Source organism: Fringilla coelebs, assembly GCF_963513975.1.
Source record: "Fringilla coelebs genome assembly, chromosome: 1".
NCBI classification, from domain to species: domain Eukaryota; kingdom Metazoa; phylum Chordata; class Aves; order Passeriformes; family Fringillidae; genus Fringilla; species Fringilla coelebs.
In genome coordinates this window covers 138,928,538-139,000,626 of record NC_140028.1, presented here as the reverse complement: position 1 = coordinate 139,000,626, position 72,089 = coordinate 138,928,538, and the positions used below count along the sequence as shown (strand labels likewise).

The following is a 72,089-nucleotide window of genomic DNA, read 5'->3' as shown; positions in this document are numbered from 1 at the left end:
CCATGTGGGTGCCCTCACTTCTCACTGGGGAAGAAGTGCCTCCCTCCACTCTGCTGCCTGGAGGAGGCAGGTTCCTCTTGAATCAGCTGTCAGGAGCCCTACAACCTCAGCTTTTTTATCAGGAATCTTGTCAGGGTGTCTCTGACAAGATTGACATAGTGCCTATTCTTCGTTTACTGTGGATTTCTTCCTCCTGGTCCTCACTTTCAAGGTAAAGGGAAGCCCAGGAAGCCATGGTAGACCTTGGGAGATTCACCCTGACTCATTTTTCACCATCACTTCTTAGTCTGTCCAGGCCTGTCACCTCTCTGCAGATGAACCCTGATGATGGACAGAGGGCTGGCTGTCCTCCTGGCTGAGGTGCTCTGCTCACTGCTTGGCTGTTTGGGCCTTTGCTGCTTTTGCAGACTTTGGGGCAGGACCTGTCATTTCGTGCTGGAGCTGCTCTGACAGGCACTGGTCCAAGATGAAGGCTGCTAAGCTCTACCATGATAAAAATAAATAAATGAGACTCTGGGCAGTCTTTGTCCCCCTTCACATTACAGAGCTCAGAAGATATTCACCCTACAATTTCATCTATGTATGTTTGTCCAACAGAGAGTCTTGTCACACAAATGTGACTGGTGACTATAACTCATTCTCAGAGATTTTGTGCTCTTTTCCTTGGAAAAGTTCTACATTTTAATATGGTGCACTGTCTTCTCTGGAAGCATCTTCAGAGCTACATAGAATAAAACAGGAAATGAAGGAACACTGAAATCAAACAATGTGGAAGGCCAGTGGAGAGTGAAAATAACCTCATAAACATTTACCTCTCCCAACCCTGCCCAGGATGGAGCAGCTCCCCTCTTCAAAGTAATGACAAAGCTCCTCTGCACAACCCTCTTGCCATTCTCCCTTCCTTCCAGGGCTGCTAACAATCCTATAGATGCTGCCTTAAGGAATCTGCTGATTTGAGCTAAAGCCCAGTGTTTGTACTGAAACACAGAAGTAGCTCATTAAACTCCTCTTAGATAAATTGTTTAGACTTAGTAATTCTCTCCTTTCCTCCCCTTACGTATCCAGCCTATTGTTTATAGCTAGCATTCCAGGCTGTGTGTGATGAAAATGCTGATGTGTTTCCTGAGTTACAGACTCAAGCTTTATCTCATCTGTCATTTAGGAAACTGGCTGCATTATCATTTTATACTGCTGTGTGCAATGTTTATTTTTCCCCCATTATTAACATTGTATAGGAGGAAGTGCCCAGCCCCATCAGCTGGTAGCTGTATTGTGCATACCATAGAGAAACACACACAAAATAAAAGGGAATACATAGTGTTTGGAGAACACATAGCTTGGAGAAATTTGTGAACACACATAGTTTACCAAGTCTCTGTGATACTGGGCACAGCCTCAGGGCGACTGTGTCCATGTGTATTTATATCCTTCACACACTATCCTGGTGCAGAGTTTGACAGTATCCTCTGCTATCTTCAAGTTCCATTTTTCAATCAAAATCCACAGGATGTGATAGAAAAACCCTCCTGACCTTTATACAGACCTAAAACTGATCACCTATGCATCTGGAGTCCTCCTAGAAATAACTCCTTCCCAGGTTTTCCTCTGAATTCCAGGGGAGACATCACTAAGCAGTGACTCACCCAGGTTCATGAAAGCAGCAAAGGCGACCTGGGTTGCATGTGAATCTCTGACTAGATATTCTGGTCAATAACAAACTAATTGGAAAAGTCAAAGACAAGCCCATGATTTAGAGAAGCTATGTTTAAGAGAAAAACAATCCTGAATTTCTGATAGGATTTTGACTTAAATCCAAGGAATGCACAAGTGGTTGGTAAAAAGAGGCATATGCTTGCTCATTTGTCTACAAGAGATATCTCTTGGGCTAGTTCATGTCCATTGATTTGTTTAATCAATTTTTGCAAAGTCTGTATAACTTTTTGCTTTAACTACTAAAAGCAGGAAGTATTAGGAGAAAAAAACATTAAAAAGAGAAACAGAAGAGGTTGTAGGGGCCAAAAGCAACTGAGTTAAAAGATAACATCACTATGAAGGTGTAAAATTGCCTATTTTGGGCTTTGTACTGTGTATGAGGGCAGCTTCTAAATCTGCAACATTCTCACATGTGGTTGTCACCACAATTATTTTGAGTTACTGTTTTTACCAACTGGGCTCATTGCATGCACACAGTGGATGCCCTGGATTTCAGAAGGCTCCCAAAAATAAGATTATCATACTCTCTTAATGTCAGACAGTTCAAGTCTTCATAGAGATTCTATCAAGTGCTCTTCTTGAACCAATTTTCTTTTCATAATAATAAGCATTCTACTAAATAGCATATTCCTTCCAAATTTCACCTACAAACATAGAATACCCAGAGAATCAGTTACCAGTTCAATCTTTCTTTCAACATGGTTTATCTACAGTTACTTATGCTGACCTTTGTTTGTAAAGAATTATCTCTCCAAAATAACTTACATTTACCTAAACTGGAACAAAGAGTCCTCACAAAAATATGTCCTGTCAAAATCCAGCTTGAACTTAGACTTGCTGCTCAGGTCTGCTTCCTTCCCTCTCCACACCCAGTAGTATTTTTTTTTTCTAATTCAGATGGTTCCAATTCCATTTAATATTCTCTTTCTTAACACCTCACTTCCTCATTAATTCCCAGAACAATGTGCGGTTTCAAATGTTTACCCTGTGGTCATCCACAAAACTCACATAAGCGGTGCCAGAGCTACATAACAATCTCCATGGATTAGTTGTCAGAGACTTGGGCTGGGTGGATTCAATTTTCTGAATTTTCACAAAATTTCATAATGACCTTGGCAAGGTTCAAACCACCTTGGAGTTGCTGACTTTCCAACAAGGTTTTCAACTGTCCAGACATATTTTTTTACCACCACTTAAAATTAGTCACTCACTAGAACACCCATCTCAAGGTATTTGGTGTAGTTATTTTGGGATCAGTGAAAACAGACATACTGGAAGAGCGACAGACTAAACCAAAATAGTTTAGAGATGAAGTGTGTAAACTGCTCTTCTCGTTCTGAGCGTGGTATCTCCGGCAGGGGCCCTGGAGGCAAAGCCTGTGCAGTACCAAAACAGGATCTGAGTCCATATTAGACTTACACTATATCCAGCAGGGGACATTTATATTAGACTTACACTATATCCAGCTGCAGCACGGGGACATTCAGTCGATTTGCTTTAAGCCAAATTTCTCTTCATCCCCATCAGGGGCTGTCCCAGCACTGATGTGCTGTATTCCAGTGCACTGTGGTTGTGATCTAGTGGTTGCAATATCTTTGTGCAAGCCGCAGGTGATGTTTAAACTGTGATCTCTGTCTATAATCTGAAGGAGCTATTTTAGTGCTCTCCCCTCCCATGGCTCTCCTTCCTCCATCCCTTTTCCAGCCCTGGAGCCAGCAGCACCAGGGTGTCCCTCCCTCCGGCCGGCAGGGCTGCAGTGGCCTTGCAGCGGCAGGATGCGGGATGCGGGATGCGGGACATCCTCCCCGTGCAGCCCAGGCGAGGCTGCTCAGCCATCCGCTCCATGCTGGGAACACTAGATGGCACACAACAACCGCTGTATTGCTGCTTTTTTGGTTCGGAAGCCAAAAATTTGCTTCAAAGCATCAGCCTGGAATGTGGCTAAAAGGACCAAGCAAAACATGAGCCTAAGTACACTATTAAACCCCACTGGGCAGATAACCTTTCCAATAAAATTTCACCCCTCTTACTCTGTCAGAGTTATTTTTCTATTTATAGCTCTGTCTAACTTGGCAGCCTCGGAAAGTAAACAGATACTTTATTTAGGGGCTTGTTGACAGGCAAGGGGATACTCATTTTGGTGCAATGTGAAATAACAGAGTGGCATGCAAAGTAAGGCCCACTTGGGCCAGCAACCTCCACAGTTCAAAATATAACTGCTGGGACAGGACACAAGTGATATAATTACCTATCACGGGGATTCTGTTAAAGGACCTGTGCTTCACTTAGCAAGTAAAAGCAAGTACTCACTTTCACTCTTTACATAGCTATAAGTATTTTTTTCCCTGTCCCAAGAGACGTAGAAGCCCAGAAACAGAAATTTGCTATTACAACTTTATACGCTTTATTGGATCTGCGCTTACTGTGGGTCTGTTTTAATTTTGGGGTGAGGGGTGGAAAACCAAAAGAAAGCATTTACAGGAGGAATCTTCACACTTCATTTCCAAAATATTGAAGCAATCAGTTCCTGATGCTACTTCACAGATTCCAGAAGCATAAAGTGATGAAGGGCCTGGAGCACATCTTATGAAGAGTGGCTGAGGGAGCTGGGAATGCTTAGCCTGGAGAAAAAGAAGGCTCATAGGGGACCTTACCAATCTCTGCAACTGCTTTAAAAGAGGATGTAGCCAGATTGGGGTTGACTCTTCTTCCAAGTAACAAGTGACAGGACAAGAGGAAATGGCCTCAGTTTGCACCAACGACCTCAATTTGAACTTGAGGTTGAAAAGAATTGTCAAACATTGGAACAGGCTGCTGAGGCAAGTGGTTGAGTCACCATCCCTGAAGGTATTTACAAAAGATGTGGCACTTAGGGACATGGTTTTGTGGTGGACTTTGCAGTGCTGGGTTAATGGCCGGACTTGTTGATCTTAGAGGTCTTTCCTGACCTAAATGATTCTGTGATTCTATGACTCTAACTTCTGTGAATGTGTGAAAAAATTTGAACTTTCAATTTCCTGCCTACTGCTAGTAATTGGCATGGCTTCTTTGGAAAAGAGAACCATGTCCATGATTACAGGATCGAGGTTTCATCCTAAGCTCATCAAAGCAGGAAGCTGTAAACACAAGTTTACTGGCAGAAGGGTGCAAATCCTTCCTTGCCTGTATTAACTAGCGGCCATGGGGGTGGGGAGGGCAGCCTTGACTCTGAAGGTGGTTAGGAAGAAACCTAGGGGCCCCCTAGGTGGGGACTTTTCTGAGAAAGCAACCTCAAGCTGTAGAATCAGGACCAGTGTAAAGCGCCCACCAGGTTGAGAGATGAGTCGTCCAGGGAGAAAGGACATTCAGTGCTAACCAGAGCCTCTGCCAGATATGAGTGTTGGGGTTTTTTCTACTTTCATTTCCGTTCATGTATTTTTGCAAGTTCTGCATTTCACGGTTTTCTCTCCTACTATATACATAAGTAGTTTTATTTGTTTTTAATTTGCTCCTGTTTGTGTCAAGAATAACTTCTGAGGAACTGGCTGAACTTTATGGTATCCCAATCCTCCGTAATGGCCATTCTTAAAAAATAGAGTTCTGGATACCTCTCCCCTGCTTCTCCTCTTTGCCACACACAACAAGGTATATTTCCACATAGTTTCAGGGACCAGTTTGAGGTGGAAAAAATAGATGCCTTGGGAGAAGAATTTATGCCTGGAAGTATCATTAACCTAGAAAATTCTTCAGCATTAAGTAAAAAAGAGGGGAGGAAGAACAGATAAGTTCATGGTCTTTGTAAGGGACATGTAATAGTAGTTGCTGGTATCTTATTTTTCAGTTTCAAGTCAAATTCCTGTCCTACCAAACATTCCAGCCAGTTTGAGCTAAGTGATATCTATTTCAAGGATGCCATGGTAAGCAAACTGATGAAAAAACTGTGAACTGTGTAAATCCACATTCTGGCTTACAGGAAATACTCTTCTAAAAATACTGCTGCAAAGTTGTGAGTGTGTGCTGACAGTTTGCTGTAAGAGCTGCATATAATTAATGGAAGTATACAAACAATTCTCCCATTTTTTTTAAAGACTCATATTTTTTTATGCTACTTGGAACTGTAGTTGCTAATTTTGTATTTGTTGCTTGAAATGCTTTTTTAACATCATCACATCATTAATCACATCAAATTAATGAAGAGTGATTGCAAGTTTCCCAACAGCATAGGAATGCTTGAAGGCACTTGTCTCATACACAAGGACAGACAGTGAGAAACAACTTCAGGCACAAGAATCCTCTGCCTGGACCAGCTGAATGCTGATCCAGCTCCACCACTTTCAGAGCCACACTAATACCTGCACCTGATGCTGACCTGTTCCAGTTGTACTGGACTGATGGGAAGTGACAGAGATGTTACTTTTCAAAAGCATTCCTTTACAGACATTGAGGTCTCTCAGTCAAATCTCTACCAGCCTGCCTGAAAATGCCCTTGGAGCTTACCTGCATCTGTAACACATACACACCTAAATATTTCTCATTAACATTCTATGGTAAATCTTGAAAACTGACAGTAGGAACTTAGTAGCATATGTTTTAATAAAACTACAGAGAAATTGGATGCTAATACTTTAACTAACTTTTTTTTTTTTCTCTAAACATATGGTATTATTCTATTCTACATTTTGTTCTATATACTGTGCAAGAAAAAGTAAAAAATGTGAGTTGGTCACAGTCCAGAGGAAAAAAGAGCAGATTGGAAACAGAAGCAGTGTGATCTAGGCTGTACACTGGCAACAGACTTCAGGCTGTAAATTGCAAACAGTAAAAGAACATGCAAGAGCTGGTTGTGGTGGATTCCTCATCAGTTGAGGCTTTCAAGCAAAAAGTGAACAGCTCTCTGAAAAATATGCTTTATTCAAATAGGCATTTATGCAAGGCTTGTGTTATGTAGGAGATCATCTAGTTTGATCTCAAGGATTCCTTATGGCTTTACAGTCTATGAATAAAGAGCCTCTTTCACTATAAGAGACTCAGTATTTCAGCTACTTTGGACCCAACGTGGTGTAAGCAGGACTGCTACAAAGCAGGAATTGTGTCAGATACTTCTAATGCTGTGAAGGCCCCTGCAGAACACAATGGGGGACAAGTGTGTGAAAGAAGTCCTTTCAGTGCCCCATCAGGTCAGTTGTTTGAGCACAAAGCTGGGCTGAGTAAAGAATTACAGTATCTTACTTCTCACATTATGAATCTCTTTCACTGACATATCCACGGACCCATTAAATTTGATATTATGGCCGCACAAACATGAGGTCCTTGGTGATTGGTGAGAGGTATACAGGTCTTTTATGTGATCATTACTGTTTGGAGAGAAAAAGAGCAATTCAGAATAGAATTAAACGTGGTTTATGAGAGAATCCTTCACACTCAAAAGCTGACCAGAAAAGTGACTTATTTTTTAAAGGGTGAAATAGAAATACTGACAGCTTGTCCACTCTGAATTCCAAATTAGAGACAATTTACTCCACTAATAGAACTATCAGTAATAGGGTCTAGACAATGGAAGAACTGGGTTATAAAAAGGGGTTACATCTGACAAACAAAGACACTTTGTTTCTTACTTACATAAAGAAAACAATTTCATGGATATAATCAGCAATAACTTGATTTTAGGAAGCATTTGAAACAGTAACTATGCTATCTTAAATGGTATTTGGCTTGAAGAAACCCCAGAAGCCTGCCTGTAGCTTTGAAGCGACATGTGCTGCAGTAATTTTGGCTGATGTGCAGAAATGCATAAACAAGCTCTTCCCCAGCTACTTCAGATATTACAAGGAACATAACCATGACACCACAGAGCTCATCTCCAGCTAACCACAGAGCCTTCCCAGCCTTCCTAGACACCTACTGCAAACCCTTCCGTGTTGCATTTGGCCATTGCTAAAGAGCCATCAGTAACTAAGCTAATTTCTAGCCAGTTCAATTTCTAAGCCAGTTCAGATCATTTTTCATTTAACACCAGTTACAGCAGTAAGCAAAAGGCAGGCATACCCATAGTAGCTGGTGATGAAAACCAAAATAATTCTGAGTAAGATAATTATGAGCTGCAAGAAAGAACAGTACATGTCCAACAGGAAAATTGTTATAAGTCTTACTTAAAATATTTATTAAAGATTTATAAGAGGGATAAACACTACATTTTGAAAGGAAAATTATACTGACTTAGAATGGGTTGCATACCTACAGCTCATATAAAACACCAGCTATTTGTGGAATGTAAAAAATATTTCAAGCAGAAATATTTACTCTCACAATCCACTCTCAGAACTCAAGTTCTTGTCTGTTTACTGGAGTAAACTTCAGTTCAAAGGGATGTGTATAATATGCTAATTTTTGAGGGACTCGATGTCCCTCAAAAACAAGCATATTAGACACATCCTTTTTGGTTTAGGCTAGCTTCATGGGGGTTTGTGTTTCTCCTGCTCATTAACTAGGGATAAAGGCCAAAGTCCTCAGTTCAGCATGGCAGAAGCTAGGAAGAAGCAGAAGAGGAATGGCCCCAGTTCAGAACTGGATTTTTAGCATGTACATTCTTTCCCTCCTCACCACATTTTTTTCCCCTCTTGCCGAGAGTGCCACACCATTTAATGAGTAAGAGCTTCCTTTTTGTTTCTGCAGCCTCATTTCCTGCTGCTTCCATCCTGTAAGCCTTCTTCAGGATTTTCAAAATTTTTCCACCCAAGCTGGGAGAATGCACTGAACTGAACAGTTGATGGAGGAACTGATGTACAGGAAAAATAGAAAAGGAAGTAAGAGAGAAAGAGATGTGAAGATATGGAAACAGGGAAGAAAATATGTCCTTCTGTATGCACAGGCTCTAAGGTTGGTTTAATGAGTAACTGAGGAGTACAACTGAGTGCAGGTCCTGAGAAGGCTTCATTAGATACAATTTCATGTCTTAAAAATAGATAATTTTATGGTGTGGCTGCATTTCCAACACTGTGTGCATTTCTGATCCCTCAGTGAAAAAAATTTATGCCTAATGTACTAAAAGTCATGTAACACTGCCTCAGAAAGCAGTACAGAGATTGCTACTGGTCTCATACCTTCACCTCAACAGTGCACACTTTATATAATTTCAAATACATTCCCTAAGTAAGTTATAGGGTTGATATATTCCAGTTACAATTTTTAAAAATAGAAAGCCAATGTTTTTTGTACATGAGAAAATAAATGTCCAAAACTAAAATAAAGTGGCTCCAAGCAGTTTTCTGTACAGCTTCTGTACATAAGTCCCATAACAAGACAACAAACATAGGTTTGGGGCTTGTTTTGCATTGTCCTGTAATCATCTGGTTTTCAAAAGCTTCTCATTTTCCTAGAAAGGGACTTGGAGGCCAAACCACAAACACATTCAAGAGACAATCCTTTTCAGACAAGTTACTTGAAAAAATTAAGGGGAAGGGCCGTTTCTTCTCTACTCAGAGATCAGATTAGTCAGGCAGACAAGTCCATTCTAGTATTGTGTAAGGATGTCTGAACACGCACCAGCAACTCGTGTAGCTGATCCTGTGCTGGGGAGCACTACTTGAAACTGCTGGGATTCTCTTTTACCAGCAAAGAGGCATCTCTGCCACTTTTTAGAGCAGGACAAAGACATTGAATAAGAAAGATTAGGCAGATGGGTGATTTTCATCAGCAATTAAGTCTCCCAGAGCTCCATATCAAACAGCTGAACACCCAGGATGGTGCTACCAGCACACTCAGTGGATTCAAACTGAAGCTGGGTCTCAGCACAGATCTTATTCCGCAGCCAGATAAGTGGCTCTGCAGAGCCCTCCAGGCACTGGAATTCCACAGTCCTATGTCTCCAGGGCTCACCTCTACAGACCCAATGGCAGACCAGAGCTTTAGTCTACAATTCTCTCAGGGCATGGGTGAGCCTTTTCCTTTAGTCTTATTTTCTGTCTGCAGACTGCCATCATATAAATGACACCAATAACAAATTTGTTTCTTCCTAGAGAACTTCAGTGACTCTTGGGTCACCTTTTCCATCCTTCTACTGCATGCTTCCCTCCACAGAATTCCAGAGAACTTTATAAATGATGAGACAAAAGAGTTTTATTTCTGGAGTCTCGTCCACAAAGCAGTAAAGCTTGGAGGTTTTTTCCTTGTACTTGTCCAAAAATACATTTCTGCTCTGGTTTTAGTTATTCTTGAGTCTCGTACAAAGTCTTGGATGCCCCTAACAAATTCCTCTCCTTCCTTGATGTCAGTGTCCTTTGAATACTTGTAGAGGTTAATCCTCCTCCCTCCATTTAACAACGAATTTCTGCATATTTAGATTGTTTAATTTTCTTATATAGATTGAAAAAAAAAACTCAGCAAAGAGACAGAAATTTCTTCAGAAAATTAAGTGCCTATAAAAATGTGCAGATGAGAGAAATCTGTGTAAATGTCCTCAAAGGCTCCAAAATCAGCTCAGGTTGTGGTAAGCAGCAGAAAATGTATCTGGAAGCAAGTCTACAGGAAGAGGGAATACTTTATTGCTCAATAGCAGAAGAGGTTTCAGTAAGGCTTGCACACCTTGTACATTAAAAAAGTAAGAATGGTCATAGCACAGCCACTTGATCTATTTTCTGTGTCCAGCAATGACCAATAGCCTTGGGAAGAACCAGAGCAAGCAGGCACAATCACTTCCCTCAAAGTTCTGCTCCAGAGCCATCTGGCCCAGGGTCACAGTTCCTGTTCCTACTCCTGCCAGGGAAAGGATGCTAGCAAGTTTCAGCAAGCTCACACCTGCATCACAAATTTTATAAAGGGTCAGAAAAGTGAAAATCTTTTTACAGGCTCCATTAAAATTATTATTTAAGCTAAAACTAGTCCAAGGTCACACTAAAAGGTAGTATCTCCTACGTCCATGCTTGGTGCCATAGCCAAAGATAAGACAGAGCTATTTGTAAGTTCACTTCTTCAACCAAGTTTTGTCAAAAAAAATCTGCATTGCTGAATATGAAATGGTCTGTCTGGAATATCTCTTACTTGGCAGGAGTTTCTGAGGAAGCCCAGCAGATGTGGGCTGGACAACACCAGAGGCAGCAGAACTTTACAGCCCTGAGATAAGGTACAGTTCTGAGCTTCCTTCCTTCCTTCCTTCCTTCCTTCCTTCCTTCCTTCCTTCCTTCCTTCCTTCCTTCCTTCCTTCCTTCCTTCCTTCCTTCCTTCCTTCCTTCCTTCCTTCCTTCCTTCCTTCCTTCCTTCCTTCCTTCCTTCCTTCCTTCCTTCCTTCCTTCCTTCCTTCCTTCCTTCCTTCCTTCCTTCCTTCCTTCCTTCCTTCCTTCCTTCCTTCCTTCCTTCCTTCCTTCCTTCCTTCCTTCCTTCCTTCCTTCCTTCCTTCCTTCCTTCCTTCCTTCCTTCCTTCCTTCCTTCCTTCCTTCCTTCCTTCCTTCCTTCCTTCCTTCCTTCCTTCCTTCCTTCCTTCCTTCCTTCCTTCCTTCCTTCCTTCCTTCCTTCCTTCCTTCCTTCCTTCCTTCCTTCCTTCCTTCCTTCCTTCCTTCCTTCCTTCCTTCCTTCCTTCCTTCCTTTATAGATGCATTGCAAATGAAAAGTCTTCCTTTTAATAAGTTGCAGTAAACTCAGTTGATGCTCAGCCCTGAAATACATTTCTCTATTACTGGACTCAATTTAAGGCAGCAATGAAGAAAAATACTAGAGTTTCAGGTCTGTTGGTACTATTTCAATTTTCTTTCATAGTTTTATTAGAAAACTATGGGAGAAACATCATTCCTTTCTTCTTGCTCAAGAAAACAACAGACTGAAGACAGTCCATGCCAGCCATGCCTTTTCTCTATTCTCCAGTGGAAGATTAGCGTTTTTGTATACTAAACTCAAGTACTTTTATTTCTTTTCAAAAAGTTCCTGCCTTTTTTCCTTATTTATTTGTGTGTGACAAAGGCTGACCTGTTTTAATGAAATCCTGTTTTAAAAATATTTGGCAATATTTAGTGGGAAAAGAAATCATAATGTAGCCACTCTTTTAACACTCTTAAAATGAGACAATCCCACATGAAGCAATGCTGCCCTGCCTTGCAGAATCATTACCCAGAGGAAAAGCACACCACACCTATTGTACATTTTATATCTTCAGAAGAATCTGCCAGGACCTTCAGGGTATTATTTTCTCTCACTGACTATAGAGCTGAGGAACATAAGAAATAAGAAACTAGTTCTATGTTATGAAAATAGAAACTCAAAACAAAATATAACACAGAATAATGTATTTAAGGTACTAGAAAAAAATTGGGTTTGTCATGTGAAATAGAGTTGTTCTAAAGTACTCACATTTCTCTTCTTTTTTCTTTATATTGGTATGATATTAATACATACTCTGACTAAAATACCAAACCTCACAGTGAACTCTAGATTTAGGAGCTCAGAATAAAATGAGCCCATCATTTGCAAAAAAAGAGCTGCACAGGATACCTTACAAACATCAAAACCATTCTTGATTTTTACTAATTTCCCTTTCTAGTATGGCAATTTAGGTGAGACTATGAGGCCAATGGACTCTAGATTAACAGGTTTATTTACCAAACTATTACAACAAAATTGGTAATTACTGATGGTCATCCATTCTAGATAAACTTCATGGACTTGTTAGAGACCTAATAAAAATTGTCCACACAGTAGAAATGTGAAGGAAAAAGCTTGGAAGTCTGTCAGGGAGGAAACCACGAGATTTACACTTTAATAGATCCACTGGTTACAACAGAGATGTGGATGAGGACAACAGCTGGAATCAGAGCTGACAACCCCGCAGTTTCCATGGAGTTTCCACCACATCCTATTATTTATTCAGAAGCTATTTTCCAGGAAAGCATCCAGCCAGCTCATGAAAGTGTTTTCAACAAAATAATTTTCAAAGAATGGTGGAACAATAGAATAAGGAGGCCACAGAGAACAGGTGGCCAGGCTTTTCTTTTGGGTTACCCAATTTGAATGTTTGAAAAATAATTCAAGTGGGTGGTAGTATATTAGAAAGTGGCATATATGCAGTATTTCAATTTTGCACGGCCAAATTACATTTTTACACTACTGGCTAATTTTTTAGTCCAGTTAACATGGAAACATGAAAGGTTTTTCATCTCATCACTAGCAACTGGCGTATCTATGTGTGCCCCATAGTGTTTGGACCCCTTAGTGGATCTCTAGCAAATGCAGAAAGAGATGAGACATGAATATTTTTGGTTGCCTGAGAAATATTTTTAACAGAAGAATGTATTCTGAACAGGAGTTGGCCAGCAGCACCAGTAGCCAAAAGTATTGCAGCAGCTGAGCATCTGGAAAAACACTCAAGGACAGGCATAATGTTTAGAGCAGCAGCCAGGCTGACAGCAGCAGCCTGGGATGAGGGTTTGTGGGGAGGCTGACCTGGGCTGGGGACTTGGGGCGCCAGTAGAAAAGGGTTGTGAAACAAAAAGCTTTGGCAGTTACCATGGGACGTTTCCTCGCTGAGATATCTTGTCAGGGGCCTCATATGAAGCAAATGGCACAAGCCCAGGGCTGCTGAGCCATGCCAGCAGCACAGCACCATCCTTCATGCTGTCAGGAACAGGGTGCAGCCACCATAAGTACTGCAGTCTGCAGGCTGCTGCCCAAGAACCCCACAGGAGAAGGGAAGAACAGTTTAGTTGCACAATGAATTTTGATATCAAATTGAAATGTTGCCATAACTGATTTAAAAAGCAAGCAAACCATAAAGATACAAGCACTTAGCAGGAGAGGCTTCACTAGTTTCTCATGAACTCATGTTCTCACTAAAGTTCATGTTTTCCCTAGAAAAGTCATGAGCAGCAGTGGCATCTCAGGGTCATACAGCAGCATAGTTAGAGCAATTACCTATCCAAAATAAAGGGTGGCAAATCTTACTTATTTCTAGAACAAACAGGTACACTAGTGGGGGTGTGAAACATGGGAACCTAAATACCAATAAGAAACCTGTTCCTCTTCTCAGAGAATATTGTAATAACACTGCCAAATAAATCAAAAGCAGAACTATTTGTGTCCTGACTTTAGCCCATACAATTTGGCCTATAAAGTTTTAAGAAATAAGCAAATAGCTACTTCATCTAGATGAGTTATTTAAATGTTCTCAATCAGTATTAAAACCAGAGAGTATAGAGAATTAGCACCCTGATACAGTTTAAAAAAAGATTTTTAGTGCGGAAGAAAAAAACCTTTATAAATCACATACATACACACATGTGTATGCATCTATGTGTATGCATATATATGTACAGACATAAATAGATCAAGATTCAGATTCCACTTCACAATAATTAATCGACCTCTTTTCCCTCACTTCAAGAAATGTAATCACATTTTTTTTTTTTGTCTTTTATTTACAGTACTGGAAAGAAAAGAAGATGACAGCATGTGACATCTAAAATTTAAGAAGCCAGACACCAGAATTCACATTCCTTGCTCAGCCAGGAAAGCACTCTGTATCATTGAGGGGACCATCTATCACTATAAGTGATAGATATAAGTGTAAGGATATGAAACCCTAAATACAATCCACAAGAGAGTGTCATGTGAGTAAACTGTCAATGAACTCCTATATGAAATTAACTGCATATTGTGTAGTTGGTGGATGAGTTCTCCTCTGTCATACAGCAAGAGATTTAATACAACCACCCTGGGTTTTTCTTTTAGACATAAATTATCTCATAACTGAGTATTTCTCCTACTAGGCGATTCAATGACTTCTGTGAGAAGAAAAAATTATAAAAATTACCTAGTGAAAAAAATATATCTTTTAAATTTTAAAATGAATTTTCTGTATTCCAGGAAAAAAGCTCATTTCCAGAAATACCACAGTGCTCTGAAGACAGTAAGTCCAGTAAGATAAAGCAAGTAAGGCGATAACAAGTAGTTCAGTTTATGGATTTATCAGCACTGTGTCATTTGGGTTTATTTCAACAACTGAATAAGAGCAAAGGACAAACCTTCTCCTGCAGGTGAAGTGTTGCAAACAAGTCTGCACCTTTTCCCACAAGTGACTCAAGTTCCTGTTTGCACTTAAAAGTCAAGGCTGAGAGTATGACTAAAGCAAAAATGTCCAGACAACAAGAATGACAACCTTCATTTTCACTTCAGTCCCGTCCTTTCCCAACCGAAAATAAAAATGCCTCCAAACAAAAACTACACCACTTGTATTCAGTTTACCTCCAGTAAAAGGATGAGGTGCAGCAGATAAAATTGTTACATAAATACTTAAGGCCTGCCTGGTATAAAATTAAATTTTAAATAAGGAAGAACAAACAAGTCACTTGAAAGCCTTAAGGCTGTTGTATAAATAACCTGCGATGCTATCCAGAATCAGCTGAGCTGTAAGCATCATCTGCCCCAACCATGAGTCAGCTTGAGTCAGTTCACTGTACTTTTATGGTACTTTCAAAGGCAGAGAATGCATCTCCCAGCAGCAAGAAAGAACTCTCTGAAATGTGAAACTAGTGTTTGGTGGGAAGGTGTTCTCTACTATAAGATGGTAGTGAAATTACTGGAATAAATAAAATGCCAGTATACTTAACATTTCTGTCTCCTTATTTTTAGCCCAAACAGAGGACTGAAATCAAAGCATGAAATGAAAAGCAAATCATGTGCACTTAAGGCCAAGCAATTTTAAACTCTTTGTGAACTGCTCCTTCTGCACAGCAGTTCTCCAACTGTGCAAAGCAGCACTGTGGCAATATGGATTCAGTAAACAGAGTATGCTTCCAGCTGTTTGCATCCCTCCCACTCCCAGTATGCATAACATCCTGGCTGGCAGAGGTTATATTTGTGTTTAAACATGATAAGGCTGATTTACATTAGAGGAATGTTTCTGATCAATCATTTGTGCTGAATAGCCAGTGACTAAGTGGAAATGTTTCACAGAGAAGAACTGAGTAAGAAGTTTACAAAAAACTTCAGGACGCGGTTACAGTTTCTAATCTACTTAGCAGAGAGCTCACAACTTCCTGTGGCCGCCTGCACGGGGCACGCACACAGTTCTGCTCAGATCCCTTATCCACAACTATGGAACATAAAAGGGAAAGAGGGAGGGCTCTCCACACCCCACTTTGCCCGTGGAAAGTTAAATGCCACGTACAAACTGGTTGTTACAGGCAAGGGAGACAGATGTAAGACTTTTCAGGCACTAATCTTCAGGCAGCATGAATCAGTGTCCACAGGCTGGAATCCAAGGAGCTGCCCCTGGCTGGGAAGGCTCTCAGGGAAGGTTTGGTGCTGGCTGCCTGCAGGATGGATCACGGGCTGGACTCCTTTTTGCAGCTGTCAACAGCGATGGGGCCAGTGGAGGTGTGGAAACCAGCAGAGGTGAAGAGCTGCTCTTACTTTAGCAAGCTGAGAATCTCCTGGCCTGAGTACAGCAGATAAGTTCTTGAGGATGCCTTGCAGAATAGTTTTATGGTCCACAAATAGATATTTACACCAGTATAACATTTCTGCTTTGATTGATATTTGAAGAATAATAAAAGTAAACTAATTTAAAATAAAGTGTTAGACTTTTATGATGCTTTCATAGAGAAAAAACTAAAAGGAGGGGGTTTTGGACAAAGTGCCACAAAAATGCCACTTTTTTTTTTTTTTTAAGACTTATGCTGTCAAAAGAGGAACTATCAAAATGGATGGGTTTCAAAGCTAATTTAATATATACTATTAATCATGGCTTTTAAACTTAATCTGTCAGATCTGCTTAGACAATGAAATTACACAGCACAGACCAATTTTAATTTAGGATTCACAGCTACAGTTATATCACAGCTTTGTCACCTAAGATAATAATTTAAATTGAACACCATCTTCTTTTCATTTTACAGCTTTTTACAAATCTCAGTTCTAGGAAATTTATAATATGACTTCAGCAAGGTCCCCGTAAACCTACAAAACTAGTATGTAAGTATTACTGCCTTCAGTCAAAGCTAATTTCTGTTTATAAACCCATTTTACTTATTATACAGCTTTGCTATATTAATGTATCAGGCTGAAGGCATCTAAGAAAATAATTTTCCTGAAGTTGTGTGTTTTCCTTTGGAAAGTAAAACACAGACCTGCCATTTTCAATAAGTGTAAAACAAAGATAACACAAAATGAAGTTAAAATAATTCCTGCAACCTCCCATCCTCAGGGCAAAGGTCTTAAAGCCATTAGAGGCATCCCTGGCCTTTCTTATGACAGCTTTGTAAATCAGGCTACTTTATGAGACTGGACATGTATATTTGATAGAAACTAGAATTTGACATTTTCCAAAACTTTGTTTATAGCATGCAGACTCCAATCTGGAAAGTAGCTTGGTGGAGTTTTCTTGGAACCTGCAGGTTCATTTTCAGAAGACATTATGTGCCTCAACAACTCTTGGAATTCAACTTTTCTGAATGGGAACTGGGGACAGATCAGTGCAGCAGGAATGTAAGCATGAGGGTGTGTGTGCCACTGGCAAAAGGAACAGCCCAGAGCCCACGCTGCAGACCAGAGAAAGAGGACTGCTCAAAGCAGGTGAGGAAATCTGAAGAATCACAGATGAAAATGGGGAAATTAAAAAGGAAGGACAGGGTAAGATGGAGCATGGATCATATATGGCACAAAATTTTTTGTTATACAGACACCAGACAAGCAAAGAGAATTAAGATTTATGTTTACTAGTCTGAAGACAGTTTAATTTTAGCTAAACCTCAGCTTCAGCAGAAAGCCAATGCCACATACTCAAGTATGTGGTTACAGAAAATACCACAGATCCCGGGTAAGCTGTGAGGCAAAAGGCTGAAAGCCAAATGCCTTCCTACCATCTGAGCAAGGGGACATCCAGGATGGCCTACATGTGCATTAGAATCATAGTAACTTTAAAATACATTTTTAACCTGTACTAGAGTGATCAATTCACCTCCTTGAAATGTTCAACTTTGTTCTTTTTGAGCTTTTCTCGAAATTGTTTGTGAATCTCTCTGTTGTATGTAAGTTCATCAACAATTATCTTTTCACTTTCATTCCTTGTTGGTTCATTACACCCAGCTAAAATCAGAACTTTGTGGTTTCTAATTCTTTGGCCAGAATATCCTACTGCCAAGGATACTAGCAAACTTCAATTCTCCCTACCTGAGGATGAATTTCATTTAAGAGTCTGAACCTGTAGACTGAGAAACTCAATACTTTGCTTGATGAGTCCTGTGAGTTACACAGCTTACTGCTGCAAAATAACTGCAACTGCTGTCAGAATCATAAAGATGGCAAGAAAAGTTGGCTGAATAGACAAAAGAAAGTCAGAATTGCTTTCTATTAGACTTTGCTTAGATGACAAGGTAATGGGATAAATCAATATTCAACAAAACTGCTATTAACATCCAGACATAACCTCTTAAGGAAGAGAATATTGATGACACTTGTTCTAGAAAGATGACATCATATGGGGATCATTGAGAGTGCACAAGCAAGAGGTTCTGGCTGTAAATCTCTGGCATCTTCATCCAAACATCATTACTGCCAAAGCATTTTAGATATGAGCCTTAAAAAAAAAAAACTTTCAAAAAAGTCAATGAAATTATTTGAAAAAACTCAATCATGAAAATAACTTCAGGTGTGCAATAATGGGGAGGATAAATTGGGGGTTTCAGAACAATCTCAATATAGGACTCTACTGCTTGACAGAATTAGTATTAGAGTAAATATTCTGTTCTGCCTTTTTTGCCATTGTTTTCTACTAGAACAGCCAATCACCTCATACAATAGTCATTCCACTTGCCCAAATCTCTTTTCCCAGTGGTACCATTACTATTTATTTCCTTCAGACTATTTTTGCCCTTTTTTCTTGCCTACTAGTCTTGCTTGAAATATTCTGTTTTCCGCAGAGTTCCTCTTTCCCCTATATATCAATGAACATTAAATCTGTCCTTACTCCTGCTCTCATGACAGACTCTCAGTACCAGCAGACTGCTAGCATTTCCTACTTTTTCTACAGCTGATACCAAAATCCTCCTTTCTCATTTCTGTCCTTCCTCTCCTCTGCACAAGTCTAAATTTCAGTAATTTTATGCACTAGTAACTACTGCGTTGAGCTTAAAATGTTGCAGGATGTCCCTCTGGGCAAAACTGAAGTAGAAGAATTCTTCAAGGAAAGCTCTTGCAATCATCCTTCTCATTCTTTGGGGGCAGTGGAATTCATTTTTCCCCCGACTGAGCATGAGCTGCTTGTCTAAACAGTGGGAATCCCCTGAGAAGGAGGGAACAGAATAAGTAGGCACATGATCTCAGAGTCTCACAGAAAAAAAGCAGCACATGGTAAGAATTAACTAACTACTGAATCTCAGAATCTTACTGTGCATTCAGAATTATCATCCTTTGGGAATACTTTTAATCTCCCAAAGGCATTTTTTCTTGGGTAATTAAACACTAAAATATCTTCAAGCCTGAAGTTTTTAAAATCTAGTCCTCTAGAAAACATGATTCATTTCAAGCAACATAAGGAGCTGCAGAAGTTCTCTGCCCTGTGTTATCATGAGTATGAATGCTTGAACATAAATCTCAAAGGCTTTAGTCTCTTCATTTAACTCCTACTCACTTTACTTTGGAACACAGGGGGCAACCCATATTTCATGTCTAACCATGAAAAAGGATTCCTGCCTTGCTTATTGAGGATCAAAATGTCTTATAGAATTTCTCATAAAACAAACTCTCTTCACAATGTCATAGGAGTCCCACAAAAGTGCTTTGGAAGATACAAGTCCATGTGACAAACAAGATGGAATGTGGATGCTAATGGCAGCAGGGATTGTAACAGCAACAGCTCAGCCTACCCAAACATATGCACAGAGGGGAGAGCAGCTCTTCAGCTGAATGAAGTGCAGAAAACGAGTCAGAGGTACAGTGCAGTTGTAACAAAGCTGTCCCCCAGCCCCTTTACTCCAACAGCCTGCTCTGTGCCAGCATGGGCACAGTCCCACCAGAAGGGCCATGTGCTCTGCTGACCTCTCCTTTCTTCCTGCCTGACAGCCACTAGGTGTTTTTAAACGCTGGCAAGCTGAAGGAAGGGCTTGGTGGACTCTGACCTTTTCAGGCTCACGTTAAACACAGGACTGTCAATTGAACAAAGCAGAGATCTAAGCATTGATCATAAACCAGGTGTGAATATATCAGCTTTATTGCCCCTAAGTGCTGAACATTGCTCCCGTGAACAGCAGGCAGACCATCTTGCAGGGCAAACCTTTGCCCGCAGGATACAGTCTGTGGCAATCTCCTGGCTGAACATTTGTGACTCACTTCACTCCTTGTGTGGGGCAGGAGAACCTGGCTCCAGTGTAAACACAGCATTCCATATCATGGGCACACTACACATGTCTGTCCAGAGAAGCGCTGCCCATTCCTCATGAGCAGCCAAATAGAGGCCGTTATCAAAAGCAATGACCACAACCATTTAGCACCATCACTTCCTGTACTAAGTGACCCTTCTAATAATACTTCCTCTACGAATCTTCTGTCCAAGCCCCAACATCTCCTCCATCCTCCATGCTGGAAGCCAGTGCCCAGTGCTGACCAGCTCCAGCGAGGTCTCAGTGCTCGCTGTGCCCCTTGGCGACTGCACAGCTGCTGCTGCTGGAATAAAACAGCGGCTGCAGCTGCTGCTGCTCTGCTCCAATGTCAGGCCAGGAAAACTGGGTGCTCCCACAGTCAGTTCAACCCAGGTGGCTGCAGTCTGATGTGTTCCCAGGAGACCTGCTTTCTTTTCCTGGCTTCATTGCTATCCTTGGGAAAATGACTTTGACTTCCTCTTTTCTCTCCCACCCTTTATCTATCTTTTGTGATCAGACCATGATTTTTTACCTCAGGTTTATAATTTGGTTTTCTTTAGTTTGGAAGGAAAAAAATACCATAAATAGGGTAGGAACATTTTGAAGAGGCAGGGAAGAAAAAGAAAGGGGGGGGGGGGGGGGGGGGGGGAAGGAAAGTACTCTGCTGTCAGTAACAAAGTTTGTTGGGAAAGTGGGGCAGTACAGATAAATTATCGCTCCCTGGGGCAGAGGTGAGCGAGATACCGGGTACAGTATGACAAAGTAAAGGTGCAAGTGTTAGTGGCTGGTGAGATTATGTAGTTGCCTAATGGGTGCCCTGATGGGAGGCATTTGCATTTGGGTATTAATGTGGAAACCATGCACATTAAAACACATCCTGTGTTTGTTATCACTGAGGCCCCAGTTGAAAAATTTCTCCTTCTAAACCCTTTGCAAGCTGCAGGAGTGGAGAAGATGCTGGAGAACAGGGCAACAGCTCCATGGCTGTGTGGGCTTTGGTAAGTCAGAGTTCAGCAGCCTGGCAGCAGCATGTGGCAAACGGGAAACTGCAGCCAAGGAAATACCCTGATAACTGATTTGGAGGTGCTGCAGCTGCTCCTACCAACCAGTTCCTCCTTCTCTGGAGGCACCCAAGTGACCCCTCACTCCAGAGGTTCCCAGCCAGGTACTGGGAGGGATTGCAGTAGAGCTGCACAAGGATACTCAGCCCCAGCCCTGGAGCTGCAGTTGGGCACCCCTGATTTACACAACTGGCTTCTTTACAAAGGCAACACTGGACACAGCAAAACCTGGTTTGGGATTCGTGTTTGTGTAAAAGCTATAATAAAATCTGTATCTGCAAGATAAGTTAACAGTGAACAAAACACTTCCCAGGCTCCTACTCAACCCATGAAAACCCATCTTTTCTTGAGCCCTCCTGTGCAAAACTGTTCACTCACTCTCCCAGATGTCATGTACACTACAGTATAGAGATGCTACATTAAACATTTTGACATCACCTACAATTGTGTCTACTGGCTCAGACACCTCCAGCACTTTTTTTTTCCTGACATCTTTAGTACTTCACAAGTGCTGGAAAATAACTCATGATTTTCATATCCATCTGTGCTCTCCAAAAGAGTCCAGAAAGCAGCTAAATAATTCAGTGATTTTTTTTCAGCCATTTGTGAGACTTTTTCCCGTTGATTTCCTACTGCTCAGCACAGCCAGCCACTGGCTACTTGACACAATAAGATCTGAGCAGAGCATCAGGTGGCACTTGAACCAGTCTGTTGAGCAGTTTTATTTACCCCTCAGAGCCCCAGTGATCTCGGGAGCACATTTTTGCCACCACTTCTTTGCAGTACACTATAGTGGACAGTTGCTCACTATTTGCATGTTCTGGCAAAATCACAGAACATTCTGAGTTAGAAGAAACCCACAAGGATCATCAAGTCCATCTTTTAAGTGAATGGCCCACACAAGGACCAAAATCCACAACCTTGTCATAATTAGCAGCAGATGTGGGTTTTTTCCCCTGAAATAAAACAGCAGAGAAGAATACTGTGGATAAAACTAATTTTTATCTTCCAATACCTAAATTTCCCACATTTTTTGCAGACCACTATCCCTCTGGCCCTTACTTTTACTTTGCATGGCATTAATTTTTTACCATTTTTAAAACTTTGGCTTTCTGGTGGCTTTCTTCTTTCCTGGAAGTATTAATATATTGATTTACCTGCTGAAACATATAGTCTCTGCTGTCCTTATCTCTTGATGTCAAAGTTATTTAGCTACCATTTCATTTGTCCAGTGCTTGCTTTTGATGAGCTGCTTGGAGCAATAGTCTGTCATTTCAATCTCATTTTCCAACACCACTAAAACAGTTCTGCAATTACAGCTGTACCAGCATTAAAAGCTTTTGCTAAAACAGCTGTTATGAGACTGCACCCCAAACCACTGCACTGCCCAAGTGGAACTCGGGGTTGAATCACAGGCCACACTTGAGTAAACTAGAAACATCATTCCTTTCTAATTCCAAAATGCATCGAGAAAGCAAGCAGGGGAAAAGTGATTAAAATTATAAACAACTTGCAGCACTGCTAGTTAAGTTAACCATACAAAAACAAGAACGGACACAAGCTCCAGTAGCCAGACATAAATGCACAGTGCTTAGGGCTCTGAGCTGTGAGTTGATAGCTTTTGTTTTCCAACACCTTACTTTCAAAAATGTATTGAATGGCACGTTTTCTCATTTTTTAAAATCAGTAATTTCCCAAGTACTTATTTTAAGGGGCATTCTAAAATATCAAGAGAATGCTCCGAACACCAGCAGACTCCGGCCGAGGGATTTGGGGAAAGCGACTTTTTAGCTCGGAGCGTGTGTTAGCACCAGACAAGCCCACCCATCACTTAGTGACTTCCACTGCTCTTGGCAACAGCTGCCAGCAAGAGGGACGGGGACTCCCCGTCTGCCCAGACTCCCCGCTGGCCCCGCGCGTGGAACCAGGCAGGGAGGGGAGCAGATGACCTCTGGAAAAGGGCTGGGGTCGAGCAGCCTTTCGACACCGCCGGGAGCGAGGGGGCCGCGAGGCAGCCCCAGCCCCAGCCCCAGCCCCAGCCCCAGCCCCAGCCCCGTCCCTGTCCCCGTCCCCGTCCCCACCCACCCACCCACCCACCCACCCACCGGCCCAGCCCGGGGGCGGCCGGCCCGCCGGCAAACCCCGCCAAATAAGGCGCTGGCGGGCGGCACGGCTGGAAGCAGGAGGGAAGCGGGCACCGAGCCCCCCTTCAAGCGCGGCTCTCCCGTCCCCGCCGCCGCGCCGCAGACGCCTCCCTGGCCCGCTTGACGGCAGCGGGGAGGAATGTGTTTCCGGGGCGGGTAGAGCGGAGCGCGGACCTCCCCTCCCCTCCCCCGCGGGCCGGGCTCCCGCAGCAGCGAGGAGCAGGCGGCGGCGGGCAGCCAGCGAGCAGCGAGCCCGGGCGTCCCGCCGCGCCCAGCCCAGCCCTGCCCAGCCCAGGACGCCGCCGCAGCGAGCCGGGCGGGCCGGAGCGCGCCCGCTGCCCGGAGCCATGGCCGAGGTAACGGGAGGACGGGCGGGGGTCGCAGCCGGCCGGGAGCGAGATGAGCGGTGCCTGTGGCCGCCCCGGGGCTCAGCGCCTCGGGCGGGCTCCGGCGGGCGGCGCGGGACTGCGAGAGCCGCTTCCCGCGCCGGGAGCCGCCGCCGCCCCGAGTGCGGGTCCCTCGGCGCCGGTCCCGGGCGGAGGAGGGGGCGCCGCCTCCCGCCGTGCCCGCCCGGCGCTGTGGGCGGGAAGGTGTCGGGCCCAGCCTGCGGCTTCCTGTGGCGGCGGGACGGCGGCCTCGGGCCTCCCGTGCCGCCGGGGCCGGCCGGGCCTTTGTCCGCTCGGGGCCGGCCCTACCCCTGCCAGCGGGGTAGCGGCTACCCCGGGCAGCGCCCCGAGCCCTCTTCTCCGAGAGGGACGGAACCCGTGCCAGTGCCGTGCCCTGTGCCCGCCGCCGCCTCCCGCCGGTGGTGCCCTGGACGGGGGCAGCACTCGGCTGCGAAAGTTTCGGGCGGCTTCCCGGGAGTGCGGGCGAGGGCGGGCGGCCGGAGGGGGAAGGTTCTTTCTACGGGAAGCGGGCGCTGGAGTTACAGGAATGGGAACGAAAGGAGTGAGGCAGTGCAGGAACTTGAGTACCCCGGGTTTTGACCTGCACGTATCTGCAGAAAGCGAGCACTGAGAGCGGGGTCTGTGCAGTTTGAATGACGGGATGGTCGCAGTGCAGTGTTCGGCTGCTCGATCCGACCAAACTGGCTCTGAGCCTCTGTAGCTTGCTATAAACTTGTGTCGGGATGGAGTGGGAATGTGAGGCCTCCGTGCCATGTCCCACATGGGAATTTCTGAAAAATCTTACAGCAGTAGCGCAGTGCTTTGTCTCCTCTTATTGCCTTCAGTTCCTGGTGGTTGGAAGGAAACATGGAGCGATAGGAAATTCATTCTGACTCACTGTTCAGGCCCATGTCAGATGTCTTTATGTTATGGAGTAAGTATCTGACTGCCTGTTAAACTCATTAGGTAGTCTTTGTGACCGTTTATGAAAAGAAGTTGATCAGCGTTCACCTTTGCTTCTTCATTTGTCCTTGATAGAATACAACAGTCCATTCATGCCAGCAGATGTGCACATAGCTGTTGGGTGAAAAATGTTGATTTTTCTGGTAGATTTGCCATTGCTGCTACAATCCTGTTCATGCCAAGATACACAAACTTTTAGGAGTAACGATTGTCTCCATTTAGATTAGTGGAACCACTCACAGCTAACGCTACTTGTGTGATAAAGTGTTGAAATTAAGCAGGACCTTATGTACGTGGAAAGAGATTTAAATAACTTGTACTCCTGGCATGCAGATCATTTGGTAGGTGAAGGTGGCAGTGCTACAAAAATTAGTTTTGAGAAATGAGGCAGCTTGGTAGCAGTGAGGGGATTTTGTTGTTCTTGGTTGTTTGTATGGATCATTTTTAAGTAGTATTATACTACTAAAAGGATGTAAATTAGACTAAATTAAGCAAGACTAAGAGCAAAGACAGTCATTGTCCACATCCATCCCAGCGATGAAATAGATGATTCATTCTCCTGTCACAAAAAATATTACTTGCCTCTGGGTAATGATTAAGTAGCATTTTGCAAGCTTGCCTAAGGCTCTATTTATAAGGGTTGCAAAAACAGTGAGCCATTGGCAATAGGTTGGCAAGACAAGACAAGTTAAAGATGTGAACACCTTCAACTTTTGTCCTTTTCAAAGATGTCTCAGCTGAAAGGTGAAAAGCTGACAGGCATGCATAATCTTACCTTAGTCAAAGTTGGAGCTACTAAGTGCTGTATCTGTTTGCCAGCCCCATGATAAATGAACCATATTTACTTCCAAATGAAATGTCAGCAGTTAAAACTCTGCTGTTCTCTGTGGGTGCAGCCAGGGAGCTCATTCTGCTCTCTGTTCAGGCGTCTGATCTGTGCCATGTCCTCAGTAAGGCCCACCCTTGTGAAAGACTGGTTTGGAGGGATGCTTGTTTCTCTAAGAATGTGTGTGAATTTCTGATGGGAGTGCAGAATTTTAGTGTTTTGTCTTGAGTATTTTAAATGACTCAGGTGGTTAGCCTTACACCACTTCCTTTGGGAGGTGATTCCCAAAGCTGAAAAAAAAACTGTCTGAGAACTTTTCCTGCTGTGCTTTCTTCCTGATTCATGATTTCATTCCTCTCTCTATACCTCTCATTGGGTAGCTCTGCTGTAGTTCAGATTTGAAAAAAGTTTGTTTGCTGTAGCAGTAGCTCAGGAAGTAGATAACTTGGGTAGCAGAAAGGTGAACTTGGGGAGAGCTGTGCACACATGGGGTGGGCACGTGCTGTGGTCTCCCTTGCCCTGAATACAATTCCCTTGCTGCTGCTGGTATGAGTGTCTGTCAGTTGTTTGTAAATAGTTGTCATGCCTGCCTTTCCACCCAGTCTCAATTTAGTTGGGTGATGTGATGCACACTTAGCTTGTGGTTCTCCCAGCTTCTCATGGGTCTGCTACAGGCTTCGTGCTTGGCCGTGGCTCTTGGTACTGAAACAAGGTGCTGCAGCTCTGTTAAGTACCTTGTCTTGATGGGACTCTTAGTAAGCAAAGGCTCTAGTTCTGCATCGGACTCCCTTTCCTTCTAGTGGACAGTCATGCAGAGTCCCTGTTGTTCCTCTCCTGCATGTGGTCTGAGGGCCTGGGTTTCTTCAGTGTGGACCTGCTCATGATGCCTCCTGCAGCCTTTGCTGGTGTCCCCTGTCACTGCTGCACGGAAGGTGGATGTGTGACTGTGCTACTTTCCCTGGTCATTCTCCTCACATGGTGTGGGGAATGGGTTTTGTGGGGGAGGGCTGGATGGAGCTTGCTGGCCATTGATATACCTGACCTTTCTCTTCCTCCTCATTCCTTTCCAATTGTGTCTTGTACCCCTTCCGTGTAAGACAGACCGTTGTAATTAGTGAGGCATTGCTCAAATGAAATTAAATCAGTATTAATCACTAGCTTTAAGATTGCTCATGCCACCTCATGAGGCACTTGGAAAAGATAGGTCCAGAAAAGACAGAATCTATACTTAACAATAGCGGAGCCTATTCTTCCTCCTTTGCTTTTCTAGAATGTCAAGTGATTTATTTTTTCCAACTTTTTTTTTTTTAGGACGGCCAATCCCCTTGGCATCCTTTTAATTCTTAGGGGCTGCCATCAGCCCTCTGAGAGGGAATCCTTGTTGGGAGTGCCTTTTTTTCTTTTTTTTTTTTCCTTTGACTTTTAAGCTGCGTCTATTGGTAGAGCTCATAAAGTAATTACATAAATTTAATCAATCTTAAAAATGTAATTAAGGCAATATGTAGTTAGATTTATTTTGGAAGTGTCATTAAAAAGTACTTGCCAGTATGTGTACTATTCCCCTATGACTGGATTTTTAAGTCAGCTGCTGTATTCTGTGCCTGGTAGAAAATTTCCGGTCTCCCAGCAGCAAAAAACTCGGAGTTCAGTCTGTATTTTCCTGCCTCTCATCTCCCATCTGTCTTTATATTGCTGATTCTACAAATTGTTTAACTTGCCCCACTCGCCTTGCTTTGAAGTCACCTTCTAATAGCAGCGTTCTCACTGCCACTTCTACTCAAGGTTTTCCAGGCTTCTGCTCTGGTGTAGGTGTGCAAGGATGTTTTTTAGACAAACACATCTCAGACCTGTACATGACAATAAGTTTTTGTTGTGGAGGAGAGTTAGCTGGTTTTTTTCTGAAGAGGATGTTTGTTTGCTTTTCAAAAGGGAGGGAGTATCACAGATTTGAGAACAAATGAATAGATGAACAAATTCAGTGGCTCTGTCTCCTGGACAGATACTGGCAATATCTGTGTGCTTTAATGTTCCTTTTACATCAGAAAATTAAAATCTGTTGGATAGTTCTAATGCTGGTGAATATTGTAATTTATGGCAGATATGTTCTCCTTTTTACTGTGTAGTTCCTCCTTGCTCTGTGGTGTGTTGTGTTGACAACTTTCTAAAAATGATGTTTCTTGTCATGTGGTAACCAGAGGGGACCACAGTATTGACCAGTATCTGTCAGTTGTTGTGGTTATGGCATTTCTGGGGTAGCCTACAAAGCCGTTTTTGTGTTTACCCACAAATGGGAAGACATATTCTATTTCTTCTTTTTTTTCCTAATTTCTCCTGCATAGGTGTGGTCCAGTAACCTAAACTCCTAAAACTGTAAGTCAGAATAAATTTAGGAGAAGACTTTTTCTCTGCCCTTTTTTCTTTCCCAACATGTGGATTATTAGCGTAAGAACCAGTAGAAAGTATATATGGCTTTTGTGCTTTAGCTGTGTGAGTTTCTAATCCAATGTATGACACATCTAAGCTTGCTGAGCAGCAATTCTGTTGGGAATGTTACTCAGGAAATGAAAATTCTAACTTCTGTGAACGAAAAATGAGACACTAGGCACCTTGTTATACATCACTAAATAATATGATTGCCTTTTTCAGTACTAAAGGTGCTCTCTTTAGCAGAATGTTGTTATTAAACATCCTGTATTTTTGGAATAACTACCTTCTATTACTTCTCTATTCATAAAGTAATTAGAGTGGTTAGTGGACTTCCTAGGTTATTGTATTTTCTCATTAATGGATTGGATATGTTCAGAAAGATGGTAAAGTCTCTTTAACAAAATCTGCACATAACCAAGCACATGGTAGGGGAATTAGCCTGATGAGACTATAATAAATATTAATGTTTTCTTTTGCAAAAGGTGATAGAATTCCTACCTGTAATCATCTTTGGGTCACTGAGCAGAGGCTCTTTAATATTTTAGTGATTTTTTTTTGTGCTATATCTTTTTCATTTCTCTTTACAGTCAGATGCAAAATGGCTTATGAAACCTGCTTTCTGTCTTAAAAGCAGTTTCATGTGTTTCGTTTTTTTCTTTTTCAACAGCAGCAACAAAATGCCATTAGTATTCTTGTGGTTTTATTAGAGGGGAAGTTTTGAGTAACAAAGCTGAGGCTGGAATCTTAACTTTCTTGTTGCTCGTAAGAACTGAGAAGATACTGGTCTTTTCTCACCATCCTATTCATTCCTTTCTGTCACAAAAAAATGTTTTGCAAATCTTCGTTAAATTAATGCAGTTCTCACATTTTGTCAGCAAATCATTAGGCTATAAAAGTCACTTTCTCAAAAATTCTAATCTGTATGACCATGTTTAAGTGCAGATTCCTCTTTAAAATGCTCATAAACTGCAGCATATAGAATACCTAATGCCAGTATTTCCTCCCCCAAATGATTGGCATCATATTTGTAGTTCTCCTATTTCTGCTTTGGGTTTTGTATGAGATCACATACTTAACTTAGTCCTAGTTTTGACTCAGTTTTAACTTCTGCTCTTGGTACATTCTGGTGTAAAAGCAGGAAGGGCTGTTGTTTGTATGAATTTTTGTTGGTTTAAACTACAAATTTCTCTTCAATATTTTTACTACATAGAAGTACCTGTATTTAATTTTCTGTTATAGCTATTAACAATATGTTTTAAACTTTGTAGATGTACAAGTAAAAGCATTTTTGATGTGGAAGCTGAACAGAAAAAGAAATATTTCTTCTTTTCTCATCCTTTGTGGTAGAATAAAAAACAGTGATTATATATTGGGCTGAACTGAAACACTGATCTTAGCCTCATTCAAAGGTGACTGATCTGTGGTTATTCAAAAGAGAAGAAAAATAATTGTATCAGATTAATTTAGAAAGAGTCAGTATTTCATTTAGGAAATGGTAATGAGTCAAAGGTGGTATCTTGGATATCAGTCCATACTTGGTCTCTGGAAAACAAATTAGAGACTGGGATGTGTAGTTTGGCATAATCTTGCCCTTGAAGTAAATATTGAAATAAGGATGTGTCCATTTGGAAATGGGGATAAGCTATCATTCTGGTGTTCCTTAAGTTTCTTTGGTGGAATTGTAGTTTAATGTGTCTTACTTAACATGTGCTTACCTTGGGCAGTGGCACCAAGAGTCACATCTTCCTGTTGTGCAGGAAGCTGCATCTGATCTGTCCTCATCTGCTCTGAGTCCTTGTAGGCTGGCAAGACCTGCTGGGAGTGATCTTCCACAAAGCAGAGGATGCTCTTCCAGTGAGCAGTGGGATAACCAGAGCATCCAGGAGCATCCTGGGGACCATAGCAGGTCATTTGAAGGACCTGGCATTCTAGTAGCTTGGCCAGCATCCTCCAATTCAGCTGCTTAAGTATTAAATTGGCTACATCCAGCTCCATCTCGATCCTCAGCTGTCTGGTGTTTCAAATCTTGGGTAAAGAGCTTTTGTATAAAGATGAGTACAAGTAAAAGGAAGGCCTGTTTCTGAAGGGGAGATAAATATGAAAGAATGTCATCTTTTTGATGTTAAATCAAAGCACTCTCACAGGTGTTAAAAGATGACACATTTTAGTAGTTAGTTATTGAGAAATTTGGAATAAATTTTATATCGGGATGACTTCTGATATTGCTAGCACATCTTTGAGAATGGAGTGCTTGAAGGCTTTATGCTTGTTCAGTCAGCAAGTGAAATGCTCCCTCTTCTGTTAATGAAAAGGAGAAATGAGGAAATCTTGCTATCACCATCCGCAAGGTTGGCTAGGGGGTAAGCATGGTTGATGTGCTGCCAGTGAATTCTGGCTGGGTTTTTTTCTTATTACACTGATGTTTTATTTTCTGGTGTATTAGGAAATTAGTTTTAGTGGGCTTAGGATAAAGTCAATAATTACTTTCTCATAGTTTCCTTCAGTGCTTTTGCAAGGTTGTATTTAGTGTGTGTTATTGTGCTGATGGCACATTGTGATGATGTGATGCCAGGTGGAGATTGTCCCACAGCTAAAAGACGTGCTAGAGCCCATCTGCATAAAATACAAGGCTTGACAGATTTTTAATTGTCAATTTGCTGAATTTGTGGCAGAATAGATTAAAAATCTGTCTTTCAGTTACATATGAATATAACTTATGTGCATTTCCAAAACATCTGAAAGTGTAACAATTTAGAAGGTAACACTTGCTCTGTGTAGTTCAAAAATGGCAATGATTTTTTGTGTTGTTTTTATCACTTCTATGCAAATACAAATCAGTGTGAGAAATTAATGTACAGAACTTCAGTGTAATTTTTCCTGGGTGTGGACTTCAGCATAAAAAAGGAAGCAGCAAATTTCCTTTTTTGGAAGAACATGCTGTACATTCCAGCTGTAGGTTGTTAAAAATGCGTAATAAAATCAATAAACAGCAACAAAGATTTTTTTCTGTGTATGTGTTCTCTCCCTCCATTACACATGTTGTTTGCATAACTTTTTAAAAACTAGACTGAAATGTTACACATCTATGTTACAGATATCTCCTTTCAGTGAAAAACTCAACTTCAGCTTTAGGGAGTAACTATACTGTGTAAGATTGCTGCCGGCGTTTTTGCCTTTGCCAGCTGTCTGGTTTGGATAGTAATAAAAGAGTTTGCACAAATACTGCCTCTTTTTGGTGCATAATTCACAATACAGTTTCACTTTCTAAATGAAGAATATCTGTATTTAATATGATTAACATTTGCTTGTAGCTGGAAGCAATTTTAATGCTGTGTCTCTGCACAGTTTAAAAAAAAAATCTCACTCATTAGTGATAACTCAAAACTCTGCAGCAGACAATTGGTTTTCAAATTTTATCTTAATTTCATATTTTGTAAAATGTTCCGTTGGCTTTTGAGCCATGAATTCAACTAAAATTGTGTTTAATTTTCATAGGAATGTGGTTCTGCAGCAATTTATACCAGCACTAGGTCTCAACTGTCCCTCCTGCCTGTAGCTGTGCAGTTTTGCCATCCCGCTTGCATCAGCTGTGGAAGTTATAGGGCTGTACATTGAGTTATTGAAATAACTGTTCTGGCTGAAAAATAGCTTGGCCAAAAATTAATTTTCAGCTAGGTCAGTTGCTGCAGCTGGGAGATCACATGCATTGTGAGGGAAATGCTTCAGAGCCAGGGGAGGAAGGGGAAAACGTGCAACTCATAGAGAGAGTGTGTGCCACTGTGGCAGTCCAGAGATAAGTGGGCATAAACTGCTGTGGAACCTCACAGCCTCTGCTTGTGCCTGCTTCAGTGCTCTTCTGACTTGAGTAAACCATCTTAACGTGCTAGATCAGGTGAGAAATCACTCAGCAAGGTGTTATTGCTCAGCTTGTTCCACTGGCTCAGCTAAGAGGCAAAAGTATCATCTGTAGTTGGCACCAGAGAGATGAAGGGTGCAAAGTGGGGAATTTTAGGGTCTGGAGAAGTTGAGCTGTCTTCTGGGTTCTCTAGTAGCAAACTGGTTGATGCGCTTGGCTACAATGAGAAACCTCACCTTTGATTATCTTTTGCAGTGCTCTTAAAAGCCGCTTGTGGACTCCAGCCTTAAAATCCCGCTCTGGAAAGCAGCAGAAGTGTATGAATAGGCAGATTGTTCTAGCCAGAACTGCTTTTTATGAAGTACTTTGTGATGAGTCTGGGTGGTTTTGGTTTTGATTTTTTTTTATTAAAAAGTCATTTAAGGTTGAAGTTATTTTTTTCCTGAGATTGATGAGCTTTTTGCAAGTGCTCAGATTTGCATCAAAATCTGGATAAAGTTCACTGTTTGTATCTGTTTGTGCTTCTGCCTAGCCTTTTATCACTGCCATTGAATTAATAATCATCATTAGTTATGTACGCAAAAATATATAACATACGTATGAAAAATTAAATATATCTAGAATTAAATTTTATTCAAAATCTCATAGATACAGATTTATAAGGCTGTATGTAGTTCTGTGAGTGACCAGTTTTTTATTGTTTCTACATGATCATTTTTATGGACACTGACATTAAAAGAACGTTGAGGACAAGAGTTGTTTCAGTACAAGTCTCATTCTAAATTGTGTTTGAATAGTGAATATTTTTAAAAACTTGACGTTAAATATTTGAATAGTATCTGTAAATATTAATTTATGTGCTTGCTATTCAAATTCTAAACTAAAATATGAACAAACAACAAAAAACCTAAAATCCTTCAGTATTTTGTTCTTTGCTTCTGTTAATTTTTTCAGCCAACTAATTTATTCTGGTAATCTGTAAAAATAAAATTAGAATGTTCCCCAAACTGGCTGGCTGTGTTGCAGAGCATTTATTAACAATTCATCCAAGATCAGCTTAGGATGGTTGGCCTGTGACAGCCTGGATGTAGGCTGGTTTAAGAGCAGAGAGCCCAGTGTAATTTTGAAGGGCAGTCAGTCTGACAGCCACCTGCCCCTTCTTAGAAGCTGTTTCCTCAGCACTCCTCTGTCCATGTGGAGGTCTGGTTTTCACTGAGGCTTACAGAAAGTGGCATTTGGCACAGAAGGGAAAGGGATGGCCCAAAGTCCAAGTGGAGCTGGCTTGGGATAGAGGTGGGGGAGGTCCCTGAGTTGTTAGCACAGGGTCAGAGGTTGCTGTTGTGGAGATGCTGCAGCACTGCTCATTCTTTCAGCTGCAGTTTGCTTTCAGCTGGGTTTTGGCTGCTGAAACTGTACCCTGAGTGTTAATGATGGCTCCTGGCGGGTGAACTCTGCCATGTAACGACAGATGAGTTTCCGCCTTGTTTTTTCTTTGTGGTGTGCCAGCTGCTGGCTTCCTGCAGTACCTGCAGCAATAGCCAGCAGCACATTTGCAATTGTTTTTTCTTTAAAAAAATAGATAAATGAGACACTGCATTTACTGAAATTCTCTAGCTTTTTACTTTAGAACATACTTGCCTCTGTTCTGCTTTTACTTTAACAGAAAAGCTTGGATTAAAGTAAGTTCAGCCAGATGTTGTGATAGTCATGGAGGCAGTACAGCCTCGGAAGCATCAGTTACAGTCAGCTGTGTAAGAGCTATATTTATATGCTTAACTAAACTTTTCGTTTCCCCATGTGGATAAATGTGAGGTTTAAGTTGCACAAAATTAAATAGTGTCTTTATGGGAGTAGTAAGTGGTGCAGAGTATGCAGGAATTTAATACTACCACATGGAACAGACCCCCATGTTTTCTACTAGAATGGCTTAAATCATTATATGGCATTCTTGATTGTAATCTGTCTGTGATGGAAATGCTAAACGTAGCCAAGAGGTCTTGTAGGGTAGAAAAAGCTATGTAAACAAGTTAAGTATCCAGTTCACACTTTCTCCCACCAAAAAAATGGTGTTATATTTAGACTATAGAGGAAATTAAGTTGTTATGGCAAAAAAACCTCATGGTTCTAAAAGCATTTGAAAAGTACTGAAACAACAGATTTTTAAAATTCTGTTTTAATCACAGTTGTGTGAAGAGATGCTTGTAATAATGAAAATCCTGGAATATTTGTTACAGAAAAATGGCTGCTGATAATAGCAAGATTGTGTATGGTGATAATTCTTATAAATTTCTGGAGACAACATGCTTTGAGTCAGTAAAGTTGTGATGAACAACTTTACAGTTGTGTGGAAGCTTATGTTTGAAAGAGTATGGAAAAGGGATATTTTTGACAGTGACAGTTTTAATGGGAAAAAAAAATGACATATATTTGTTATTGGTGCATGTCCACATTGTATATTTATCCTTAAAGAGGAAACTTTCTAGCTGGCATAGAGGTGCTGTAGGTGTAGCAAACACTTTCAACCACAGCAATAAAAAACAAAAAAAAAAGTAGCAATAGGCTTGGTGTGTTTTAGTGGTTTAGGCTTGGAGAGGTGCTGCCTTTGCAGGGTGCTTGCACACCAGCATAAGCAGCACAGGACATTGTTTTGTCCTTTCCTAAAATTCAAAGAGCTTCATTGTGTCCTTGTATGAATCCTCGGGTTCTGTGGGCAGGATGCAACGACATGGAATTTCACAGGCACAACAGTTTGAGAAGTGTAGAGCGGGTTGTAGTTGCAGACTGGATTGTCAGATGTAAGTGTATAGCTTAAACTAGGTATAAGCTGTAGGTAATCAACACATAAAGCGCACTGCTGATGTTTTAATGAAGTGTAGCTGCAAGTCTGAGTGCTCTGCTGGACAGCATGGAGTGTTGTATTTCTCTCTTAATTTAGTGTTGAACTTTAGACACAATACACCTTCTTGTTAGTCTAGTTTTCCAAAATACAGCTGTCAGAGTTCATGCTGTAAATTGCAGTTTGTGGATAACTGCCTGGTAAAAAAATTTAAATAAAAAGGAACATTTTTGTGAGAAAGAGTACCTGACTTGGCTCTTTAACAGTTTCATATATGTGGTCATCATGCACAGGTTGCTTGTTCTTGTGAGCTGTGTCAAAGTACTACCTGTCTTTCAAGCATTGAGATGCTTTCCAGAGTAACTCCTGAACTGTGGAATCTTGGCTTCAAATTATGATTCGACAGGTCAAGAAAGTGTTATACAAATCATCTCTTCATGTGCATACAAACCAAGCCAGGGACAAGGATGGTTAATACAGCAAGTAGGTGTTCTTAAACTAGTAATGATTCATGGTATGGTAGTACTGTGAAGATCTAGTCATGAGTTACAAGCTGTCTGTGCATGGCAGTGTGTACCCACACTGTTTGAAGAAAGGATCTTCCTTCAAAAGGTGCTGACTAACCAATGTAATCCTGCCTGCACTACACTACAGTGCTTTCCAAAAAGCCTGAGAACAAAGGGAAGAGATCAAGGTTGCACTTGAGGTTTGCTGACTAGAAAGATGAAGTCTCTTTGTCAGTAGCAACATCTTCAAGTTGCCTCTGTGCATCTTTTTCCTGTTCTTTTACCCTCTGTCACCATCGTTGGCATGAAATTCCGACGTGTGTAGGCTCTGAAATAGAGATATTTAATGAAAAGACAAATCATGGTGTGATTCTTGGGACTGTCCTGTGCAGGGCCAGGAGTTGGACTTCAGTGATCCTTGTGTGTCCTTTCCATGTCAGAATATTTTGTGAGTAAATTGAGTGGGATTTAGTAGCAGTAGTCTTCTTTACAATTTGCTATGGCACTTGTTTTTCTTGTGATGAGTATTACTTAGGTGTGCAGCCGATTGCAGCAGTTTGTCATTAAGAGAAATTGTCAATAGATTTTGCTAGTAAAAAACACAGAAATACAGTGAAACAGGTGTAGAAATACAATGAAATCAGGCATGGTATGTAATTTACCCTGCCTTTATAGGTTTGCTGTGTTCCATAAAAGTCTGCATTCTGTAGGCTTTTCTGGCTTTCCAGAAGTTCCCTGGCTGCCTTTGGTTCCTTGTATTTAGCTCCTTGTATTCGCTTTTAATGGAAGTCCCTAGAGAAGTCCATATAGTTTGGACTGATCAGGTCTGCAAGTAGAGGGGGGTTTCAGCCCAGCATGCACAGGTCAGAGTGATCATCCATGATACAGGAGGTTTGCAGTCGAGGCTCTCTTATGTGTCTGAGTCTGAACATAAATCTGTTTCCTTTCACTTTCCTTCAGGGTAGAGTATTTGGTGAGAAAGAAATAAAGTTCATACTCCAGATTATGAGTCCAAGTCTCTTGTTTTTTCTCATGGACAATATGCTGTAAATCTGTAAATATTACAGGGAACAGTAACTGGACCCCCACTTATACCTTTTTATCTAGCTCTTGCTATATGAGCCCTTCAGTAGGTAAGCTAGAGACAAAACTATCAGTTTTTCTGTCTCTGTGCATTTTATTCTGTGTAGCAGAACAAAGGTTTAATTAAAGCTCATAATAGTATATCCTGTAGGATGATAGAGCATTCCCAGAAAATGGGAATGCAAACCCTTTGGGGCTGAGGAGGGACTGGAGCCCATTTACCTTACTTCTGTGTATGCCATAGTACTGTAAAATATCTGCGATCCATTACCACCTTCTGTCATGTCCCAGCTGGACCTACTGCATTTTATCTTTCTCATTGTGGAGAGATGTCAGATACCAGAAAACTTTATCATCTGCAGTTGTTCTGAAACCTCTACCTGTATTTTTTCTGATTATAGATGAAATTTGTCTTCCATCAAGAAAAATCTTCCCCACAATTCCCAGCAGCCAAGCACGTAACTTGGGCAGATTTGTTTCCATTCCGTAATTCAAATCAAAACCAAAAAAATAGTTTGCATAAAAATACCTAGTTGCTTTTCATTCCATTATTTAGAACTGTTAGAAAGTTGGGTTTCACAGGAGAAACCCAGAAGCAAACATGAGCAATTCTGGGAAACCCAGAAGCAAACATGAGCAAATTCTATGTAAAAGCAATAATTGGTCAAACCGTGTGTGTGCTTGTGAAGTTAATGGTTGAGTCTTGAAGCAGCTGTGTCCTATATAAACTAACAAACACCCCATACTCTGGGGACACACGATGATACATGAACAGCCTTCCAGCTCTGTTCTCATGAGCTGTGGCCTCAGTCTGCTCATACTTGTACATGAACATTTTCATTTATTCTGCTGAAGAGGCCATGTGTTGTAGGTACCCAAGCTGGGATTTCAGCAAAAGACACAAGGGTATTTTAGAGCCTAACACCTACTGATTTCTCCCACTGCCTTCAGTCCTTTTTGTTGAATTTTAAGCCACTTGATTTCATGGGAAATTTTTTAGAGCTGGATTAATCAACTGTGGGTAGTAATGTAGTGTAACTCAGAGTCTTAGCAGTGGTGTTACTCTTCGTGTTTGTCTGCCTTAGTGGGCATGGGAGTGCAGCTCAGGAGTTTTGATGTCCAACTTGTACAATTGTGATATCTTTTCTCATGGTTTGGGCATTCACAAATGTGTATTCTCATCTCTTTTTGGACTCCCAACCCTGCAGGGGAATCTTCTGAACTAACAGTGACATACACTAATTGTGGCAGGTGACCTTACAGAACCATACTGGAATAGAGGACCTGGTCTCCCTAACCTAAGCAGAAAATCAGTTTTCTGTAGATTTTAACTCTCTTAATTGAAAGTCAAGACTTGACTAGTTTATTATATGTTATTTAAATATATAATGCCCTTATAACACAGTGTTTATGGAAGTGATTCTCATGAGTATTTGGAGACTTGTTTTATTCCATTAACTTAGAAATAACCAACAGAATTTAAGTCCAATGTGAAATACTGTTGAGTCTTTTATGCTGTAGCATCACAGTAGCTGAAGTGGGTATGCCTTAAAGTTTTCTCAGGAAATACTTTGAGTAAGCAGTCTTGATGTGCTGAACTTTTTGTGTAAAAGTTATTTCAGTGTTAAGGAATTTTTTATTTTGCACTTCAGTCTGTGATAACATCCCATTCTTTCCATATTACTGCAAGCAGTTCAAAACCTGCGTTCATGTCTGTGAAGTTACCAGGGGCAGAAGGAACACTGTGGTCTCGAGCCATGGTGTTAGGCTGGTAGATAGATAGGCTGTTGAAGGAAGGCTTACTTTTAGCATTCTCATTTGGACTGGTGTGTTGCAAAGCCTTGCTCTGGGGGCTGCACTTATGTTGTCCATCTTGACTTTTCCCATCAAATTCACTTTCCCTGCATGGGGATGCTCTGCTAGTTCATCTGTCATGATGCAAGGTCAGGAGTTGGGCCTCTCTGAAAGGCAACCATCACAAGGCTGGTCTGCATCCAGGGAATAAATAGTTTTGCAGGCTGAGTTTAGGATTGGGTTCTTTGATTAAAATTGCTGGCAATTCAAGCACGAGTGTTTATCCCAAATCTCTGCTTGTTCAATGAAGAATGCATTGTAGTTTCTTAATGGTGGTCCTGGAATTTACTGTGTGGTGTATTCTGACTATACTTCAGTATCACAGTAGCACTGACTAAGTAAATAAGATAGCTGTGAAGGTCATAGATAAAGAATTACCAATTAAGATTTGTGGGGAAAATCTATACCACAGGCTTGAAAGCTTTAATCAAAAGTAACTCCTTAGTATAAAAGGGGGTTTTTTTCTTTTTTTTTTTTTTTTTGTACAGGTGCCTTAGTAATATACCTCTCTCAAAACAGAACAGCGAGATGCCATTTCAGTGCTTTCTTTTACAGTGACTTGCTTCTTTACAGTGAATAGTCGTACAAGCAGATATGTTTAGAGTTGTTTCATGTGCAGGCAACTTGGGGATTGTAATGAATGACATCTGTTGAGGGAGTTCTGCTGTAAAGAGTATTTGCAGGTCATTGCTAGAGGTTTGTAGTCTCTGTGTAATTGCTGTCCCATGTCACTAAGGATGTTTGGTTCTTCAGTCCCTTCTTTTCCCCCCCACTTTTTTTTCAGAAATATCAATGGGATTCATTCTGCCAGTCAATAAAATTCACCCTGAAAAGCATGGCCCTCAGCTAATGCTAGGAAACCTTCTGGAGAGAGGGAAGAAGGAGCTGTTTTAGCAGGGCAGCCATCGAGTTCTGAAACAGGCATCTCCAGAGACTATTTCATTCTGCTTATTTTAGAAACTTGTCTCTTCCTGCTCCTTTTTTAACCGGAGCCTTCATGCCTGGGGGTGGGGGCTTGGCTGTGTGACCAGTGTAGTCCAGCACACAACCACAGGCTCTGGCTGAGCAGCAGGAGTTTTTCCTTCCCCGTCCCCTCCAAGTGCCCTTTTTCTCCATCCTCATCTCACCACTTCTGCTACACCAGGATAAGTGATTTTGTAGCCAGGTGGAAGGAACAAGACATTTTCTTTGTTGGATTAGTTTCCGACAGGACTTTTCTTGTTTCAGCCCGCCTGGTGGCCACAGTAATGCTGGCATTGATCAAAAAGGAAAGCAGTAATCAGCCAGGAGGTTGACTAACAAGAGGGAATAACCAGCAAGGAGAATGGGGCAGCTCTCTTCAGTGACTTTCCATCCTTGCACTACATGAAAGTGGCTGTAAATGTAACATAGCTCCAGGAGGAATCAATTCCGTGCACCATTTCTGAACCAAGATTTAAACCCATGAAAATACACCTCATGCTAAGAAGTGTCAGGCTGAGGAAAGCACGAGTGCAAGTCTGAAAGTGTGAGTTGTGTATTCATTTCTAGGTTTATAAGTGCAATTAGAGTGGTGTGTGGGGGTATGAGTTGGCTGTGTGGATACTGCTTTCAAAAGGTGCTGTCTGCACCACATCTCAGCTCTTACTGCACACTGAAATGTTCCCCCCGTGGTCTGGTTGCATGTTTCAGTGGAAAGCTTTGCAGTAAGGCACAGTTCAGAATGCATTAGGGGCAGATGCCATGGAGTGTTTTCCTGTGCTTGCCATCAGCTGCTGGATTCTGCATTACTTGGTGAGATGGGCAGCTCAGCTGAGGGGAATAATACTGCGGGAACCCAACACGTCATTGTTAATATTACCTTAATATCTGTATAAACTGTGCCCTGTGGCAGTGCTGAGCTGGAGAGTGATGAGAGGAGAGCAGCATAGCCATCAGTATTTAATTTCAAAGGAATAAATGTGTGTATAACTGTTACCTTTCTTCCTTGATCCCATTTGCCCAGTTAATTTTCTGTAGGGATGCTATTGCCATTCTAATAAATAAATGTAAAAAGGCTTCGGTACTGTGGAGTAGTCAATTTCTAAATATCTTGATGATTAGCAGAATGTCAAGGTTCTAAATACTTAATTTACAAATTCAAAATTTTATGGAGAAATAATTTTTCTTTCTGTTGTCACTTAATGAGTCATTTCAAATTAAAAGCTCCCGAAATTTCCATCAAAGCTGATTTTATAAATAAAAAATTTTCTTCAAGCATTGCATTTTGTCGAGACAGTAAAAAAAAACAACTTGGAAAGCATTGAATCTAAATATTTAAGTTCATGTCCATGTTTGTTTTCCTAAAATATTTAACTAAAATAGAGTATGGTTCACAAATGTGCAGAAATAATTTTAAAATCAGTTTTTCAACAGCACACCATTTGCAGCCTTTTAGAAAGGATCCAGGGGGTGATACAGTATTAAAGAGATTTCAGTCTCTTAGCTTTGAGTTGCTTTTTTTCAGGGAGGAAATAAACCCATTTTTTCAAGGATTCTGGAATCTTTTTCAAGGTTTTAGAAAGGGGGGAACAAATATAATAGAAGATAGTTAAGTGTTGCATAAAAATATTAATTCATTTTAACCATTGGGGTTTTGGTCAGTTGCAGTCATCTCGGGTTGAATACTGACTGGACATTTAGTTGTAGCTCCACCAAGGGGTTTCCAGAGGCTTCCTTTGGCCACCGCTGTACTCGGAGTTACTCGTTTGGGTTTATTCCCTCAGTGGAAGATCAGCAGGAGGGCAGTTCCCGCTGCCGGCTGGGACTTGCCGGGAGCGCATTCGGCCGGCGGGAGGGTGGGAGGAGAGGGCGTGCGTGGCTTCCATGGGACCGCAGTCAGAGCTGAATGCAACCGGCAGATCGGAGCTCGCCTTTCCCAGCGCCCGGCAGCTGGAAAAGCTGTTCCGATGAGGAGGCGGAGGAAGCGAGCCGCTCCGGAGAGGCATTGGCGCGGCCATATATGGGAAAGGACATTTTCCTTGTTAGCTTTACCGGCACTCTGTGCCCAGAGCTGCGTTCATCATGCGGATGCACTTCCACTGGAACGTTTCCCTTCCAAACGGTTTAATCATAGCTGTAGCACTGTGTCACATCTTTGCTGACTTATTTATATAGTCGGTGTGGACTTGCTGTGCATCCACTCCTAGTCGGCCCTATAAAGGTGAGCTGTTTCTAATTTTCTCGTCTAGGCTGTCAGAAAAGATGGTGCTCACCAGGTGCCAGCAGCTTGGCTTTTTTTTTTTTTTTTACTGAACAGCCTCCCCCATTTTGGGCCACACTAAAAGCAAAACTGCTTCTCGAGTAACAAAATATCCTTTCACTTGAGGGAAGCAAGGTTTGCTGAACACAGCATACCTACCATAAAACCAGGACAGAAGAACGTGGAAGTTGAGCAACCTGGTAAGGACTTGCTGTCCAGACTTCTGGTCTGGTAGGTGAGCTCCTGACCACATAACCACTGTCCTTCCAAGTCTTGGTTCAGTCTCTTCCACCTGCTCACATTCCTTGGGTCACTGTTCCCTCTGATCAAGGTTTGTGGTTGGACAGGTTGAATTTAGGTGATCGCTTATGAAGAGACTCAGAGTGTTCCTGGAAGAGAGTTTTTGTGAATGAAGGACTGGTTACTTGCAGCAGTGTGCAGAAAGTGATTCAAGTTGCATGTATGCAGAAAGTAGTGTTCAAAAGTTAAGTAAGGTATAATTCACAGTTCAGTTTTTTCCTCTTTTTTTTAACCACTAATTCCTTCTGTGTTTATGCATAACATCCGTCAAAGTAGTTCAACAGCATATTCTCTTAATTCTGCTGTGTCTAAACTCCACTGCCTGTCCTCTCACCATAGCATCCACTGAAAAGTGAGCCAAAATGATTTATCAGAAAAATATGAGCCATCTAATACTGTTGTTGGATACAATTTGTTAGCAAAGAGTTGGCTTCTGTTTGAAATTTTCCCCATCAGATTTTGGAGCAGCCATTCCTTCTCTGGTAGCTCTGGCTGGATGTGCAAAGTAATAACTGTGTTTCAGTGTGCAAAAACCAAAGGTCAACTGCTGTACTAATTTGAGCATTGCTTGCTTTGTTGCTAATTTATACGAAAAACAGTACATCTTCTAGAAAAATGACAAATTCCGTTTAGGAAATTCTGCCAAATCCACTTTTCCTTGGCTATACTGCAAGATATTTTTTAGGACAAAAAGTTATTTGGAATACTTTTGTTTCCAGGATGACTGGAGAGGCTTTAATTAGCAACAACATTTTAGGGCGTTCAAGGAAACTGGCCGTTATCATCTAAGTTTTCAGGACTCTTATAATGAATAAAAGAGAAATATAATTTAAAATAGTATCAAAATTTAAAAGGCAACTCACCCTGGCTGACTACCTTCTATTAAGGTAGGAAACAATTTAGAAAAATTTAGCCTTTCATTAATACTTATAGCACTGAACAGTTTTATTTTTCTTTGATATGGGTGGTATCCATTAATTTTCTGTTGTCTAAAAAAGAAAAAAACAGGGGTAGACTTTATATCAGGGATGCTTTTATGGTGCATATTTTGAGATTAAATTTCTAGTTTGTTGTATAACGCCCAAATCTGTAAAATGCCCTTTGAAGATTGCAAAGAAAGTGTTTTGTAAAAAACATGTTTTGGTGTTTATCTTAAAACAGAGATGTGAGTCTAGAAACGCTGTTTCCGTCCTCTATTGCTGTGGTAGCTTTATTTAGAAGTCTCTCTCTGATAACATTCAGAGCGTAAATATTTTTTATAAGGTGTTAAAAAATTGGTCTGGGTTCTTCCTCCCAAGTCAACAGTGTTTTCAAATTTCTCATAGCATGCAGAAGAGCATTTCAAAATAATTTAAGAAGCTACCCTGTTTGATGTCTTCTAAATACAGTATAGTCCACAAACATGGTTTGTATTAGGGCAAAACTGTCCAGCTGCTACAACTAAGATAACTAGATTTGAGTTTGTTCCATCTTCCTTGTCTCCTCTGAAACAGTTATATGTCCACAGCTTCATGAAATTATCTTTTTTGCACTTACTCATTAGAGTAAATCATCCAGTTTGGTTTCTGTTTTGCCTTCCAGACTAATTTCAAATGGCTCACATGTGCTGGCATCCTCTGTTGCTTGATATGGAATGGACTTGCCCAGCAAGGTAAGGCATTTGATCGCGCTGCAGTAGTTAATTGCTGCTTTAAAACTGTATCTATTTAGCAGTTATTTATGTGGATAAATACATCCTCACTAGACAAATGCTGATGGCAGTAGGTCAGTCATATCTCTTGTTAATAGCACGTAGTTAGAACTTAGTTTACAAAACCAGAGTGAAGCAAAGTGAAATGCTGTTGTTGTAAAACACCTTTTTATAACTGAAGTGACAGATTTGCGTTCCTCACTAGGTGGAAGCGACTGCATAAAAGCAAATGCAAAGTCATGTGGGGAATGTATACAAGCCGGACCAAACTGTGGCTGGTGTAAAAAAACAGTAAGTGTTGTTGAAATCTTTCTATGGTTCGGTTTTTTCCCTTGGTTTCAAACTTTAGTAAATACTTTACCCATATAGAAATGTCTGTTTTCATTAATAGTAATTTCCTCTAGTTCTTCAATTCGATACTTATTTGAACTTTAAAAATCAAACACTGTGATTTTTCTGATTTGAGTATAAACGTTTTTCACAATGTGTTTACTTCTCCTTTTCCAAATTCTAAGTGTATACAGACCCTATAAGCCATCTCATAGTTATTTAAAATTACTCCAATGTGGCATCTGGCTGAGTATGCTTAATTATAGTCTTCCAGTAACATTAGAGTTAGAGCTAATTTTAGACAGATGTAGGTGGAGTAGGGAAAGAGATTGAAGGGGATTTTTCTTCTAAAAGAAAAATTTTCAAATTTTAGTTTTCTGTTGATAGACCTGAGGAGTAGTAGATAGGTTTGTGTGGGTGGCTTGTTTGTTTCATTATGAAACAAAAAGGGTATGTTAAGAAAAATTAAGTTCAGGAAACTGCAAAATATAAGATATAACCACCGTAGGCTGACATATCTTCTTCAGGTTAGAAACAGAAGAAAATATTTTATATAGCTCTTCTTTGGTTTATTATTGAAACTGAAAACTTCCCATTTTCTTGCTAGGAGATGATAATTTATTTTTATTTATATACATTGTCTACTTACTATTCCCCAAACCAGCTCATAAACTTGCAATATTTAATTAAACTGACTGATTTTATAATTTCACCTTGAGCTATCAGATTTCCTGGAGGTCTGTGTCACCAAAACCTGACAAGCTTTAGTATACATTTATTTATATGCATATTTTAGGGGAGGGGGCAGAATCAGAATTGTCAAGGTCCTCGATTAGAAGCCTTATTTATTTATATATGAGGTTAGAGCTTTTTTAAGATTTGATGTAATGATAATTTGTTGTTCAGAACAAAAAAAAGGATTAGTTTTGTTTATGGGTGTTACTTTCAGATTGAATTTCCCCAAAATAAGAGTTGTCTGTCTTTGTCCTGCTCTGTCAGCATATTGCTATTACTTTGTTGTGGAGTACCGAAGTACACTTATATAATCTTAATTAAAGAGGAAAGAATGCTAAAAGCAGGCTGTATGAGTAGGTTCACATTATTGGTAACTATGTGAAAGTGAAAGATTTTTCTACTAGCAGTCAATTTAGAGTAGCCAGTTTAAACAGATGTCCCACTTCTGATGGAGTTGGCATTGTGCTTTGGGTTTTTTTTTGCCCCTCTTGCATCTTATACGCAGATAAGTATAAGTAGATGCAAACTCCTGGAGTAAATAGTAATCATTGACTACATGTAGTATCATTTAATATATTTCAAGACTATGTGTTTTATTACTGAACTTTGGAAAAAAAATAAATGTGATCATTGTAGAAAGAGCAGTTGTGGGTAGAATATAACAACTTGCACATAGCTGTAAATGTGATTCTCTTTTGCTGTGTTTTCTAGGACTTTTTGCAAGAAGGAGAGCCAACATCTGCCCGGTGTGATGACTTGGCAGCACTGAAGAGTAAAGGCTGCCCTATGGAAGATATAGAGAATCCCAGAGGCAGCAAACAGGTGCTCGAAAATAGAGAAGTAACAAATCGTAAGAAAGGTGCTGCAGAGAAGCTGAAACCAGAAGCCATTACACAGATCCAGCCACAGAAATTATCACTGCATCTAAGAGTGGGTAAGGACAGTTTCGTTCCAGTTTTGGGATGATTCTGTGTCACCACCACGTCTGCATTTTTTGATTTGCATGTGTAACCATTTTGTTACAGAAATTACTATTTTTCAGATAATGTGAATGATAGCCGAGCCGTTCAGTTCAGATCCAGGTGTTTGGGTACTCCATATACTGTTTGATTTTTGAGAAAGTTTAGATACTATCACTTGTTCTATTTTCCCAATAGAATTTAGGAAAAAATTGATGGATTTTAACATGGATTGTTAGATATGTCAGAAAGGCAAAATTGTTTTGTTTCAGTATTTTGTACTTGATTTTCTACAGTGTCCCTGTAGGATGAAAGTAGAGGAGTCAGCAAAAACATCAAGTTACTGGAGCATTTCCTTTTGCTTGAAGTACTGCTGTTTCCTGAAGTCTGCATGTCTGAACAAAGTGGTTTTGTAGTTATGCAGCACAATTTTTGGATTGCTACGTCAAATACCTTCCAGAGGCTAAAGATGTGGGCACAGAACCACAGTAGTGAAAACACAAAGTAGTTGTGTAGCATTTCCAGCCTCTAAAGAGAACTGTATCTAGTTCCAATGAGGGAGGTGGGGAGGAACAGGGCTAGTGGCCCAAATGAGCATAATGGAGATTGTCCTCAGGGAGAGTTCTTAGGTACTGTAGACACATTGAGCAGTGCCTTGTATTTTCCCAGAAGAACAGCTGGTACTTGGGGTCAGCTGCTTGGTGGTAGTTGCAGCAATAATTGGAAGGTGATGTGAAGCAGACTCAGCATGATGTAGAGAGAAAAGTGATGAAAATTATTTTGCAGTTCTGGTATGGCTCTTATTTATTTCTAATGTGAACTTTTTTGCTTCAAACCAAATTATTGTTCCTCTGCTGACACAGAAGTTTCTTCATCAGAACATAGCAGGGGCCTGGACAACCAGAATCTAATTACCCAAAAGATGTTTGTAAGCACTTCCATTGGTATTAGTTCTCTGAGGGACTGAGAACTGCAGAGAGAGATACTTGCTTTCTGTGCAGACTTTTTGAAATATTAGCTAAGGAAAATCTAAACAGGTTTTTGTGCTGGCTTTTTTTCCCTTTTGTTGTTTGAGGGTTTTTTTGGTGAAAACCATGTTACACAGCTGTGTGACTTGCCCATTTTATGTTTTTCTCACTTAACTAATTTTGTTGATGTTTACCAAATGTTTCCTAATTTTTAAGCAAACTTAAGTAGCAGCAATACTGCCATTTAAGCTCAATGACCAAGGGGAGTGGGCAATCCTATTGATTTAATTCCTTATTTCATATAAAATAGGGAAAGGAATACTGTTGCAGTTTCTGGGAAAGGGGGTGTGTGGTATGTGTGTGCAATCCTTCTGCACTGTCTTTCAACATCAGGGTGAGACTAGATTCTTCTGCAGGTAAAATGCAGGGTCTGGGCTTACAATCACAACAAATACTAACTTGCTGTTCTCTCACTGCCATTTCTGTGCTCTGAGCTTGGTAGATGCAAAATAACTTGCAATATTCCATCCAGAATTAATTTTTCTTTCATAAACCTGTTAAAACAATGTGGTTTTTTAACTTTTGAGAATTATTGAAGTAATCTTGGATGAAAATAGATGTCAAAAATTTGTGCCATTAGGTCTTACAAAACCTCATTAGAATGACTGCAAGTATGAAGATTTGAAATTGCAGCAATTTCAAAAAAAAAAAAAAAAAGAAGCTTGGGGTTTGGCATGGTATTTTTTCTGTGGGGAGATAAAGTACCTTGGAAGTACAAAGTTGAACATTTGAAAGAAACACTTACTGAAATTTTTTTAATCATAATTTGTTGGTAAGCATTTCAGTCAACAGGAGAAAAAAATAACTCACCTTAATAACTCACCTTTAGTAATTCAAAACCTTCATAAGGTTTCACAAGCCTTTCCTTAGGCATTTTTCTTGCCAGTGCAGTTATGGAATATTTAATGGTTTCTGTTGTTTAATCTCCAAAACAGGGGAACCTCAGACATTTTCATTAAAATTCAAGAGAGCTGAAGACTACCCCATTGACCTTTATTATCTTATGGACCTCTCCTATTCTATGAAAGATGATTTAGAGAATGTGAAAAGTCTCGGAACAGCTCTGATGTTAGAGATGGAAAAAATAACTTCAGACTTTCGGATTGGTAAGAAAGATTTGCCTATTCTGAAAATACAGGAATTTTCTTCTAAGTTTCCTTCCTGATGTTTTTCACATTATTGTATATTAAGAGTATTTTTTTTCATTTTAGCAGTATTATGGCAGATGTTCTAATACAAAGGACCCATTGAACAGTGTAAAAGTATTTGGCATTGGTGGAGAAGATAGGACATAAACAAGTATAAGAGCTATTTCTGATGTCAGTTCAGCTATAATGCATTTGAATTCTGTTGTGTGATAATAGAAATGAGACTTCCATTCTTCAACTTACAGGGATTTTGTTGTTCTTGTCTTAGGCTTTGGCTCTTTTGTGGAGAAAACTGTGATGCCTTACATAAGTACAACACCAGCCAAACTCAGAAATCCTTGTACAGGAGACCAGAACTGTACAAGTCCATTTAGCTATAAAAATGTGCTCAGCCTTACCAGTGAAGGAAACAAGTTCAATGAACTTGTAGGTAAACAGCACATTTCTGGGAACTTAGATTCTCCTGAAGGTGGATTTGATGCAATAATGCAGGTTGCTGTTTGTGGGGTAAGTGTGTATTGTGGTTTTTTTTTACTGTTCTATTAGATGAAATTGTTTGAATGCAGCCTTAGTGTTTTATGGTGGCTTGCATTTGAATACGTCACCTCCTGTGAGCAAGACAGGGTAGGTGAGGAATTCAGTGAGTGAATGAAACTGGGAAATGTGAAGGTGCCAAACAGAGCTTGTGATCACAGCGGGTACAGACAAAGCTTTTAAAGTTTGCTGTAGAGGAAGAGTCAGGTTCTGCTTAAAAGTGTATGAGATCCTGAGTAAGCAATTATTCTTAGATTGTTTTACAGGTGTGTAAGCTTGTTGTGGTTGCAGAAATTTGGTGTGTTGTGACTTTTAATAGTTTCTCAAAGTAGATGGAAAACTGGTTTTACTTACTTATGAAGGCCTAAAGATTACTTGTTTCTGTCATTTTTTCAGACTGTTCTATGCACCTGTACAAAATGGACTCCTGAAAAAGCAATACCCAAGTTTATTGCTCTTGTTTCCATATTATTTTTGTGGTTGATCAATGGATTCAAGTCTTTCTGAAATGATCTGGAGTCTTGATTTAAAAGTGCAGTGTTTATCATAAGCCTTTTAGGGTTTTTTGGTGGTAACTGTTAGTGTATGACACTTCTACATGGTCTTCTTTCATTAAATTAGCTAGGGCTTCAGCTCCATGGATAAATTTTAAAAAATAGAAAAGGGCAATTTACTTAATTAAACAGTTGTGCAGCTGTGAGCCAAGATGCTCATGGGCAGGATGCTCATCAGTCCTCTGGCAAGCACTGTGCTGGGTGCAGATCTGCACTAGGTTGGCAAAGCCTGATGATTCTTCAGAGTGTAATGCTGGACAGTTCAGTACTGCAGCAGTGCTGCACACCAGCATCCTGGGGCTGCCTGGTCATGGCATGGGAGTGGAACTGGCACTGAAGAGCCACATTTCTAAACCCTGTCACTCTTCAGATACTCCATTGAGAACTGAACAGAGTCTATCTCAAAAAGACTCTTTTTTGCCTTTGATGAAAAATCTGCAGCAGATATTTTGGAGCAGACATTAAAATGAAACACAAGTGTTTCCAAGGTTTAATGAATTGTTTTCCAGGGTGACACTTTTGCAATGTGACCTCCTAACTTTCCATGCACTTCTCTCTCAAGTGTTAGTCCCAAATGCTTTAAAATAAATTGGTACAAAATACCAAAAATATGTTTGTGTTTTTCCCAAGGAACAAATTGGCTGGAGGAATGTTACAAGACTGTTAGTGTTTTCCACGGATGCTGGATTCCACTTTGCAGGAGATGGTAAACTTGGTGGAATTGTTCTGCCAAATGATGGGAAATGTCATCTGGAAAATAATGTGTACACAATGAGCCACTATTACGTAAGTCTTATATCATCTTCTAGGGAAATTAATATTTTATGATGCTTAAGCTCAAAAGAACTCATTGGGTCATCTGATATAGTTTCAGACCACTATGTCTTAGAAAATTTATCTGCTTACATCAAGTGACTTTAGTTAAACTAAAGCAAATGTGCAGGAATTAACCTAGTCTTAATTGGAAAATTTCAAGAAATGGCAACTTTCATGCTATGACTATATGTTGCTGGATTTTAACTTTTTTGATGACTAATAGTCCTGTATGCCACACTGAATCACAGAAATATTCTGAGTTGGAAGGGATGCACAAGGGTCATAGAGACTAACTCCTAAGCTGGAAAACTCTGGTGGCTGTTTCATTATTTTATCATTTCACCAGTCTTCATTTTCAGAATAGTATACTAGTGAAAAATACTGTAAAATGTCTGCTTGAATAGTTTTTTAAGATTGAAATCTTATCATGCAAAGTTTATGGTAAGAGTATGGTTAACATTGCCTTTGTGGTTTATTGGAAGGGAGATCTGAAAAAAATGCAGAGAGAAAAAATTGCCAGATGGGGTAACCACAATAAGCTCCACCAAGTTTGTGTGTTCATATATTCCTAACTTGGAGTGACAATAGTACAATAAAAACCTAAAATTAATTCAGTTTTATTTTATCATTTCTTTGTGAAACGGTGCAAAAAGTAGTGGTTTTGAGGGACTGAAGATAATTTTCTGAGGACCTTGAGATTAAGGAGCCTTTTGTATGGCATGGAATTTGATAACATCCAAGAAACATCTATCTTCAGGAGGCATATATGAAATCTTACCCTGTTTGTTTTCAGAGGTTGTTTTGCTTTAGAACTGTGACATGGAGAGTTAGGAGTTCTATGTATGTTTCTAAATGTGATTTGTATTTATGATGTCAGAGTCTTTTTGATTATTTTCTAGCAACATGTCTCAAATTTGAATTTAATTTTTTGCTTTGACTTTTTTAGGATTATCCCTCCATTGCTCATCTGGTACAGAAGCTTAGTGAGAACAATATTCAGACAATCTTTGCAGTTACTGAAGAGTTTCAGGCAGTCTATAAGGTAAAGAAATTACTCTGAAGCCTTTAAAATTGACTTATTTGAAATTAAAGTAATTGTGGAAGTAAGTGATCATGGAAGTAATATTTTGCTACCCACATACTTTATTATTAAGCTTTTTTTATTTCTTCAAATCAAAACTGCCTCTCTGTGTAATTTCGAGTGAGAAAGCGCCCCTTCTCCTAGCTACTCTTTATAGGTATGAGTGAGTGGAGAACACATTTGCAGTTCTAATTTTTTTCAACATTTTTACATCAAAATAGCTGAGGGGGGTGTGGACCCTGAAGTGGCAGGGGACACACTTATGAAAGAACATATTTTGTCTCTTTTGTTCTATTTATATATCCCATGTTTAAAATTAACTAAACTGCTGGATGTGATTGTGCAATAGGAAATGACTTTATAAAGGACATGCATATTTTTCCTTCTTTTAACCTGTTTTTTTGGTTTTGGGGTTCTTTCTTAAGCTGTATTCAAATTTTTGTTGGAAAATGATGCCTGCCTATTTTTAATGTATTCTCAGTGTGGTTGAAGAGAGATTGTGGTCAGCTTGTACGAGAGAAGGGCTTAGTATTCTCTTACCAAATGCAAAGTTTGTGCATTTACACAGTAAGGCTGTGTATAACCTCAAAAATTATGTTCATCGCTGGCAACATAGCTTTATTTTCTGAAGTACTTGACTAGTTAATCCACTAATGCATTGTATCACCATTTGTACTGCAAATTATACTCTGCTTGCTAGTAAAACTGTACTTTTCCTTCTTTTTTGTCAATATTGAAAGGAACTGAAAAATCTGATACCAAAATCAGCAGTGGGAACATTGTCTTCAAATTCCAGCAATGTGATTCAGCTGATCATTGATGCATACAACGTAAGTTCAGATTTTATGTATTAATTTTTCTTGCTCGTAAGTTTTTCAAGCAGACTCTAAGGTGGATTAGTTAGTGTTCTACACTATAAACACACTCCATTGCTGTAAAACCATAGTAAACATTAAGTCTCTGTGGCAGTAAGAGGTTAGATGAGTAAAAATATGCACTCTTATGGTCACTTAAATTGGCATTACAAGGAAAACTTACCATCCACGTTTTCCCTTTCAAAAAATAAAATTCACAACCAAATCACACACTGTTTCTTCAGCTTCTTCACTTTTACCTTCCTTCCAGTTGTTAGCAAAAAAGGCCATTTTGCAGGGTTTGGCCCCACAGTATTTTCTTCATTGCTGCGTTGTGTGTAAATGAGCCTCACTTCTCCTTTGGAGAACGTGGGGTAAACAGGTGCCTCCAACATCTGTGGAATCCTGTCCTGACCTTGGAACAAGCTCAGACATGGGAAGGAGTCACCACAGAGTGACTTTGGGCAGCCCTGGGCTGGTGTTTCTCAGCACATTGGAACTTAAATAATTCCAGTGTGCCTCTGGGCTTGGTGCTTAGACTGGGCATGGTTGTATAATGTCTGTTCTTCAACAGAACACTTCTGCAACAGTTTGAAGTTAGGTAATAACTGCTGTTTCAGTCCCTTTCTTCAGAGGTTATCCTGGAAAATACTAAGCTACCAAAAGGAGTGACAATCAGTTACAAGTCTTTCTGCAAGAATGGAGTGAATGACACACAAGAAGATGGAAGGAAGTGTTCTAACATTTCAATTGGAGATGAGGTAACTCAGAGTGTATATGCTGCTGCTAATACAAAATGTGCTTAAAATGTCCAACACAGCATTTCTTTTTAGTAGTACAGACAAAACTCCTTGTAGTAACATGACACTCTTTTTTTTTTTTTTGCAGGTTAGATTTGAGATTAATATAACAGCTAATGAATGTCCAAAGAAAGAACAAAATGAAACAATTAAAATTAAACCACTGGGATTCACTGAAGAGGTTGAAATTAATCTCCAGTTCATCTGTGAGTGTCAGTGTCAAAGTGAAGGAGAACCTAATAGTCCAGCCTGCCATGCAGGAAATGGAACATTTGAATGTGGTGCCTGCAGGTAAATAAATAGACGCTTTCTTTTTTTTTTTTGCAAAAGAGAAATATGAGCGAGATCTTTGCTTCCTTAATTAGGGTTTACTTGGGTTTACTAATTTTTTTTTAAAAAAAGAGCAAGGATTGCTGTTACAGGCCTGTTTCTTTTAGGATACTCTGAAATACTGCCATATCTCTGCAAATAATCCCTATGCTTAAATATCGATCATTAGATCCGCATTGTTTTATGATTCAGAATTCAAATTTGGCCTTGAGTCAGTACTTTAAAGGATATAGATCAGTTTTTGGTGTTCTTTTTAAATAAAGAGAACACATTTTCCCATCTATGTGTAGAAAAGCTTCTTATACTTGGTGTCAGTGTCACTGGTGTCCACTTGGCTTCACGTGGGTGAGAACAGGCCTGTGGGTAAGCACAGCCTTTTGTCCCAACGATCTGTTGTCTCTGGTGGACACCATGTAACATTCCATCGATCACTGATGAGAACAAGAGCAACCTCCATTTGCTCATCTATATCTTACCCTCAATGGGAAGTGCTGATCCCTGAAGATCTCAGTTTGGCAGCTCTGAAGATCATCTTCTCTCCTTCTTAATTGCTGTTCATAGGAAACCTTTTCATTGAAATACGACAGCAGCTACAGGGAACAGTTTTTGTCACTTGAGAAATAATTATTGTTCTGTCACATGAGAGAGGGATTAATAATGATTATGTGACAGTTTAGTTAGAGGGAGTGACACACAGTCTCTCACCTGGAATATCAGATAAGATAATCAGCATAAAAGCAACTTAGTCCAGTTTGCTCCAGTGCCTTCAAGAACTGGTACATAGATGTCTGCTGGAAACCTCATTTGAAGTTTAAGTTGGAACATCCCTTGAGAGAGGAGTCACTTTTACTGCTGTTCTTTGTGCTATTCTTGTGGCCCTTTTTTTTGTGACTTTCAATGAAGGTTACATTTTCAGTCATGCTTTTACCTTGCAGATGTAATGAAGGACGTATCGGAAGACTATGTGAATGTAGCACAGATGAAGTAAATAGTGAGGATATGGATGCTTACTGCAGGAGAGAGAACAGCACAGAAATCTGCAGTAACAATGGAGAATGCATTTGTGGACAATGTGTGTGCAAGAAAAGGGAGAACACCAATGAGGTGTATTCTGGCAAATACTGTGAATGTGACAACTTCAACTGTGATCGATCGAATGGTTTAATCTGTGGAGGTGAGAGATGCTTCAGCTTCTGCAGGCAAAGCTGGTCAGAAGTTCACAAGTCTGTCTCCTCTACCCAGCAGAGTAGGGATACTTAGCTAAAAGATCAAAGCCACTTGATAACAGAGATGAGGATACTCACAGATTTAGTGATTACAACCACTTGTCTATTAATAAAACAGCCCTCTGAACATGTAGTCTATTAATGCACATTTCACCTTCCTTCAGTCACAGCTCCAAGCAGGGCATAAAGTGAACTTGACTTCTGCTGTTTATTACAGAATTACCTTCAGGTATTTCAGTAAAGAAGGCTGAGACAGCTGTCCTGAGATTGTAGTGTTATACTGGCTCAGTGTAAGCACTGTGTTAATAGAAAGAGAGAATGCCCTCAGCTTGCTTGTAATAGTGGGTGCTTGACTTTGGTGCTTGACAGGATACCAGTGAACTGCTTGACACTGTTCTGAAAGGTAAGTGAAGACTAGAATGTGCAAGATCCAGAAAAACACCTTAAGCACTTCAAGCAAGATTTTGATGATAGCTAATTCCTGAAATCAAAAGCAATTTAAAAAAACATTCAGCAGCCAGTGTCTAAATTATTTTGCTGCTTTGCATGTGCCAGTATCTGGAAGGAGTATAACTACTACCTCAGTGTTGTCTGTGCTGCAGAAATAAAACAGAGAAGCCGCTAAGCTCTGAGTGATGAGAATACCTCATTTGTCTGATTTGCTCAGAATCCAGTATTGCTCTGCACAGAATGGGAGCAATGGTGGTGATGTTCCAGAATACATGGTGACAGGAAAGTGTTGACTGAAACACTTCATTCATTGGAGAAGGAGGGGTGTAGTCAAAGACCTTTCTTTGTCATCCAGATCAGTATAAAGGCATCTTGTTGCTTGTGCAGATAGGGTAAGGAGCATGAAGTTGGGTTGGGTGTGTGAGGTGAGAAGTACAGCAGCTGAACATAGGTGTCCTCTGGAGCCAAAGCTGTTCCATTTTTCTGTGTTTTGAATACTCAGTTAGTGCACTCCTTTAAGTCCTGCTTTATACATTTGTATAGCGATAGATATGAAGACAGGAGCAGTGAATTTATCTGTGGTGGTCTATATCTATCTATATTTTCATATAGCAGTCAATGCATACAAGACTGTGAACTGTAGCAGTGCTGTCATGCTTCTCCACCCAGGGGATATGGTCATCACATTATACTATTCTTGATCTGATATTTCTAAATCTTGTTATTTTGTTTATGAAAAGAAATCTAGATGTATAGGAGAATGGGATAAAGGGAACAAATGCCTGCAAGTAGTCTTTCAAGAAGCTAAAATTTATTTTGTACCTCTCAATTCATTCCTCATTATCTCACCATGGTTTCTTTTTCTTTTATCTACCCTGAGGTGGTGAACATTTATTTCTCACTGTCACAGATGTTTTTATATTAGACTTGATTTCATTGCAATACCTTTTCACTGCACAGGAAACGGGATCTGCAAGTGCAGAGTGTGCGAGTGTTTCCCCAACTTCACTGGCAGCGCCTGCGATTGTTCCTTGGATACCACACCGTGTATGGCATCTAATGGGCAGATTTGCAATGGGAGAGGAACCTGTGAATGTGGCACCTGTAACTGTACAGATCCCAAATTCCAAGGCCCCACCTGTGAAATGTGCCAGACTTGCCTCGGTGTCTGTGCAGAACACAAGTATGTACTCAGAAAAGCAAGTTCCAGCTTCTGTGCATTTTGAGTTTGTGATATGTGAGGATTTTTCAAACAAAGCTTTTGATAGGTAAAACTTCGGCTAAGATTTTTGCTTAAAAGAAATACTACTGAAATTACTAACTTGACACTCAGTAACTAAACCTAGACCTGTGTGGGCCAGTGAAATTTGCATCCTTCCCTTTGGAAATCCAGGTTTTTAGAAGCCTAGTGTTTTCTGCATGAAAACTTTGAAATATGTTTAGGATTAGTGGCTAAGCGGATTCCTGTGCAACTCACTTTGTGCTGAGAAAAAACTTGGTATTTTTAGTATAAAAATCCTGTTCAATCTGCTTTTTTCAATGAATTATTCAGTGATACCCCACTGTAAAGCTCGTCACTGAGTTCGTTCTTTTTAACCTGTGTGTTCCACTCTTAAGTACCCTGTTCTTAGAGTGCCTTCTCTGAGAGTATTCATTTCCCAGGCAGATGTGTTGAAAAAGTTTGGAGTTTTTTCTGTCCTTGAAACCTGTGGGTCATTCAGGGAAAGAGGAATTTATGAAAAGAGCTTTTTTTAATCTCAAGGTATATAAATGTTCTGACTGGTACAATGTCTTACTTATTTTTTTCCTAACCTTTATGGCAGAAGAGTTGGTTTTCTTAGGCTTTTTTCCCCTGTGTTTTCTCCATAACATTTCTTGAGATGAAATGCTAGAAATCTTCCATGAACGCATTCAGAAGCGCTTCTTCTGTTTTGTTCTTGCCCAGGGACTGTGTTCAGTGCAGAGCTTTCGATAAGGGAGAGAAGAAGGAGACGTGTTCCCAGGAGTGTATGCACTTCAACATGACGCGCGTGGAGAGCCGCGACAAGCTGCCGCAGCCCGGCCAGCCCGACCCCCTGTCCCACTGCAAGGAGAAGGACGTGGATGACTGCTGGTTCTACTTCACTTACTCTGTCAACTCTAACGGTGAAGCCAATGTCCACGTGGTGGAGACCCCAGGTAGGAGCACAATGTTGCCTGTTCCTCCTTTGTTGTTGATCTGTGCAGTTGTTGGGTGCCTCTGGTTGATTTGGGTGAGTTAAATGCATTCAGAAACCTGAGTGACAGTTGTGCATGTCTGAGTAGAAAAAAAAGTAGAAAAAAGTTTTAGAAAAACGTGTGTCTCTCTGGATCTAGATTTTTCAAACCCTTGGGCTGATAGAAACAGATTCTATTTTTTAAAAACAAAAGGTAAATCAGATATGCATATTTGTTGAAACATTTCCTGTTTGCACTTGATGTACTCTGCCTTACTTTATCTCTCCTGTAGCAAGTCCTATTTAGATAAATTTTGATAATTTTTTCTACTAGGCTTCTGTTATAAACAGTGGTGTCTGTGGGGCTTTGTTCCTTTTTTCTTTTCCTTTTCTTGGTAGTTTGGGATCAGTCTACATGAAATTGTGTACTATGCTGCAAACTGCTTGCATTTTTTTATGCTGAAAACCTTTGCTTTGACTTGACTGTGGTACCTTTAGTAATAGATCCCATAATAATTTTATTTAGTTAATCCCTAATAGAGCAATCTTCTGAGAAAAAAAAAAAAAAGTGAGACCAATTCTATGGCTCCATCAGTAATTTGCCATTTCTTTACCAAGTATTGTTAGTTTGAATCACTGGATATTGCATCTAACAGTGCAGAATTTATGGTTCTGTACATTAGGGATTTTTGGTCTCCTGATTTTTAAAAGCCTGATAGAAAATGCACACCTTAGGGATTTAGTGCTGTATTGTATACTTGAGGAATTTTCAGAATTCATCATTTTGATAATCATGACTTAACACAGTCTAGTGGCTCTTAGAAATAAATACTGCTTCAATTCAGAATGTTTTAAATTCTCTACAAAAGTAGTCCATAGTATAGAGGAGGAACTTGAGCTCTCTCTCCTAGGACAAGCTATATATGCCCTATGCTTTTGGGGCCTGATCTTTTAATGTGCAAACTTCTGCTGCCTTAGCTCAAAGGTGAATCAAGCCCACTGTGCACGAGGAGGCACCTTAATTTGTGCCATACAAGTGTTGAAGGAACAAGCTTTGGCCAGTAGAGCTGTGTTCTGTGGAGCTGACACTTGTTCCTCACTGGCTCCCAAGGACTTCTTGTCGTGTCCCTTCCCACTTCCTTCACTCTTGCAGAGGCAGCTAAGATAGGGAGTGTGGGGGAAGCTGTGTTCTATCCACAGTTGTTCTGTTGCACAGAACTTGCATTCATTTGCTTCTGACTCCTTCAGTCTGTGCACTGAGCTCTACAAAAGCCTTTCTTCAGTTTGTGATTATTGGGAATTTTATGTTAATATTGGAGTTGGAGTTTAATTTGGAGGATTATTATTTCTGTGACAGCCACTTTAAATCACCTTGCATCTCATCACAGTCTACAGCTTCCTCGTGAGGGGAAGAGGAGGGGCACACACTGATCTCTGTGGTGACCAGTGACAGGACCCAAGGGAATGGCCTGAGGTTGTGTCAGGGAAGGTTTAGGCTGGATATTAGAAAAGGTTCTTCACCCAGAGGGTGATTGGGCACTGGAAAGTGGTCACAGCACCAGCCCGACAGAGTTCAAGAAGTGTTTGCAGAATGTTCTCAGGCACAGGGTGTGACTCTTGGGACTTCCCTGTGCAGGGACAGGAGTTGGACTCAAATGATCCTTGTGGGTCCCTTCCAACTCAGGATATTCTGTTTCTGTGTGTGGGGCCTGTTCTGCTGGTTGACATTTGTGCTGCCACAGCTTTGACTTGGAGCTCTTGCATGTTTAAATACAGTTGCTAGTTATTTTACTCCTAATATTGTAAATAATTAGCTTAAGGGGTTAGCAGGGTATAGACTTTATCTTCAGAACAGGTTGTTCTGTTGCTAAGATCAAACACAAATTAGAAGGATAAAAATAAGCTGGAATGTAACAGGATGTACATAATTCAAAAATTCTGTTATTTGAAAGAAGAGTAGTATTGGCATGTCTGATATTCAAAATACTGGCTTCAGTACAAAATCAAACATTAACAGCTTCTGGATATGCATTACCTTTAGCATTTTGTAAAATCATGTTTCCCTGGCTTTGTTCCCCAGAGTGCCCCAGTGGTCCTGACATCATTCCCATCGTAGCCGGTGTGGTTGCTGGAATTGTTCTTATTGGACTTGCATTATTATTGATTTGGAAACTGCTAATGATCATTCATGACAGAAGAGAATTTGCTAAATTTGAAAAGGAGAAGATGAATGCCAAGTGGGATACGGTGAGTCAAGAAGCTTTTCTATGCATAAAAGCTGCAGAGGCAGAGGAAAAATAGAAGATTTTTGTTCATGTGCTTTAAAGTGTTTCAGATTATAACCAGTCCTCTTGGAGAAGTGTTTCTTGAGGCAGAAAAGAGAGTAGTAACTCAGGTTTAAATAGCATTTCAGAGAGGAAATGTGATGGTGACAGAACAGTTCACCTTTGCAGTTCTACCACGCTTTACAGCCCATGATTAAAATGTTTATTACAAAGATGAGTCACTTCTGTAGAAAGCGAAGAAGAAAATTTTGCACTGATTGAGGAAATCTTTTACCACTGATTGAGGTTAGTTGGGAGACTTCCATAAAGTCACAAAATCACGTCAGGTGCTGGTTTGTTGAAACCTTCCCAGCTCTTTGTCAACAGAGAAATGTGCAAGGAAAACAAGCCTGTGGTCTGTAGGTTTCCACAGACTGCAGAATCACTGCCTCTGGGCAGTGTCAGGAGTCTGCTAATCAAGAGCCCCTTCACTACAGTTCTGTAGAAGTCAACGCCCCCATGTGCTTGATAAGAAAATATCTTCTTTAAAAATTGTCCTAGGAAGCCTTTTGGTTTTATTTAAGAAAAATTGATTAATCTCATACTGGGGAAAAAAAATTACCAACGTTTTATTTTACATATAGCATGATTCTTTTTCAGTGATAGTTGAGAATGTTGCTTTTTTTTTTCCTGTTGAATTATTCGACATTGATCATTTCTTTTACTTCAGCAAGAAAATCCAATATACAAGAGCCCTATTAACAATTTCAAGAATCCAAACTATGGACGTAAAGCTGGTCTCTAAGTCTCAGTTTGTATCTCCTTTCATTTTCTTTCCTTTTTTTCCCCCTTTGCATGTCACTTCAAACTCACTGTGTGTCACAGTCCGTTAATCACAGTTTGAGTCTTGCTCAGTGTATCTACTTCTGCTTTGATTGTGGGGTTTTCAAGAATGCAGCTTGATAATTTTTAACTGGTTTTGACAGCAAGATTGCTTACTTACTAATACTGCCAGTACTGGCTTAAACTATTCTACAAGTGATTTTTTAGGGTTTTTTGTCTAGATGTGTGGATACATAATAGAGCAGCTCCTAGGATTGAAGAATATTTTTGCATTGTAGAGAGACACACAAGGGGATGCTTTGTCTTCTAGTTCTTCAAATCAGCAGTCAGTTTGCTTAAAATCAATATTTTTGCTAAGCTAGATTAGATACCCTAAAATATCCCAGCCTATAAATATCACTGTTTTTGTTGGAATAGCTCTGTGAACATGTAGAGTAGCATTACTTTTTTTTGTCAGTTTCTTTGGCTTATTAACCTAGTATAGACCTAGTCTGTAATTAAGGTATGAAATGCATATACTCTACTAATTTTATAATTAAATATGCACCTTGGTTTTTTCATCCTTATTTCTATTGAAACTGGCAATATCACAGTCCTTGTAACCTAGCCAGCTTTAGGGCGTCCATAGATATGGAACATTAATAGGACAGGAGGAAATATCCTTGTCCCCTCTAGATGTATTTTTCACTCAGTTTCTACTCCCTCCTAAACTCAGCCTGAGCACCTCATTTAATTGGAGCTGCTGAGTTCAGTTCTCTTCACAGCCAACACACCAAAGTAACAGCAGTATCCAGGAGAGGAAGTCAGTGAAGCACAAGGGATGAGTTGGTACCTTCTGCAGACTCTCAGATTGCCCTTCCATGAGTGCTGGAGGTGTTCTCCTTCCCTGGGACCCCCAGCTGTTGGGGAAGGAGGGAAAGGGAGGCTGACATGGGGAATGGATGTCAGAAGAGCACTAAGAGAAAGTAGTGCAGAGATGAGACTAGAGGGAGCGGAGTGAAGAAGTTGTGAAGGCAGCACATCCATTAAACATCTGTGGAGTTTTTTCAGAAGCCAGTGGAGGGGGAGATTCTGTATCTCTAATTTTAGACTGTCTGCTGTCTCCCTTTTTCAGTGTTGCATTCAAAAGATTTTGTAAAGGAAAAACAAGGGGAGAAAGCAGAAACTGGGAATATTTAAGCTCTTACTTGCTCATACTGTGACAACAGTTCCAAATACTTTGTGTAGCATTCCAAGCCCTTCCTGATGAAATACACTTTCCTTTTCCCCTCACAATCATTTTACTTTGCAGTGTGTCCAAAATGGATTGTAAACAACATTCCTTTTGCCTGCTACATCAACCACATTCACCACCTTTTCATTTTTCTTCCCAGAGCCAATTATTCTGGGGAGGAAACTGAGTTTTTGGTCCTTTCTAACACTTCACATACTCCATCTGGTTAACTCTCTGTTACCTGTTCTTCTGCCATTCACTTAATTGTGTACTTTCTGTTGCATGCAGGACAAGCACCTAACAAACATACGGTGTGTAACTTCCATTCTGTGCTCTTGTTCTCTACCCTGTGACTCTTCAGGATGTAATGTTTGGTGCTGCCCTTTCTCCTCAAAATGTACTTCCTGCAAAAAGCTTTCCTCTGGTATAGATGGAGAGATTGACTTCTGCCTTTTTGATTCGCTCAGATGTGAAGGTTAAAAGTGTGAAAGGGTGTGGTTTAGGTTTTTAAACATGACTTTATAATTTTTGGTATTCATAGAAATATTAGAAGTCTGGGGAGAGGGAGGTGGGTTTATTCTTTGGGACCACTGGAAAGGAGGAGGTCAGAACTGTGAAAGTAGGTGAGCCATGAGATGTAAAACAAGGTCCTGCTTTTCCCTATAGATAAGATTTTCTGGTGGTTTTAGATTATTGCCATAGCCTCTCATTTAGATGAAGAGTTGCCTTGTAATGTCAAGGCAGGAAAGTCACCTGAAATCCCATTATATGAAAATTACACTGTAGTGGATTCCCTCCTGGTGTGTGTGTACACAAATTAACTTTGTGCCGTTTGTGTCACCCTTCCACTGTCCCACAGCCATCATCCACACACGGGCTGAGGCTCTGTGGTGAGGGAACAGCAGCACCTGGAGTTTGTCACGGACCAGGTACTCGGGTATTTCCCTGGTGCTGGTCCGTGGTGGTGCAGATGATGCCATGGCATCCCAGTGGTCAGTGCTCAAGGCAGCTGGGTTTGCCCAGGTTCTACTCCAGTCAGTCACAAAAGCTTTGGTGCAGTCATGCTTGTAACAAGTCTAAGGATAAATTTCTTCTGGACTGAAAAGCTGTGTCACAAATTTAAAACACAAAGCTGCTATCTGTAGTGAATGCCATCCACTCCTGCATGGGAATAGCTTGTGCATTGCTAAGCATCTTCAAACAGACTCCAAATTCAGTCATCTTGAATTTCACAAGTGATAAACACATTTATATTAGACACTAGTAATAAAATTTAAGAAATTTAAGTCTGTAGTAATTTGGTTAGCCTTATTAGCAGCTACTGGTTAAAATGGAAAAAAAAAATACAAACAATTCAAAGTGCTCAAAATCGCAGGGACTTGTTCTTCTCCTGAGTTGGTTTTATGCCTGTGACTTGCCTTGCTGCTGAATGATGGAGGTGCTCTGGTGTGGGAGCGGAAATGCCGTGTTTTCAATCCCTTTCCCGTGAATTGCTGTGTTCAGTGAGCGCTCGTTTGTGGCCCAAGGGATGGGTGGATGGGTGGATGGGTGGGTGGATGGATGGATGGATGGATGGATGGATGGATGGATGGATGGATGGATGGATGGATGGATGGATGGATGGATGGATGGATGGGGCTGGTGGTGCCCTCTGGCGGCCGCCCAGGCACGGAGCCGGCCCCGCGCTTTGGGAAGCAGCGCTGGGACAGCAGCAGGGGCTGGAACAGTCACAGCCGTCTCTTGAACACCGAGTGCATGAGCTGTAACTCTGTTTCTTACAGTGACTTAGGTCTTAAACCCACCAGGGAGGTAATTTCAGGACTGTTGAAACGCTGAGCCTCTGCAACAAAAGGAATAAGAAGGTTAACTGGACACAAGTATTCTGTGTAATAGTTTTGTCTTTATGCGACACTGGACTGAGCTGTTGTCCTTTGAACAGCCAGTCTAGCTGAAAGTGAATGTTGTTGCAAGAACATAGCTCTTTTTTCTCAGTTTAAGGTACTTTAAAAAAGTACCTCCATCTTTATTTTGCTCAGTATTTCACTGAGTCTTGTATGTAGTTACTGTTTGTTAATTTTAATTTTGGTTTAAGTGTGCATGGAGTTTTCAGTTGTAGGGGCATGTGGCAAATGTGTTTTCCCTAACTCTGCATGCTTAAACCAGTGTATTCTCTGCAGTGCCATGAAGAAAAAGGAGCATTTAAAATCATACTATTTGTCTAAGACATCAAGTTTGGAATCCCATGTTTTAAGTTGCCAATTAAAAAACTGGAATGCTTCTAATGTCTGAAAATACATACCCTCTGCCAGCTGTGAGGGGCCCTGAGCGAAGGGAGCATGTTGTCGGATTAGTGGATATTTGTTTTAATGAAGAGCTGTCTGCAGGAGACCCTGCCAAGCCCAGGCCCAAGGCAGGGTGGTTGGGGTGTGTCTGGAGCAGCCAGGGCTTTAGCAGAAGAGAGCAGGGAAGGAGCCTGCAGATGCATCAGGTGCCTGTGTTGCAGTTATAGGCAGCAGAGCCTCAGGAGCCATTTAGCTGATCAAATGTCAGGTTTGGTTAAGCTGAAGAGTTGTGAATATTGACTAAATCTCCATTATTTGTAATGGGAACTGAGACACTGACCTGACAGGGGGAGACAGCTAGTGAAGTGCTTTATCCAGTGACCTAAATCCCACCGTGTGCTTCTGAGACGTGCAAGTACAAGGGAAGGCAGGACGGTTTCAATATCCTTATAGGGCTTATGCTAAATCAGGAGCATGAAAACTTCAATTCTCACTTCTCTTTAAAAAGCAGTATAGTAAAAAATTTGCAATCTTCTTATACAAATTGTATTTTAAGCCTGATTACAGGTTCAAATTAGTTGTGGGACTAGCACCTAGCAAATTTTAAAGTTACAGTCCTTTCCTTTAGACCCATTCCTAGGCTATCTGGTAGAAGTTATCTCTCTTTTGCAACTAGAACATGTAAGTGTATCACCCCTGTTTGTGCTGGGGGGAGTCTGTTCTGTAAAATGCTGGAGGCTAACAGCACATTACATAATGAATTGCCATGGAGGAGCTGTACAATTACTTCTACTCTGCATGTGATGCAGCCTCTTATGCTTACAGACTTCCTCTGCATCATAAACTTTATTGGTTTATATTTAATTTTTTAAGAATTCTCCATTAAAAGTTATCAAGGAAATAAGCAATGTACATTGCCAAGAACTTTGAGGCATAAAGAACCATTCAGTACCAGATTAAATCCCTCATCCCTGCATGTTTTTCCCATTTTGTTTGCATGTTACTATGGCAAACCTTTTGCTAAAAATATTGGGGAAGGTCGTAATTTTGCACTGATTAATTAGCCTGTCAGAGAACTAGCCACATCACATGATTGTCCGTGATTTTAAATTGAAAAACAACCCAACCAAATATTACTCCTCATCCCTTCCCAGACCAGTAGGTGATACAATTCTAATCAAGAGAGCATTTGCCTGGGAACTGATAGGAGGGGGAAGGGATTTTTGCTGTTACGCTGTGCTTGTGAAGCACAGCCAGCTCCTCCTTCACCTCTGTCCAGGTGGCATCAACTCAGATCTTGAGAAGACTGAACAGAGAGCTTTGACTTGCATTGTCTGGCAATCCAGGTTCTGCCTGGACAGGTCTCTTGGATCTAGGCAAGATTGGATGTGCCTCCTTGCTCTTTGCATGCTAGAGAAGCTGTCTGTGAGGAGGAAAACCCTTTTTCTGTGAAAGGAACCATGAGAGCAGCTGCAGGTGTCCCTCAGCAGCAGCCTCTGTTTTTGGGGTAGAGCAGTTACTCATCCTGTGCTGGGCCTTGCAAACAGAAGGCAGCAAACTTCCAAGGAGCCATGATGTGAAAATTTCACACCAAGTGAGGTTCTTGCTTGCCTTTGGCACATTTTGTGGTATCCCAAGCTGTTTTTACAGGTTTATGACCCTGAAAAATAGACACCTGGTGTTTGTGCATCCTTTAATTGAGTGTAGGAAAAATTGGTTTAACCTGAAATATTGTAAATGGAGTTGAGTTAATGTGGTTGTACTGCCCATCTCAGATTGGGGTGGGGGGAGCTCTGAAGGGACAGAGATTCCCTCACTGCTGCTGAAGGGCAGATACAGCCCTGGCCAGGGCAGCACTCGAGCTGACATCTGCACTGAGCTCAATTCTCTCAGGCATCAGTTGTGTATGTGCAGAAGAGCTCAGTGCTGGCAGGCAGCTTGCATTTAGGCTGAGGTTCAGGCTGTGCTAAGAGCTCAGAGCTGCAGCTCCAGGCCGTTCTAGCAGTGGTCCTTCCTCCTGTGAAGATTTATCTGGTAATTTTGAGTTCAAGCTGTTCACCTGAGGTGTGCAAGGATGTCATAAATGAAGTAAGATTTACTGAGATGGAAGGAAACCTGGGGGAAAAGGAAGCTAAAATAAGCTTCATTTAAGGGGTTTTAAATCTCAGCAGGAGAGATGTAAGCAATTGTTCTGTAGGCTTGTCTCATATCAGTGGAAATAATTGTTTTATTACAGCATCTGCACCAGTACAAAAGTTTCTTTGTTTTATCTGTACATTTTGCTCTTCTGGGGGTTGGGGAGACCTGCAGGAATAAAATGAGAATGACGAGTACTGAATGTTCACTGTAAATATTGACTGTGTATTAGCAAAATACCAGCAGTCTTTCCACGTTGTTTCTAGAATTCAATTGCAATGTAAGATAAGCTGTTGAAATGTTTATTATAGCAGAATGTGGTCTGTGGTCAGCCCTGGTGTCAAACGTTGTTGTTCGCAATTCTGTTCTTCTCTATGAACTGCCCTGGGCTGCAGAGCCCTGGGTGATGGCTCAGCCCCGAGGTTCAGCTGCCTCCAAGGAGTTCTGTGGTGCAAATGGAACAGGATCCTGCTAACCCTTTGCTTTATTTATTAGCTGTGCATGCCTTTGTTCAAGTTACTAGAAGGAAAACTAGTTTGACTTAAGCTGTTTGTGTGTACAAACAAAGCATTAATGGGTAATTTCTTACGCTAATTTTTATGCTTCTTGCAAACACATATCTTTTTTCATATCTTTAAATATTAATATATTTTTTTTCTTTTTCTAGGGTGAAAATCCTATTTACAAGAGTGCAGTGACGACTGTGGTCAATCCTAAATATGAGGGAAAATGAACACTGCTTGTATAACTTCACAACACTGTATGCAGTATAGCAACTTTTGTAGTCACAATAAGATAGATTTAGGGCAAGCTGCAGTGATTTTACTAACACATTACATACAGGATTGTTTCCTGTGTGATAATGTACCATATGTAATTTTATTTTTTTAATTTTTTTTTTTAATTTTTTTTTTTTTTTTTTTTTTTTTTTGCAAATAAGAGTCATTGGTGCCAGAAGTTGGACAAAAAAAAAAAAAAAAAACTTGAGACTGTGTAGCCTAGTCAGCCCAGGACACAAGGTGCCTTTTTGACCTTTCCCATTCCCATGCTGTGAATCCAGGTCTTGTGCAGGGTGTGATGCTTCATGGCACAACTGGGAGGGAAGGGGTTAAAGCAATCAGTATGAGGGCTCTGCCTAGCCATTTAGTATTAAACTTTTTAGCTTTACAGGGAAATCAGGGCTTGAGTTTGCAGATGTAATTAAGCTCATGTAGCATGGAGCTGGTGGTTAATTGGTCTTTGACTTGCTAGATGTATGATTAAGTATTTGGTAAGTTGAGTAAGCTGGAGGGGAGCAGTGTACAAGACTGAAAAGTGTGTGCATACTTATCTTTGATTTTTCAAGTTGCATATTGCCAGGTTATGGTTAAAATGAAAAGTTTTGAGAAGAATGTGAAGAAGGAAAAAATAGCTTTAAAACATGTGCCATTACTGAAGAAGTTGCTGATTGGTAACTTAGTTTTTCTTTGTAAATTCAAGCCCTGGGTGGCAGTATCATGAAGTACCTTACCAAGACATCCTCAGATCACCCAAGGGCCTTACATGATGCTCTGTCTTTATTCTGTAATGTTTCTTTGCTTTCAAGCCTGGTGCTTTGTCACCTTCTAATCTTTTAACGTATTTGGTTGCGATTCTTTTTGTAATATTTTTGTATCAACACAAGCTTTTTTTTTTCCTCTTTTTTTTTTTTGAGCAGTCTTAGCTGTAAATTTGCCTTTACCTAAGATTGCATAGTTTGTCATATGACAAGTCACTCACTCATCATTCTTCACATGTGCCATGTATATTTGCCTCTGACCATTCAAACTGCATCATAGTCATATTCTTGTTTTAAGTGCCTTTTTATTTTAACAGATGTTCACTTTTTACTGCTATTACTGAAGTTATTTATTAAATAAAAGTACCTTAAAATACTTGATCTCGTCTCTTTATCTTGTAGAAGTTGTTACTATTCAAAAAACCTGAGAATTGCATCTCTTCAAGGTAATAATTGTGATGCTACCAATATGCCCTGAAAGGAGTTACTGTTGCACAGGATGCTGACCTTCAGGAGCCCTGACCCCTATGCAGTATTACCAGTGCTCCCAAATTAGGCCAATATTTAATTACATGCATTAGCCTGTCCACTCATTATGTTACATGTTTTCCAGTTTGCTTAACAAGTCTGGTTTCAAAATGCTTTTGTGGATTGGTAGGCTGCTTTTCCATAGACATGCTGAAAGCTTTAAGTGGCCCATTAAGAGAGCTTTTCTAAACCCTTGTCTGAACTGGGTTTCCAGTAGAAGCTTCCAGGCAGATGGAAGCTGCTTAATATCTCCAAGTGAACAGTTGCTTAAATCAGAGAGAACAGCTGCCATCCTACAGGATCAGATTCGAGATAAGTGTCACAGATTGTGGGATTTGCTTTAACCAGGATTGGATGATGCAGTTAAGAGAGGGGATGTAGTTCAAATAGGATAAAATCTAGATGCTGGGAACCAGAAGTAGTTGTGAATCCTCCTTGGTTTGTAAATAGTGTCCTCAGGCACTTACCTGAGTTCTGCCAGTTGACAGAGCAGTGAACTCTTTTACAGTCAGTAGCAGTGCCTTGACTCAGAAGACTGATCCCACACAAGCCACATGTAACATCCCGGCAGTTTCTCTGTCTTAAAATAATTCCAGTTAATATGGCCATAGTCTCACTATCCTTAACCCATCCATCTCCTCAACTCCTGCCTCATAACTGAGGAGCTAAGCTAGAATTGTTTTATGGCAGTTGTAATAATCAGAGTTTCTTATCCTGGCTAGAAACTAAAGACAAAAATACGAGTCAGCTAAAGAAACAAATTCTCTGTAATCATGTGGTTTATTAACTAACTGAGTTTGCAATAGTATGTTGAGCCTCCTACCTTAAAACTACCTCTAAGTCTGCTTGGAAAGTAGTCTTAGCACAGTCTTGAGCGCCTACACATGAGCAATCTGGACTGATAAATTGATGCTCTGGGGATGCTGATGAGTTTGTTCCTTTTCTGCAAAAGCTACAATATGTTTTCCATAACAAGTAAAAATTCATTCTCAGAGGAACACAGAATGCGAGTAGGATAAAAAGGAGAAGTTTTTAGTGAAGTAAAATACTGATGAAGTAGAGATGGTGAATATGTTCAAGCTACACACTTCTACCATTTAGAGGGTGTTTTTGAAGCACTTCTGATTTTCTTTTTGAAAAATCAATTGCTGCCAAAGCATTTATCAAACAGAAAGAAAATATTTATCAGCAGCTGCGAATCCAACTCTCAGAACACAGATTGCTGCAACATAACTCCAGTGATTGTTCATTAATGATAATAAATACATTAACCCCATCTCAATAAAATGGATAAATTGCAGATAGAAAAGAACCACTGTAGGCCTTAATTTCAAAGTACTTGGGAATGTTTTTAATGAGGGTGCTGACAAAGCATAGTATCAGAATAATAATACAATCATAATAATATCAGAAACTCTAAAAATATGACAATTGTTAGTCAAACCATCTACTATAGTAATGCCTAATTGCAAAATGGGAAAATAAAATTAATTCAAGGTGGTAACTATAAGTGTTTGAATGGAGCCACCAATTTTTTCTTGGGCACCAGAGAACCTGTTCGAGGAAGAGTTTAGAAAGATTACACAAAGAGAAGGCTGGATTAAAAAGCCAGTAAAAGTAGCTGATCAAAGATGTCCTTGAAAAAGCTGAAAATATAAAAGAAATTTAAACATTAGAAGTATGCTAAAGAGGATTTAGTTCCTCATGAAAGGCACAAGAAATAATAAATAGACTGTAAAAAGAAGTCTGACACCGAGATTAGGGACGGTTGGAATAAAGAAATGACAGAATATGTAAACTCATTCTTTGCTTGTATATTTCTTATGGAGGAGTTTCATGAGACAGCCAACCTAACATTCCCCAGCAGAGGGCAAATACCAGAGAAATTATTCAAAATATTCTAGAGAGGAATCAACAGAAGGAATAGGAGCTAAGTGTCAAAAGCCAATGCTAATCATTAGAGAAGGCTTAAGGAACTCAAGGATAAGTGCCTGGTCTCATTGCCATATGAATGGGAAATGGCTAACATATAGTCTCAATTTTTAAGAGGCTTTCTGGGACTTAAAATTTTAAAAAAGAGTTACCCAGATGTTTCTTCCACTCTCTGGTAAGAATTGTAAGAGGACACAGGGATAAGTGTGACATGGTGGAAGAATCAGCGTGGGTAGAGGGATGTCCTGTCTCACAGATGTGCAGTTTGAGGGAATCAGCACATGCAAAGAGATCATTTCACACAGCTGGACTTCCAAAGCCTTCTAACACTGCTTTGCATCAAGGACCATTGCAGAAACTTCCAGGGGGTGTGAAGGAAATCTTCAAAAGAATAAACAGCTGTTCAGGCAGAAGGTTAAGAAGCACAGCATAGGATCTCAGTTACCAGTTCTCTGGTCTGAGAGGTGCCATGGGTGACTCTTCAAGCTGCTGGCAGCCCCTCTCAGTGCAGTCCAGGACACCTCTGGCCACCTTTGCCATGGGGCACTGAGTCACTGCCTGGTCCTTGTGTTGTCACCAGGGCCAGCAAGGTCCTTCTGCAGGGCTGCTTTCCACACCCTGGGCTCAGGGTGTGCTGCTGCTCGGGGTTATTCCTCCTCAGGGACTGGCCTTAGCACTTCCCTTCAGTGAGTGTCAAAAGGTTTCTTCCATTCCCAGATTCCTTCCGTTCCCAGTCTGCCAGGTCCCCCTGCAGCACCAGCCCTGCCGTGAGCCAGCCCCTCCTCCCGGTTTGTCTGTCTCTGGAGGTGCTGAGGCTGTGCCCCATCGTTCAGGCCATTCCAGGGGATGCTGAACTGGGAGGGGCCCAGTGTCAAGCCCTTGGATCCACCACTGGTGGCTGCCTCCAGATTTGTGCCACCAATCACTGCCCCGCAGCCCTGGCATTTCAGGCAGTTTTCAACCCATCCCCTGCCCTCTTGTCTGCCCTGAACTCCATCAGCCTGTCTGCAGCAATGTTATGGCAAACACTGTCAGAAGCTTTAGTGAGGGGAGATAACATCCACTGCTGTCCCCTGGGAAAACCAAATCCGTACATTTACACCAAGCTAAAGGGTACAAATCATTGGCTGTCGCCCTGATTTTTTAAGATTTTCTAAGCCTTCTGATGTTGACATTTTTGTAGCAAACTTTCTCACACACTTTCTGTAAATAACTCATTGTTTTGCATTCTTTTATGGAGGAGAACTTTGATGGACTGTTGGTTTGTAGTGTCATTGGAGAGGTGCCACCCTCCAACCCACTGTCACTTTTAGAAAACTATATATGTTAGAGTCAGAAAATAAACTGCCCCTTTTTGCTCTTCACCTTGAGAGCAGTGGTGTGAGCCTGTGTTCTTTCGTGTTCTATAGTGACAATTACCTGTTTGTATTCAGGGACAGTCCCTGAACTACCTGGTGCCTACTCAGGAAAGAAGATACAGGCCATCACTTTAATGCTCAGTAACAGTCAATAAAACACACAGCATAAGTAGGGATCACTAAAAAAAATAAAAAGCAAAAGCTAAAACGGTAATTTTTTTTTTAAGAAAAGACTGGTGTGACTAAATCTTGAGTATCACTTCAGTTTCAGCCTTCTCAACAAAGATAAAGTAAAATGAGAAAAGACGTAGAAGAGGATGACATAACAAAAGTTGCATACCAGTTTCTGTACAGGGAATTACAAAATACAAAGGGAATTTCAGCCTGGAAAAGACAACAGGGATACCATAGTGATTTACTGTGAGAGGCAGTGAAGGTGAATAGAGGAAAACCAACGAGTTATCAGACAGAGACAGCCCCAAGAAATAAATGGAACGTACACCTTCCTTCCCATAACCCATAAGTTGTAAAAGATTCTAACATTCTGTGGGTAGTATATATTTTAAATGAGCAGAGAAATTCACAAAAGAGGAAGTCATCATGGGATATTAGCTACAGAACCTAGCAAATATTGCTTACCTTGAAATTGGAGATTATGCTGGGAAGAATCAATTTTTTTTCCTCTACACATTTGCTTGTGAACACAGATGGAGAGAGGGCCCTGGATTATATGAACCTTTAAAGTGACCCAGGAAGGTCAGAAACCTTTGTGTTCTTTGGTATTTACCATTCATGTCCCAACCCTGGCCAGCTGTAAGAGCCCCAGCTTCTTGCAGACCTTTCCAGTTTGATTCCAATCTTGTAAGCAAAAGCTTTCAGTTACCTCCTGCATTTTCTTTTCTATCACAAGAGAAATACTTTGCAGCAATAATCAGAAGTAAATCGCATTTACTATTTTAAAATATGAATCAAAAGAAATAATGGACTTATTTTCAATAAGGCTGTCTGCCCTGCTCCTTTGTGTCATTCTAATGGGCCCATCAAAACATCCCTCCCAGAACAGAAAACAACAAATTCTTTTAATTTCCAGGCTCTCCACTGATGTACAACCAGAGCACTTCCCCATAAATCTCTCAAGCAGCAATAGGATGTAGTGTGTATTAAGAGATCTGGGAGCTGTTGCAGAAGAGACTCCTGGCAGTAAGAGACACTTCATTTTAGTCTGATACATCAGGAAAAAATATCCAGGCTCTTACCAGTACCTGATGTGAAGCCACCGCTTTACATTCAGTTTTTCACATGGTGCATGAATTCTCCTACCAGAACAGAAAGTGCAGCCATTTCAAGGTAGTTTACAGACTGTGGTGTTACCAAAGCCGCCTCTCACTTGGAAGCATCCAAATCCCCCTTACATTTCTGTAAGGACTGGTGTTTCAGTGAAATTTTCCAAGTGCCAATTAATTTAATCCCCAAACTGAATTACAGTCATTCTCTGCTTCTGTTTGAAATATTGTCTACAGTGAGCAAACAGAAAATCCTAAAAATGAAATTTTATGTCAATTATTTTGTTTCACTGGCACCTTTATCCATACAGGGTGCAGAGCCCTGAGCCCTCCCTGGGTGTGGGCAAGTATGATACAGTTCAGTGCCCAGAGAACACCACAGAGTGAGAGTTTTGTTGGACTCCATTCCCTGTTGAAACTGGATCACTGTGCAGTCAGAAACATGGAAATATTTTGGACAGTTGAAAACCAGGAAGGCATGTTATTCTGTAAAT

The 72,089-nt window shown here is 40.6% G+C and overlaps 1 protein-coding gene across 2 annotated transcripts; it reads left to right on the top strand.

The window, feature by feature from the left end:
* Positions 1–23,453: 23,453 nt before the first annotated feature.
* On the top strand, positions 23,454–66,875 carry ITGB1 (integrin subunit beta 1). Of its 2 annotated transcripts, XM_084223174.1 has the most exons (17): positions 23,454–23,588; positions 43,071–43,140; positions 43,385–43,470; positions 44,956–45,178; positions 47,167–47,337; positions 47,648–47,886; positions 49,098–49,253; positions 50,230–50,325; positions 51,105–51,194; positions 51,839–51,979; positions 52,107–52,309; positions 53,284–53,522; positions 54,985–55,207; positions 55,970–56,202; positions 58,300–58,466; positions 59,214–59,294; positions 65,625–66,875. In XM_084223174.1, the coding sequence occupies exons 1-16, from the start codon at positions 23,580–23,582 to the stop codon at positions 59,286–59,288; spliced, it is 2,421 nt and encodes an 806-aa protein (XP_084079300.1). In that variant the 5' UTR covers positions 23,454–23,579; the 3' UTR covers positions 59,289–59,294; positions 65,625–66,875. The 2 variants fall into 2 exon arrangements, with proteins under 2 accessions (XP_084079300.1, XP_084079301.1); XM_084223175.1 differs by lacking the exon at positions 59,214–59,294.
* The last annotated feature ends 5,214 nt before the right edge of the window (positions 66,876–72,089 follow it).

Excerpts from the sequence above, each read along its gene's own strand:
- ITGB1 (XM_084223174.1), top strand. Across the intron at positions 47,887-49,097 it reads TGCAGGTTGCTGTTTGTGGG|GAACAAATTGGCTGGAGGAA; the intron begins GTAAGTGTGTAT and ends GTTTTTCCCAAG. Across the intron at positions 58,467-59,213 it reads TGAATGCCAAGTGGGATACG|CAAGAAAATCCAATATACAA; the intron begins GTGAGTCAAGAA and ends CTTTTACTTCAG.